The 60,948-nt window shown below is 54.7% G+C and overlaps 2 protein-coding genes across 5 annotated transcripts in view; both read right to left on the bottom strand.

Annotated features, from left to right (window-relative positions):
* Positions 1–224: 224 nt before the first annotated feature.
* Positions 225–44,635, bottom strand: ANKFY1 (ankyrin repeat and FYVE domain containing 1). Of its 4 annotated transcripts, none has more exons than XM_031957372.1 (25): positions 44,224–44,635; positions 38,862–39,054; positions 31,778–31,896; positions 30,257–30,392; positions 22,287–22,410; positions 20,622–20,771; positions 20,166–20,331; positions 19,672–19,876; positions 18,505–18,573; positions 16,825–17,024; positions 16,407–16,504; positions 15,404–15,614; positions 14,660–14,758; positions 14,244–14,397; positions 13,194–13,362; positions 12,791–12,909; positions 12,173–12,329; positions 10,291–10,491; positions 9,662–9,838; positions 9,055–9,202; positions 8,859–8,949; positions 8,040–8,164; positions 7,700–7,846; positions 7,488–7,578; positions 225–3,135 (listed from the first exon to the last, which is right to left on the bottom strand). In XM_031957372.1, the coding sequence occupies exons 1-25, from the start codon at positions 44,258–44,260 to the stop codon at positions 3,003–3,005; spliced, it is 3,519 nt and encodes a 1,172-aa protein (XP_031813232.1). In that variant the 5' UTR covers positions 44,261–44,635; the 3' UTR covers positions 225–3,002. The 4 variants fall into 4 exon arrangements, with proteins under 4 accessions (XP_031813232.1, XP_031813233.1, XP_031813234.1 ...); XM_031957373.1 differs by lacking the exon at positions 44,224–44,635 and adding an exon at positions 42,100–42,555; XM_031957374.1 differs by lacking the exons at positions 38,862–39,054; positions 44,224–44,635 and adding an exon at positions 32,940–33,612.
* A 12,032-nt stretch (positions 44,636–56,667) lies between these two features.
* UBE2G1 (ubiquitin conjugating enzyme E2 G1) overlaps positions 56,668–60,948 on the bottom strand; it is a 13,512-nt gene continuing 9,231 nt past the window's right edge. The window contains exon 5 of the mRNA XM_031957380.1: positions 56,668–57,136. The gene's annotated coding sequence lies outside the window, so the exon portion shown is untranslated. The remainder of the gene's footprint in view (positions 57,137–60,948) is intronic.

The raw sequence follows: 60,948 nt of genomic DNA, 5'->3' as shown, positions 1-60,948 counted from the left end.
CGGCCCATCCCTGGGCCCGTGGGCCGTCCAGCGGGCTTGGGGCTTCCCGCATCCTCTGGGGGGGGGGCGACGCGTCACCCGATTTCACAGCGGGAGCCTGAGGCACAAAAGGAGTCACGAAGAGTGGCCGGAGCCAGGAGTGGACATGCCCAGTGTTGCAGACTCGACCTTGCGACCCAAGCCTTACAAAGCCTCCCCGGACGCTGACCACTGCACACACGCTGTTACCAAAGGCTTTCATTTTAATGTACATGGTTGATGCCGTTCTAGGATTATCACAAGGAATCGGTACAGTTAATGCAAATATCCATTTGGAAAAATACATTCTATTCCACAGACTCCACGGGGACCCCAGCCGGTGATCGCCTCCTGCCCGGGCCTCCGCCCCCCTTTGGCCCAGGACCCCAGAGCGGGGGTTGCAGGGCCACCGGGGGCCTTCGTCGCTAAGACTCGGCCCAGTGTGAAGCCCCCGGAAAGAAGCTGTGGAGGCGTGAATCTGCAGTCTTTAAGGCATCTAGAAGGGTAATGGGGAGCAAGCTCCAGCCAGTCTGTGCCCCTCCACACCACGAAGGGAAAACAAGGCCTTGGAAATCCATTAGGGGAGCGCCCTGCCCTGCCCCCGCCGCCTTCCTTCCCCCCGGGGGTTTTGTGCTTTGCCTTCCGGGGCCCCTTTTCCTCCTCGCTCCTGGGCCTTTTCCTCTTTACCCCTAGCTAGATCGGGATGACCACTGGACTCGTGGCCGGGCCACAGACAAGGAGCCACCAGTCAGAGGCTGGATCTGCTCCCTCTGACGCCCTCTCACCGTGGGGGCCGTGCTGGGGACGGAGAGCATGAAAAAAGGGAATTCACACTGGGACTCCAGGTCCGGGCGTGGGGGACTAAACCCTGACCACATGGTCCAAATGAGGCAAAAAGAACCCCAACTGACCGAAGCGCCCGTGTCCCTTGCCTCGTCCCCTCCGGGGCGCCCGGTGGAGCTCAGGGTCCCCTGCCTGCCGCTGGTCCCAAGCATGAGTTGGGGATGGGCCTGGCTTGGTCACCCCTTTGTGAGGGCTCTGGGCCTTTCCAGCTGTGACTGAGGAGGATCTGTGTCCTCCCGGGGCTGCCCAGAGCCGCTGCCCAAACAGTGCTTAGAGCAGCCCGGAAGTTCCGAAGGCGCCCGGGAAGGCCGTTTGTGCCCTGACCGCAGGTGCCCACGTGCCCGTGGCAGAGCCCGGGCTGCCCCAGATGCCCCCCCAAGCCTGAGTGTGGGGTACGGGGGGCAGGCTGAGCTGCAGCGTCCGGACTGACCCTGCCCGCCCACAAGCACGCATGTGCCCGCACACTCCCACAGGTGATTCAGACCCAAGTGTTAACGACAAGGCAGGAGGCGGCGGCAGAAGTGGATGGAGGCTGGGGCTGAGCCCCGGAACATAATTCGAGGGATTTGGATTAAAGAATGAAGTATGACTTACAAAACTCGAGAACATGGTTTCTTATGAGGCAGATGCCCAAACGCCCGAGGGCCTCCAGCATGGAAGCGGGCTGGGGGCCGCAAAGGGAGGGGGCAGTGTGGGGACATGGCACAGGCTGGCATCCCTGACTCCTCGCCACCCAGGGGGCAGGTTCTGGTTTCCAGCAGGCCCCGCGTGGAAGGCGACAGCCCGGAACAAATGGTCCCGAATGAACTTTTGTGCCAAACACGACGACCACGGACAAACTCTGGCCTGAAACACGCGTGTGTTCTTTCTAAAGCACAAAAACAGCCCAAGTAGCGCGTGTTTCTGACACTGCGCTACATATCACAGTGTGCGTGGATTGGCGCGTGTGCGCGTGTGTACGCCTGCGGGCAGCACCCACGTACAGCAACAGAAGCACACCCGCCACAGCTCTGGAAGCAAGCGAGAGTCCGGGGCCGTCGGTCCCTCCACGCTCAGCCGGCCCAGTGACACGCTGCCCTATGGGGCCGGGGCTCGGCGGAGAAGCCGAGGAGGCAGAGGAGACGGTTCCTCTTGTCACGAGCACTTCTGGGGTAGGGGGGAAGGCAGCCTCCCTTGCTGTAACAGCCTCATCTTTGAGAAAGGGCACAACGCCCATTCTCCTTCCCAGTCCTCAGGGAGGGGGCCACCACAAAGTTCCTCTGGCCTTTGGGGACCACACTGAGGAGGAGAGGACCAGGAAAAGGGGGGTGGGACCCTGGCGAGGGATGGAGGACCCATCTCTTCTTGGCCTCTGGAGCCACATGAATGAAACAGTCCAAAAAAAATGCCCCATGTGGGATAAACACGGGTCTTTCTCGCCCTGACCAGGAGCGGGGGGTCACGTGGGCTCCAGGTTTTCTGTGTGGGTGTGCGCACGGGCTGGGATGCAGCGCGAGACCCACCAGCGTCACCACCTCGAGTACACGGCTCCCTCCTGGTGTCCACCGGGCAGGGGCACCTCCGGGGAGCGGCCCCGCACCCCAAACGTGGTGGAGAAGGGCAGCCTGCTGCCTGTGCACCGAGCGGGAGAGCGGGGATGCCCCCTGGTAAAGCTTTCTGTTGTTAAGGCCACTTTTTCCCTGGCAATCCTTCTGTGAACCCTGTTTACAAAGTGCCCGCTAGCACTACTGAGCTGTGGGAAGGCTTCCTGGCGGGAAGAACCCACCGGGGAAGCCCACGGCCGCACACAGTCGGCTCGAGCCGCGGCTAGCCCGGCCGAGCTATCTCGGCCTCCTCCCTTACCCCAGGCCTCGACACCGGGCTCTCTGGGGGATCTACTGCAGTCAAACTCACCGTCTTGCTTCAAGTGGTCCATTCCAATTTAAACCTCGGCTGAAATCGGTCATAGCCTGATACAATGACAATCGTACAAATCATTGGTAGTAGAGTAAATCACTAGGGGTCCTTAATTTTTTTCAGTCTGTTGCCGGAGGGAGGCAAAGGCCGTCGCCACTGCCTTCCCCCTCTCCCTGGCTGCGGGGCTGGCGAGCTGGGCTGCTGCTGGGGCCGAGGAGAACAGAGCCAGGGTGGTCCCCGGCTCCCTACGAGACCCCCCCCAGGGTCAGAACGTCGAAGCAAATGTTGCAGACTCTCACGGGCTTGTTCAGGTCAAACTTGATGATGGGGATCTCCTTGGTGGAGCACTTGTGGCAAAGGAGGCGTCCACAGTGCCGACTGTGGGAGCAAAGAGAGGAGGGAGAGGCACGTGAGGGGAGGCCCCGGGCCTGCCGGGTCAGCCAAGTCCTCCACAGTGGACACAAAGTGCCAGGAGGGACCCCCACAGGCATGGCCAGGGCCCGGAACCAGGTGTCCGAGCCTGGCTGGGCCCCAAGATGCAGGGCAGATCTCGCCCGCTGGACCAGAACCTCAATTGAGCATATGGATGGTCCCAATGGTGCTCACTAGCCTGCCCTTGAGAAGGAAGGCCACTATACCAGGAAGCCTGGAGAAGCTGGAGAGACAAGCCCTTTCCCACTCACTCTCATCACTCAACTGAGCAAACTCAGTGGCTGTAATGAGCCCTCCTCACTCCCAAGGCTGAGCCATTCTTAGGGATCTTGGAAAAGGTGAAGAGGGGAAGGTTTCAATCAAAGGAGAGAGGGGGGAGTCTGCCCAGAATTCCAATCATTAAGGGCTGCTTGATGAACCAAGTCCAGGGTTCCTTCCTCCCTCCGACAGCCACGGCTAAATGTCTTGCAGATTTAGCTTTCTTGTCTGCTCTCTCAGATCTGAAATCCCCTCAAAAAAGCACGGACTCCTCCTTACCCCAAAAGGGAAGCAGTGCCACGTGAGGTCAGCTGGCCAGATGAGGGGGAGGTTAGACAAACAGTACTTTACCCATGGGTTACAGTGAGGCTTTTGCCCACTTAGGGTCAAGAAGAAGAGAGAGGAGTGAGCTGCTCATCTACTTGAGATGTCCTAGACCCTGGCTAAGACATCTTCAGGAAGAGATCCACGCTAACAAGAGTCACATGGAAAAAATGTTCCAAATAACTAAAAATTAGATAAAGGCAAATTAAAGCAACTCCGAGGTTTCATCTCAAACCCATCAGAATGACAAAGCCAGAAAAAAGTAAAATGCCAGATGCCGGTGGGACTGTGGGAAGTGGGCACGTTAATACGCTGTCGGTGGAGCTGTGAATTGTTCTGATCATCTTGGGGAGCAGTCAGGAACCGTGGCCCCAAAGCCACTCGTGTGGCTACCCTTTGACCAAGACAGACCGCGAAAGCAGCAATGACATGGGAACTAAGGTCATGCCCATCACTGGGGAACGGCCAAAGAAATGAATGTCATGGAATCTTATTTACTGTAGGAAATGCTAAATGGCAAACTTCAGGAAAAACTGGTAGGATTTTAATGAGCTGATGTCCAGTGCAGGGAACAGAAGAAGGAGAATAAGCCACATGGTAAAAAATGACCTCCCTCCAGAGCTAATGATCTCTGACCTGTCATATCTGACAGCCTTTCCTCAGACCTCCTCCTTTGTGCCCTCTCTGCAGCTTTGGACACCATCCATCACTTCCCTGTCTACCAGCTCCTCCCCAACTGCCTACAAATCCACTGGTGGGAGTCTCCTCCCCTGTCCTCCAAAAAGCTTTATCTGATCCACCCCTCATCATTAGCTCTCTCCTATCCTTCTTCCCTTTTGTGGCTAAATTTGAAAAGATTGTCTCCAAAAAGTCTCCATTTCCTTTCTTCTTCTTTTCTCAACTCATCATTCAAATGAAAATGCTCTCTCTGAAGTTGCCAAAATTCAACTTCCATTTTCCAATTCTCATCCTGAACTCTCTGCTGATCACTTTCTCTCTCTTCCGGTTTTCTCCTAATTGACTTTTCCTTCTCAGTTCCTTTTGCTGGATCTTCATCCAGATCATGCTCAGTAACTCTGGGTATCTTCCATATCTTGTCTATTTTACACACACCCCGCCCTCATCATCTCTCCTCTATTTCCCCTCCACTGCATGTCTTGTCTATTTCACCTCTGCAGCAACTCCCACCTTTCTAACTTCTGCAGCATCTCTCCTCCATTTCCCCTCTGCAGCACCTCTTCTATTTCCCCTCTGCAGCATCTCCTCTATTTCACCTCTGCAGTATCTGTCCTCTATTTCACCTCTGTAGCATTTTCCCTCTATTTCACCTCTGCAGCATCTCTCATCTATTTCACCTCTGCAGCATCTCCTCTATTTCCCCTCTGCAGCAACTCCCACCTTTCTAACTTCTGCAGCATCTCTCCTCTATTTCCCCTCTGCAGCATTTTCCCTCTATTTCACCTGCACAGCATCTCTCCTCTATTTCACTTCTGCAGCACTTCTCTCCTGTCCCTGTCCCCTGACCTGGTGCAAGGCTCCCTTACCTCACAATGAGACTCCTACTGCTGGGGTTGGGAGAGGAGGGTAGATCTGTCTGCCTCAAGTCTCTCTCCACTCCAGTTAATCCTACGCTCAGGTGTTAAAGCGATTTTCCTAAAACACAGGACTAATCATATCACTTTTCCCAAGTCTTCTTGCCCCCACAAAAATAAATAAACACACATTCAACAAACTGCAGCGTCTCTCTATTGCCTCCAGGAGCAAATACTAAAATTTCTAATTGGATTCTAAAGTTCTTCATGACCTGCTTCCTTTGAACTTTCCAGGCTTCTTACACCTGACTCCGCCGGCACTTCTGGATATTCCTAAAACAAGACATTTTACACTCCAACTCTTGAGTATTTTCAGTGGCTGTTCTTTCCTTCTTGAGTTCTTTTCCCTATTCAACTTCATCTCTTAGATTCCCTGGAATCCTTCAATCAACCGATAAATTGATAAACACTTATTAAGCAGTTACTATGTGCCGGGCACTGTGCTAAATGATGGGGGACACAAAAAGAGGCAAAAGATAGTCCCTGTTCTCAAGGATACACTCTAATAAGGAAGAAAAGCAAAGCTATACAGAGGATAAACAGAAAATAATGAACAGAGAGAAGGCACTAAAATTAGGAGAGATTGGGGAAAGCTTCTTGTAGAAGGGAGATTTTAGTTTGGAATTAAAGGGAAACCAGGGAGGTCGGTAATCAGAGCAGAGGTTGGGGAGCATTTCGGGCACAAAGGCCAGGCCGAGAGTACTGAGCCCAGAGATGGAGAGAGAGGCTTGTTTGTGGCATAACGCGAGCTGAAGTCACTGGGAATAAAGTATAAAACTGGAAAGGTGGGAGGGGGTGGTCACAAGGCTTCAAAAGCCAAACGGAGCGTGTTATATATATTTGGTCCTGGAGGCACTAGGGAGCCCCTGGAGTTTACTGAGTAGAAGATTTGTGTGAAGTGATCAAAGTGAGCTTTAGGAAAATCCTTTCAGGGATTGGATGGGAGAATTCCATCCAATGGAGGAAGGGAGGAGTGGGGAGAGCCTTGTGGCAGGCAGAGCCCTCAGCAGGTTATTGTAATGGTTCTGGAGTGAGGGCTCAGCTAAAGTTCCATCTCCAACACTCATTCTCGATCCTCCTTCACCCTGCTGCTCTTCTGCCGAAACAACCTTGAATCCAGCCTTTCTCTTACTTTGGCTATCTAGATCTCGCTCACGTTAGACCGGGGCTTCTTGGGGGCAGGATTGCGTTTTCTGCTTCCCTCTGCACCCTTAGCAGGAGCTCTATAAATGCTGCTTCTTTTCTCTGCCCCTAGCTAGCAGTTAATTAGTGCTTACTGACTAACCCTCATCAACATAATGCACCCCACCCCCCCCAGTTCCAGAGGATGGACGAAAGGACATAAAGGGGTTAGCCGAGGGTCCCCAGCACGGCAGCCAGTTTAGAGCAGGCCTGGGGAACCTTTGTTCTGCCGAAGGCCATTTGGATATTTATAATGTCATTTGTGGGCCAGCAAAATTATCAACGTACAGAACTCGAGCAGCGGCCGTGGTCACCTGCAGTTTCCTGGCCAGGGCCAGACCAGATGACTTTGGGGCCCTCGTATGGCCCCTGGTTTAGACCGACTGTGGATCCGCGGGGGAGCCCCCCACAAGAGGGAGCGAAAAAAGCCAGGGAGGATCAGTTAGGGGAAGCATAACAGGTGACAGCTGGAGGGCTGCCAGAAGGGGGGACATGTACCGGCTGGCCCAGACTGGGTTTGGATGTCAGGAAGCCCCCGCTTATGAGACCCGTCCCTGCAACTGCAAGGATCGTCTCATCGGCAGGTGGTGAGCTTCCCCCTCCCGGGAGGTCTTCAAGCAAAGGGAAGATGGGCACAGGGATCAGGCCTGGGTTGGACCAAAAGAACCCTGAGAGGCCAGTGACCTGCCCCTTGCCTTCCTCTGGGCTCAGAAATCTCCAGGGTCCTGAGGGACCAGTCATGGTTCTCACTAGCTGGGGTCTCTGGAGGTTTACAGAGGGACCATCCCACCCACACCTTCATTTCCTGGCTCTGCCTGCCGGGGGACCCAGTTTGGGGGGGCCTGGCCTGGCTCAGAGGGCCCGGCTCCAACCATCGTGCTCCCTTGGCCCTCTCTGCCTCTTACTCGGCACCCACCCCAGGCAAGGGCGGCCCAGCCTCACCAGTGATGCTTCCGTGTCGTGACCCCAAACTTGGCCGCACACTCGTAGCAGTTGGAGCCATCGCACCACGGAGGTTCCTTGGAGAGCATGTCTGAAGTGGGAGACAGCCAGACGGGGCCCGTTAAATCCTGGCTCCCAGGGGTCCAGGACCCGCCGGGTGCCCGGGGGATGGGCAGCATGGGGGAGGGAAGAGGCAGGCGCAGCCCACTCACCCAGGAGCCGGAACAGGAGCTGCTTCGTGGCCACCTGGTAGTTGAAGATGTTGACTCCCTGGTTGTTGTGAGCGCCCAGGCGAGCCCCCGCGCGCACGATTGCCCGGCACAGGTTGGCATTGCCTTTCATGTAGGCCAAAAGCAGCACTGAAACGGGCAGAAGGGCACAATGGGCACCCCCGCAGGCAGCCGGGGCCTCGCCGCCATCCCCCGGGTGTGGCCAGCAGCCCGCCTTGCCCCGGGTGCTGCGGAACAGCCTCGCCTTGGCTCTTTGAGCCCAGCCTTTCTGCTTCCACGTGAGGCCGACACGGAGGCAAGCCGTCCCGGGCCGTCCCCTCACCTGTGTTCCCTTCGGCATCGGGTTTGTCCAGTGGGTACTCGGGCATGCACTCCAGGAAGAGCTCAAAGATGGCGGCCGCGTTCTCCTTGCCGTAGTGGCCCAGAATGTGTAACGGTGACTGGCCCCTAAAGAGAGGCGGGGGCAGGGAGGGGGGTGTCGGACTTCGCTGCTTTGGAGGCCAGGCCCTTCCCACAAGGGATGTCCCGGGGCTGAGCTGGGCAGAAGAGGGACAGACCCACCTGAGCAGGCTCAATTAACAAGCACTGATTGAGTACTTACTGTTTCCAGAGGAGGGGACTACAAAGAAAGGCCAGAACTGGCTCCCTGACCATGGGGGGGGGGGGGGGTCTGCTGTGGATGAGAACGGGGGGGGTGTAACCATAGAGTGACCCTGGGAGGGAGGGGGGGCACTGCCAGGGACTTGCCCCAGCCGGTCCTCCAGGCACAAACAAGATTAACAGAGGGGAGAGGGGAGGCGGGACCTGGCGAGCCTGAGTGCAGCTCAGGTGTGGGACGTCTGCTGTCGGAGACAGACTGGGCAAGTGACTGACCAAGAGAAGGGAAAGAGGCAGAAGGGTCCCAAGTCTGGGGCCGAGGAGGGCGGGCCCAGGTCAGAGGCATCCAGTGGAGAAAGGGGACGGTGCCGTACGCCAATCACGCAGGGAAATGGGGTGACAAAGGGAAGGCCCCACTTCCTCCCTGGCCTGCTGGCACAACCACAGCCCTTCCCCCAGGGCAGGCGGGGCCTTCTGGCCCACAGGCTCCAGGCCCTCCCCCATTCCCCCCAGGACGGAACTGCTGCCCGCAGGTGCCACTCACCTGAGATTGAAGGCCTCGGCATCCACGCTGCACTCGGTCAGGAGGGCCCGGATGGTGCTCAGCCGACCATGCATGACCGCAAGATGGAGAGCTGCAGCGAGAGGCAGGCGTCCGCGTGACCAGAGGCTGTCCGGACGGGGCCCCCACCCCCGGGCCTCCCTCCTGTGCCCCCCTGGCCCAAGGCCGGTCACCTTACCGTTATTCCCGTTCTCATCCACAGCAGAGAAGTCGACCCCGTTCTCCAAGAGCACCGAGCAGATGGTGGGCAGGTCCTGCTGGGCGGCCAGGTGCAGGGCGGTCTGGCGGTGCTTGGTCAGTTCATTCACCTTGGCCCCTGCAAGAAGCTGGCACGAGAGCTGGGCGTGAGCGCGGCTCACCCCAGCACGGGCACCTCCCCTCCATGACAGCTGCCTCCCTGGGGGCTCTGAATGCCCATTGAGGAGCCGGGACAGCACAATGGTGCCTGGGGCCCAACAACGCTGAGAGCACTGGTGCTGGACCCTTGGGCTCTCCCTGACCACCCCCCTACTGCAGCCAGTGTGGGGGCCACAGTGCCCGGAGTCCTGGAGGCAGGCAAACCTGAGTTCAAATGCAGCCTCTGACAGCGAACCTCCATCTGTCACAGTTTCCTCGACTCTAACTCATGGGCAACAACTGTCTCTCAGCCATAAGGCACTTGGCACAGTGCCTGCCACCCATCAAGCAGTCCTCGTGCCCTTTGCTCAGGGGGCTCAGGCTGCCCCCCTCCCTCCCCACACCCCAGGCCCTTGGAGGGCAGGGGGGGCCCAGCTCCCAGAGCGTACCAGGTTGCGGACAATGATCTCAGACCCCGCCTGGACTGCCAAGTGGAGGGGAGTCAGCTTTGAGGCGTCCTGGACTCGGGAGTTCACGTTGGCCTGGACGCTGATGAGGAACAGCACGCTCTCGATGTCTGAGTTCTGCACAGCCACGTGGAGGAAGTTCCGGCCCTTGTTATCTACCTGCAATGGGGAGCACGGTCGGTGAAGGGCAGGGAGCACAGGGGTGCCCGCCTCGGCAGAGACCGGGACACCAACCTTCAGGGGGGCTCCCGTGTGACCCTTCTGCCCTCCGCACCTTTGGACTGTGCCTCAGCAGGGAGGGAGACACACATCCGGGCACACGCGGGCACAACCGGAGAGCAGGGAGCGTGGGAGAGCGGGCGCCCGGCCCAGAAATAGCCAACATTCCCAAGGCCCGAGCAGGAGGGCCCGAGGGGCTTTCTGCCCCCATGACAAACATCCAGGCAGTTCCAGCAAAACAGGCTGAAGCTGGGAACGCACAGCAAAGAGCCTTTTCTAAACAATTCCGCACATGGCTGACACTCTCCCCCACGTGCACACGCTCACACGTAGGCCTTCCCCCCACCCCCCAAGCCCCAGTCTGGTCGGACTGCCCCGCCCTGCTTGCCCACCTGTTCAGCAGCCCCTGGCTCTCGCTTCAGGATGGCTTCTGCTGCCTTGTTGTTCTTGTAAGTCATTGCACAAGCGAACGGGGTCAGACCTTGGCGGTCCCGGACGTTCAGGCGGATGTCAGGGTGGGAAATCAACAATTGGATGATGACGCTCTGCTGGTTGCTAATAGCAACATGAATCGGTGTCCGCCCCTCAGCATCCTGGAGGGAAGCCAAGAATTGCTTTCTTTTTCTTTTTTAATAACATTTTATCCCCCCATTATAGGTAAAAACTTTTTTTTTTTTTTTTTTAAGTTTTGCATTCCAAAGTCTATCCCTCCATTCCCTCTCCCCGAGACAGTGAGCAATCAGACATAGGTTATAAATGTGCAAGCGTAGAAAGCACTTCCACATCAGTTGTTTTGTACGAAAAGACTCAAAGAAAAGACAAAAATGAATAAGTGCATGAGAACCCGCTTTGGCCTGTATCCATCGCTAGCGGCTCCTGCTCTGGAGCGGATGGTCCTGGATCATCCCCGTCGCATCCCACTCTCACCATCGCTGGGTACGACGCTCACCCAATTCACTTTGTTTTCCGTCAATTCTCGAAGGTCAATCTGAGTTTTTCTCAAATCCTCTGCTCACCCTTTCTTATAGTGCAATAATTCTCCACCCTAATCCTATCTCCAGCTTGTTCAGCCATTCCTCAGGTGTCCCTTTGATTTCCAATTCTTTACCACCACAAAAAGAACTGCTATCAAATGTTGTGCAAATAGGTTCTTTTCCCTTAAAAAAAAAATCTCTTTGGGACACCAGCCTGGCAGTGGTCTCGCTGGGTCAGAGTCCGTATGGTTCCGTCGCCCTTTGGGCTCAGTTGCAAATCACTCTCCAGAATACACGAGGGCATTAGCGTCCCAGCTTTTCCACATCCTCTGCAACAGTTATCGTTTTCCTTCTCTGTCATATTCGCCAATTTGAGAAGTATATGTGGTAGTTCAGGGTTGTTTGGATTCGCATTTCTCTAAGCAATAGAGATCTGGACCATTTCTTCATATGATTATAAAAAACTGTGATTTCTTTGTTTGAAAACTGCCCGTAGGTACCTTTGGGCCATTTGTCAATCAGAGAATGTCTTAGATTCTTATAAAATCAACTTCATTCTCTATATATTTAAGAAATCAGATCTTTATCAGAAGTAATCTGCTTTCTCCAGTTTTCCGCTTTCCTTCTAATTTTGGCTGCACTGGTTTTGTGTGTAATTTTTTTTCTGTAACCAAATTTACCCATTTTGTATTATCTGATGCTCTCTGTATTTCTCCCCTTCTCCAGAGATCTCCCAGACGAACCATTCCCCGCTCTCCTACTCCGCCAACGGCATCTCCCTTGTGGTTAAAGCCTGTGCCCAATCCAACCTCATTGAGGTTCACAGTGAGAGATGCTGGCCAAGATCTGGTTTGTGGGAAGGTCAGAATTTCAACGTCCATTTTAAAAGCAGAACCGTTTTTTCTCACTTCAAGAAGACGGAAACAACACATCTGAACGTTCTTTGTGCAAGGACGCAAACTTGGCGATTCTTTCGAGAAGAATGAAAAGCTCCAGTTGGATCATTTTTTTAATTAAAAAAGACAGAGGAAACGTTCTGAAGACAAAGCGAGCTGGGCCACAAGAAGCCCATGAAGCAGCCGGCCCGGCCGAGACATGCGACATGCAGCCTCAGGCTAGTCCCAGGGGGATCACAAGGACAGCTCCATCAGCAAGCCAGCAAGGGGGCCCAAGGAGGCCGGGGCAGACCCCAATCTTTACTCAAACCAAGCAGAAGCCAACGACTGGCCTGGTCTCCAGGGCGGCACCCCCACCCCCACCCCCGGCCGGTGACCTCTGGCTTCCTCCTCCCAGCTCCTACCTGCACGTTGACGTTGGCCCCAAACTCCAGGAGGCACTGGACCGTCTCCTCCAGGCCCCAGGAGGCCGCCAGGTGCAAGGGGGTCTGCCCATCTCTGGCTTCTTCGTCCCCTTCTCCGTTGGCCCCCGGCTGTCTGGGACTGTTCACGTCACAGCCGCTGTGAGGAAGGCCCCCGGCTGTCTGGGACTGTTCACGTCACAGCCGCTGTGAGGGGGGAGGGGGAAGAGGCTGTCCAGAAGCCTCCAAACTCCACCAGACAACCCCAAGAAGACCTTTCCAGGGCCAGTAGCGGAGACCAAGAGTCTCCTTTGGCTCCTTCTCTCCCACATCAACGTGGCCTCCACCTCTGGCCACCCCAGGATTACCAGAGAACTGGGAAAGCTTCGGTGGAGAAGGAAGCCTTGGGAGGCGACGGGCACAGGGGAAGAGGAAACCACCTGCAGCCTCAGGGAGCCAGGGGGCAGGGGTCTGCCTCCCCAGGAATGACTCGTCCATCAGAGAAGTGGCCCCAGAGACAAGCACTCCAAGGAGCGTCCCAGGCATGGGGAGCCACCGCCAGATGGAAGGGTGCCCTCGGGAGCCAGGCAAGGATGAGGGCAGGCTGGGGTGGGCTCCTACCTGCGGATGAGGAAGCAGGAGACCGCCTCGTTGTTCTCGTCGATGGCTCGGTGCAGGAGCGTCTGGAGGCACCCACCTGGGCCGGGGCCCCAGCACGTGGCATCGCAGCCGTGCCTCACCTGGAGGGACCCCAGAGAGTGCTGGCTGCCCCGGCTGTGCCCCAGATGCCCGGCCTCTCTGCCCCCCAGCTGCCCAGCTTCTGCAGACCCTCTCAGACAAGGTTGGGGCTGATAATGCCTCCTCACCAGCTTTTAAACCCCCTGGTAAGCTCACAGTAACCCCCCTCCTCCCTCCCTCCCCCCCTCCAGGACAGTCTGTGGGCACAGGTGCCCACTCTCCCCCACGCCTGGGCAGCTGGAACCCTGGCCCTTCACCCCCCATTCTCCCAGGCCCGCTATCTCACCAGAGTAGAGGCAATGTCTTCCAGGTCACTTGCTAGGGCGAGCCACAGTGGGGGGTTTCCCTGGTCGTCCAGAACGGACATGTCGGCCCCACGGGTACAGATGGCATCAACCACCAGGGGGAGCTGGTTTCTGATGGCCAGCTGAAGGGCAGTCTCGCCATCCTGGGTCCTAGGAGAGCCCACCCGCACAGCTGCACTAACACCGTCTGAACCCCGGGGTAAGTTGGGGCCAGGCCGCAAGGACGGCCCCCTGACCGGGCCTGGCCGTCCTCCCCCGCTCTCTGCCTCTACCCACGCCACGGAAGCTGGGACACCGGCCACATGCTCCCTTTTTTCTGGTCCCACTCAGGGCGGGTGCTTCAAACGCCTCCCAGACGGGACCCAAGTCAGCCACGGCGGCCAACAGAGGCTGGGGGGGGAGGGAGGGAGGGCGCACGCCGTCCCTTTGGGCCAGGGACACCAGGAATGCTTCAGGGAGGAGCCGCATCGAAGCCGGGCCTTGAAGGAGGCACAGAGATGTGCCCCTTTTTGCTGCCGTTCATTTGCATCTTCCTTCTTTTTTGATCTGGTTTTTCTTGTGCAGCAGGAGAACTGTGCAGATATGTTTGCATATGTTGCGTTTAACATGCATTTTAACATGCCCAACATCCAGTGGATCGCTCGCCATCTGGGGCAGGGCTTTGCGAGGTCTAAAGTTGAAAAACGACCCTCGCATGGATTTGGAAATGAAAAAGCTAAAAGAATAACAGACTAATAAAAAAAAGTATGGAAGAAGCAGCTTCTGGTCACGGGGCATGGCCTGCACAAGGGCCTGGAGGCGGCAGAGAACAGGATGGGCACAGGGAGGAGAGGGGGGCTGCCAGCTACGGGGAGACTGAGGAACTGGGGGCATATCCTTCGGAAAGGGGGAGCCGGGGGGACCCCAGCTTGAGAACACCACCAGATTTGGGCCCCGCCTCAAGAGGAGCGAGCGCCAGGGAAGGAAGGGCCAGGAAGGCCAGAGAGCGACCACATTCCCAGAGGCCCCCGCCCCAGCACCGCCCCGCTCACCGGATGTTGATGTCGGCCTGGTGCTCCAGCAAAAAGAGGGCGCTCTTGTCATCCTGCCGCCGGATGGCCATGTGCAGCAGCGTCTGCCCGTCGGTCATGGTGTCATTGATGGAGGCCCCCGACCCCAGCAGCTGGGCCGCTATCGTGTGCATGCCTGCAATAGGCCCCGGTCCGCAGGTCAGCCCTCACCCCCAGGGTCCCCGCTTCTCCAGTGTGGATGATGCGTTCGGCATGAGGGCACAGCAGGCCCCAGAAGGGTCCGGCAAGGGCGATGGTGACCCTCCTGGATGCCAGAGTCCGCAGCTAACCCCTTCATTCAGCAGAAGGGAGTGGTGCCTGAGGTGCACAGCTTGGGGGGGGGGGGGCCCTGGCAGCGTCCACAAGCCCAAGACAAAAAAGCCTGCATGGGGCCTTACCGGTCCACAACGCCAGCCCCAGCACAGTCTGGTCCCTGGAATCCTTGAGACTGAAGTCTGGGATGATTTGCAGGGAATTGAGCGCATGGAGGGCGTTAGCTGAAAGGAAAGGCAAAAACATGGCAGCCACTTGCAGGCTTCTGGGAAATCCCATTATCCACAGCTTTTCTGACGTTCCTCTGAACTCCTGTCCTGAGAAATGCTGGCACAGGACCGCCCAGTATGGCATGCCCACACCGAGAGGGCACCAGCATAGGACCGCCTGGCATGGGTGCCTATGCCAGAGAGCAAACCCAGAGGTCGAGACCCAAAGAAACATAAGGTGCACAAATCCAGAAGCCTTCACCCGGGTGTTCACTGGGACGACTTGTGCCCGACTTGCAGCAGACCGCACCTTGACACTGATGCAGTGATGGGGGTCCTTGATGAGCCTGAGGGAAGACCCTCGCACCAGCCCCCTGCCCCATATGACTATCCCTGCTCGCTTGGGGGATTTCCCCCTTAATTCCCCAAGGGCCCACCGCTCCATCCTGGGGCAGCCCATATCCGGCATTGGCGCAGAGCAGACCCCAGGAAGCCTCTCCCACACCAGCCAAGCTCTCCCGCCCGGATCCCCATCCCTTTACAGCACCTCCCTCCTCCTGAGCTGTCGCGGCTCAGCTGTTCCTACAAGATGCTTGGTGGATTCTCTGGGATGGGAAAACCACCAGGCTGCCGTGCCCCCTCCCACCCCAGGGGACTCACCTTTCTGCTCCAGGATGACGGACACCACGTCGGGGTGGTTGTAGGCTATGGCCATGTGCAGCGGGGTCTGGAGGTAGACGCCCTCGGCGGGACCGGGGGCCGCGGGTGGGGCCTCCTCCGTCTGTAGGTTCGGGTTAGCGCCCTGCTGCAGGAGCTCGGCTGTCAGGGTGGACAGGCCGTGCCGGCAGGCCGTGTGCAGTGGCGTCTCTCCCTAAAGAGGGTCACGTGGCAGGGGACACTACATGAAAACTGCCAGCAAGGGGCTCAGGCAGCCCCTGCCCCACTGAAGCTCCCTCCCCCAACCTGGGACAAGGGACCGAAAACATCTCTGTAATATGTGCGCCCCAAAAGGTAAACCCGAGGCACCTGACTCCCAGGCCCCGGACCTCGGGGCTCGCCTCTAAATGTCTACTCGTTGTCCTCAAGGAATCAGAGGATCAAGCTGGGGCCAAGGGTCAGTGCAGGGATCAAGGGCTCACGGGATGACCCAGGGGGAAAGGCTGAGGAGGAGGGGGAAACCAAGAGGTTACAGGGTGAGGAGGGGGTTTAACAGAAATGCTGATTCTGGAGTGGAAGGGGCCGAGGAGCTCCAGGCCCCACCCGTCCCGCCTGGTGGACGGGAGGATGGAGGGCTGCGGGAGAAGTCAGCGCGCACCCAAACTAAAGGCAAGAGTTGGGAAAGAGCAAAGATGGGGAACCAGGTGCAGAGCCCAGAGGAAGGAAGAGGAGTGACCAAGAACTCAGCAGGTAGCGGCTACCCCTACCCCGATTGGGGGGGGGGAGGGGGGGGATGGAGAGCAAAGTCATTGAAGGAAGAGAGTTCGCTGAGGGAGAGGAGGCCAGGTCTGAGGAAGGGGCTGGGAGCAAGTCTTGGACGACGAGCGGAAGGCTTCAGAGTCGGCGGGATGGGGAGACGAGACCAGACAGGGCCCCTGGGCTGCCCCCGGTGATCCAGCCGTACACGGCCTTAGGCCCGAACAGACCCTGGGCCCCGTCCACTCACCCATCGGTTCTTGTGATTGACCTTGGCTCCGCTGGCCGCCAAGAAGAGGGCCGCGGCCTCGTTGCCAGAGCTGGCCGCCCGCTGCAGTAAGCAGTTCCCTGTGAGGACGACAGGACGCCTGTGAGTCTCCACGCCACGCCATCGGGGACTGGGAGAAGCTTCCAGGAATGGGGGCCTAGGAGGGTCACTGCAGGGAGCAGCCAGGGCAAGGACAGGGTCGGGGCTGGGGAGGCTTGGGAGGAGGAACAGGAGGGAGCCAAGAGGAAAGGGACATAGAGGCGGGTCTGGACCGAAAGCCGAGGGAGCATCGGACACGCGTGCCCCATGGGACTCTGGGACTGCCTGTGGCACCGCGGGGCCGAAGGAGCCGGGCTAAGTCCCTCCAGGGTCTGCGGGCTTTGCACCCCTGCCCACCTACCCGTCACCGTGTCAGGCGCGTCCGTGTGACTGCCCCGCTGGATCAGCCTGGCCGCGTAGCTGTTCTCATCAAAGGAGGTGCCGTTGACCACAGGCGTGTCGTCGAAGGGGTTCACCGCTTGGTCCGAAGACACCGTGATGTACTGGACGGCGAGCCACAGGGCTGTGCTGCCCTCATGGTCCTTGAGCTCCAAGTCCAGCCTAGGGAAGCCGAGGAGAGGCCCCTGAGATCCTGCCCCCCGGCGGCGGCCCCCCAATGGGCCCCCGTCTCATCCAGGGCTCTCCCGCACGCGCCGCTCGAGAGCTTTGGTTCCCTCCTGGGAAACCCTCCTGTCCCTCTCCTCTGAGCCCTTAATTAGCTGGGGGATGACTTGCATTCTGGCTCTGTTGCAGAAACAAGACCCCGGCTGTAAAACTGACTTCCCAGGATCCTTCCTTTCCAACTTTGGCCAGACTGGTTCTGTCGGTGAAAACCCTTTTTCACTTCATGCAGCCCAAAGTCTCCCTTCTGCACCACATCGTGTTCTGTCCCCCCCCCGTCCCCAAGATCCGAGGTGACTCTTCCTTGCGCTCCACTTACGGTACCATGTCCATGTCTGACCCATGAACCCGCTCTGACCTGCTCTTGTATAACCTGGGTCAGCGCCCAGTTTCTGCCATGCTGGTTCCCAGTTTTCCCAGCAGTTTTTGTCAGACAGAGAGTTCTTCCCCCCAAAGCCAGGTCTTTGGGTCTGTCTATCACTAGACTGCTACGACCGCTGACCGTTGGGTTTTGTACTCGGACCCATTCCACTGTTCCGCTGCGGCTTTGACGAGAGCCGTTTTATGACACACAGGTCTACGCCTAGCAAGCTTTTTTTTCCACTTATTCCCTTGATATTTTTTTTATTTTTTTCTCTTGATATTCTTCACCTTTGGCTTTTGCGCTGGATTTGGTGATGGTGTTGCTAGGACTATGAAGTAATGTTGGGGCAGTCTGATTTCCACAGCGCTGAATAAGCAGATTAGTTTAGGCAAATTGTCATATTTGTTCCTGGGTCTGTCTCAGCAAGGAGACTCACAAATGGAACGTCTCTATCTCTTGCTGGGCTTTGTGGGTGACCCCTAGAAATGCCCAGGACTTCTGGGGGGGGTATTTTCTATTCTGCAACTTTGCTAATGTCGTGATCTCTCCCAGGTAGTTTTTTCACTTGATTTTTAAATTAAATTTACATCACGTCACCTGCAGGGAGGGAGCGTTTGGCCATGACCTCCCCTGATTCCTTGTTTCTTTTCCTGTCTCATCACTCAGGGAAGGGTCAGTGGTGAACGTGGACCCCTCGCTTCACCCCAGGCTTACTGGAAAGGCCCCTGGCCTGCACCGCTCCCATTCTGAGGTGAGCTTCCCTCCTCCTATGCTCTCTGGTGCTGATTTCTCTATTGCTCAGTAAGAACGCGCTGGGTCTCCCCATGAGCTTTTCCTGCACCCTCTGAGACAATCGCACGACTTCTGGGAGTTCTGTCAGTGCCATGCCGCCCCTCTCTCTGACACACTCAAGAGCCCATGTGGGCTGGCCATTTCGGGCAGACGTGGCACCCCCAGGGTCACCTGGCCGCCCGTGGCCGGGCTGTCAGGACCTCATTTTACAGAAAGACTGAGCCTGGGCAGGGCCCGGCCCCCTGCTGTTGCCCGGGTACATACTGTTTGCACTGCAGGAGCTGACTGAAGACAACGTCGTTCCGGGCAATGATCGAAGCATGCAACGGAGTCCTGCCAGGGGAACAAGCGGGACTCAGTCACCTCAATTGCCTTCGGGGGCGGGGAGGGGGGAGAACATCGACACAGCGGGAGGCTGCTCCCCCTGCCTGGGTCCAGCCCTGCGAGCCCGGCGACCACTGACCCTCGAGGCCTGCTTCCAGGCCCGCTGGCTCAGAGGGCAGCTGTCATCAGCCTGGCGCAGCCCCGCTGGGGGTGGAGGCCTAGGGCAGCCTGAGCTTGGGGACTCGGGCAGGGTCATCGGCCCACTCGCCTCCCCTGCTGGCCCTCATTGCCTCATCTCTGAAATGAATGGTGGGGGCCAAATCAGAGCCCCCCCCAGCATTTCATGGGGCCCTGGGAGTGGGGGGCCCGGCCGAGGCTCCACGCAGGGAGGAAGGCCGGGAGGGCGCTTCGAGCCGGCTCCTCCAGATGTCTGGCAAACAACAACTAACGTGCTGAGCCCTTCCTCCCCTGAGGCTGGAGTGCCAGCCAGACCCCCCTGAAGTGAAGGTCCCTCAGGCCCGAGAACAAGATGGGGGACATTTCAAAGAGTGAAGCCACCAGCATGTTGGAAGGGGGCGAGGACCACACGGCCGCCCTGAGCTGTGAAGATACAGCCCTAGGAGTTGCGGCTGCTCTGAGGGGGCCCACAGGCAGGCCGAGCCTAGTGGCCAGCCTTGAGCCCTCTCTCCCCATGGTTCTCTTAACCATCCGGAAGGGCCCAGCATGCTTCTGAGTTTCCTGCTTCCCCCAGCTGGGACAAGAGCCCCCCGAACACAGCTCAAGCGACCCCTGAAGGCTGGGGGGCAATGTCCCCCCCCGCCAGCCACGACGATGCCGTGTGTCAGGCCTATTCATGTTAGGGCCCCAAGCTGGACTCCAGGGCAGGCTAGAAGAACCCCTGGCTGAGGGCTAGATGGCTAGTTTAACAGGGTTCAACTCCACACGCCGTGACCCCAAAGAGACACCAACACCCAGGGAATCCTTGGGGGACTACGTGGGGTGGAGACAGCTGAAGGGGAGACCGCCGTCATGGGGGAGAAGGGGGGCAGGGAGAGAGGTCTCCCCTCCGGCCCCCATGGGAGAGCCCGCCAAGAATCCCGCCCTCACCTCCCTCTGGCGTCCTGCATGTTGGGATTGGCCCCAGCCTGCAGCAGGGACTCGGTGATCCGCGCCATCTCGGAGGCAGCCTCCGCCGTGCCCTTCCTGCAGCTGGACGAGGCCACCAGGTGCAGTGGGGTCTCCTGGGCCCCCGCGGTGGCGGCGTTCACCAGGGCGCCATTCTTGATGAGGAAGGTGGCTGAAAAGCTGTCCCCTGTTGAAGCGGCCCCGCAGGAGGATGTGACCCGTCTCTCATGCATGTGAGCACTTACACGCGGTCACTCGCACACACTTGCACACATTCACACGCGGTCACTCGCACACTCACACTCTGGACAGGACCAAGTCTTGCCTCCATCTACTACCCATCGCTGCCCCCTGCAGACAGCCCAGGAGAAGCTCTAGGCTGCCACTGTTCGGAGGAGGACACTGGGCCCCCTCCCTCGGGCCTGCCTGGGAACCCCAGCCCGCGGAGCCCAGGGCACAGGCCGGGGGAGTCCCACCTCTCTGGATGGCTTTGTGCAGCAGGCTCCAGCCGCTCTTGTCCACCATGTCCACGTCCGCCCTGTGGCTCACAAGGGTGGTGGCGATGCTCTCCAGCCTCCGGGAAAGGGCGAGATCCAAAGCGAGGTCTCCGTTGGGATCCAGCTCGTTCAGCTTCAAAGGCAGCTGGTGCAAACAAGGAGGCCGGTGAGCGATCGGGAGGGACATTTACCTTGGGCTCAGTCACTGCTCTCGGGGCCCTTAGCCCCCCTCCTCCCCTCTGCCCCCCGCCTCTCTCAGCCACCGCAGCCCCCACTACCCCACTCAGCTGCCACTCCCGGGGTCCTCAGCCCCCACTCCCCTTCTCTGCCCCCACTCCCCCCCTTCCCCTCAGCCGCTGCTCCCCACCTCGGCCCCCACTGCCTTCCTCCCCCTCAGACCTTGCTCCCCCCCCCCCCAGCCCCCGTGGGCAGCACCTGCGCGTCCATCTCGATGAGGTAGAGGAAGACGACGTCCTCGCGCTCCAGCCGGATGGCCTTGTGCAGGGCGTGCTGCGTCTTGGAACAGATCATCTGGTAGAGCAGCTGGGCGCTCATGCTGCTGAAGTCCTCCTTGCTCAGGTCATCCTGGGGGGGGGGGGAGGGAGAGCCCACCAGCTGAAGGATCCCGGCCAGCCTGCCCACCCCCTGGCCGCTGACCTCGCCAGCCCGGGGCACCCCCTCCCCCAGACTCACAGGGAGAAGGAGGCCGAGCGGCCCCCCTGGGTGGGGCGTCTTTTAGCCGAGACACCAATTTCCCCACTGAGGAGGTGCTGCTCCCCCTGGAACAAGCCCTGACCCCCAGCCACTTCAGCACCCTGGAGCCCCACGTCTCATCCCACCCAGCCAACCCACCTCGCTCCCCTTCTCCTCCCCCAGTGGGGGTGACTTCCCCAGCAGAATCCAAGGTCCCGCAGAGCAGGGAGGCCCCCTTTCTGTCCCCCTAGTTCCTCATGGTACACAGTAAGCACTGAATAAATGCTCTGTGACTGCTCCCCCAAATAATGTGAACCCCACCCTGTGCTCTCTCTTAGCCAGGAAGACCACAAAAACCGGCCCCGTCACAGCCCCAGTGAGAGTCAGGCCCCTGCTCCCACTGTACAGACCTGAAAACTGAGGAGGAGGCAGGAGCGCCAAAGCTCCCCCCACGTGTGGGAAGGAAAACTGTTCCCAAGTTACTTAAGTGAGGGTGGCTCAAGCCTTCTGCCATGACTCACTGGAGATCCCCAAGTAAACCCAGGGAGCCCGGGCACTTCTTTCCCCCAGCACATCACCACTTCTGAGGCTTCCTCTGGGTCTCCAGCTGTGGTCGAGGGTCGCCCCGCCCGGTTCTCCCCATGGCTACCATTTGTCTCCTCTCCACGCCCCCTGTGGCCGCCATCTGGGAGGACTCCTCCCCTCTTATCTCCTTCCCTCCAACTTTCCAGGCCCTGCTCCCTCATCTCAAGCAGCCAAAGGATCTTCCCACAGTGCCGTGGGTCTGGCCACACACTGCCCTAGTTGAGAGACCCCGAGAGTCCTCAGCTCAGACCCACTGGACATCAAATGTCCTTCAAAGTCGGCCTCCAACACGGTTTTACGTGTGTGTATGTGTCACCCTAAGCAGTCGTGTGTGCACAAGCACGTGTATCATATAGCTATAAATACAAAATGGTACAATGTGCAAATGTGTGTATATTTTGTGTGTGTGTGTATATCGTCAGTCTCGAATGTGCACAGACACACGTCTCTTATAACTATAAATACAAAATATGTATATATTATGTGTGTATTGTATGTGTGTATATGTGTTGTTATACAGTCTCATATGTGCACACACACACATCTCGTATAATACAAAATGGTACAGTATGTAAATAGGTATGTCTAGGCAGATGTCGGCCTGACCAATCAAACCCCCCTCCCGCCCCCTAAGGACAACAATCCTTCTCTGTGCCCACCCCAAAAGGCCCTCTGCCAGTCAGCTAATAAACATTTAGGAAGCCACCAGGCCCAGGGCAGTCCCTGCCCTCCAGGAGCCTGCCCTCTTGAGGGCCCCTCAAAGGAAGTCAGGGGGCTAAGTAGGGGTTGGGGGGCTATGAAGGAAAGGGGAGCAGAACTTACCCAGTGGCTGGCGATGATTTCCGCACAATAGTTCATCAGAGTGGTAGCGTTCAGTTCTTCTGCAGTTTGATAGAAACGGATACAATTTCTCACATTTACCAAGGACATCACTCCTTTCTCACACCTACCCAAAGAAGAAGCAGACCAGGGATGAAGTGGGGAGCTCTGGCGATTCGCTCCCCTCTAAGACAAAGAGCCAGCCGGATGTGTTATGGGGATAAACTACCGGGCTGTTCGTAAAGCCGAGAGATCCACACTAGAGATGTTTGCTAAGGGAATGAGCGGAGAAAAATGAGGGGAAGGACCAAGCCCAGGCAAAAAGAAGTGATTCTGTGCGCCGTCCCCAAAACCCAGCAGGAAGCTCTAGAAAGGGAAATCCCATTCGGAGTAACTACAGACTGTCCAAAACTCCTGGGAGACCAAACCAAGAAACACAATCACAAAAACACTTTATAAAAATGTTATTTTCATTTCTTTCTTTAAATCACTGCTGTTAGTGTTACTACTGGGATTATATCCCAAAGAGATTATAAAGAAGGGAAAGGGACCTGTATGTGCACGAATGTTTGTGGCAGCCCTTTTTGTAGTGGCTAGAAACTGGAAACCGAATGGATGTCCATCAGTTGGAGAATGGCTGAATAAATTGTGGTATATGAAAATTATGGAATATTACTGTTCTGTAAGAAATGACCAACAGGATGATTTCAGAAAGGCCTGGAGAGACTTACACGAACTGATGCTAAGTGAAATGAGCAGGACCAGGAGATCATTATATACTTCAACAACAATACTAGATGATGACCAGTCCTGATGGATCAGGCCATCCTCAGCAACGAGATCAACCAAATCATTTCTAATGGAGCAGTAATGAACTGAACTAGCTATACCCAGAAAAAGAACTCTGGGAGATGACTAAAAACCATTACATTGAATTCCCAGTCCCTATATTTATGCACACCTGCATCTTTGATTTCCTTCACAAGCTAATTGTACAATAATTCAGAGTCTGATTCTTTTTGTACAGCAAAATAATGTTTTGGTCATGTATACTTATTGTGTATCTAAGTTATATTTTAATATATTTAACATCTACTGGTCATCCTGCCATTTAGGGGAGGGGGTGGGGGGGGTAAGAGGTGAAAAATTGGAACAAGAGGTTTGGCAATTGTTAATGCTGTAAAGTTACCCATGTATATATCCTGTAAATTAAAGGCTATTAAAAAAAAATAAATAAATAAATCACTGCTGTTATGGTCAATGTTCTCCTAGTTCTGTTTCACTTCACTATGAATCAGTTATGAGTCTTCCCAGTTTTTTCTGAAATTATCCTGCTCATCATTTCTTAGAGCTCAATAGTACTCCGTCACGATTATCTACCACAACTTATTCAGCCATTCCCCAATTGATGAGCCCTCAATTTTCAATTCTTTGCTACAAAGGGCTGCTCTAGATATTTTTGTACAAAGAGAGTATACCCTGTTCATTAATGTCTTTAGGATGCAAACCTAGTAGTAGTATTGGTCATTCAAAGGGTATGCACAATTTTACCATCCTTTGGCGGAGTTCTAAATGTTCTCCAGAATTGCTACATTATATCACAACTCTACCAGCAGTGCATTAGTGTCCATATTTTCCCACATGCCCTCCAGTATTTGTCATTTTCTTTTTCTGTCAAGTTAGCCTGATATAGGTGGGATGGTATCTCAGAATGGCTTTACATTACTTTTCTCTAGTCAGTAGTGGTATTTTTTTTCATGTAACTATTGATAATTTTGATATTTTTCTTCTGAAAACTGTGTTTTCATATGCTTTGATCATTTGTCAACTGCAAAAAGGTTCTTATTTTTACAAATTCGGCTCAGTTCCTCAGTTGGGGAAATGACTTTTATTGGAGAAAACTGCTGCAAAGGTTTTCCTTTCTAATTTGGGCTGAATTATTTTTGTTTGTGCAAAAGCTTTGAAATTTCATTTAATCAAAATTATCTATTTCACTTCCCACAATCCCCTCCATCTCATTTAGTCATAATTCTTCCCATATCCAGAAATCTGAGAGATACAGTTCTCCTTTTTAAGGAGATCTTACTCTTAAGATCTCATCTTTTAATTTCTAAATCACATATCCATTTTCAACTTATCTAGACACAGAGTATGTATGAGGCACTAGTCTGCATCTAGTTTTTTCCCCCAGCAATTTTTAATCAATGTTGAATTCTTATCCCAAAAGCTTTGGATTTCTCAGACACTAAGTTACAATGGTCATTTCCTACTGCGCACTGTGTACTTAATCTATTCCACTGATCCACCATTCCATTTCTTCACTAGTACCAGACTGTTTTGAAGATTACTGCTTTAAAATTTAGTTTGAAATCTGGAAGTGTTAGTCTGTCTTCCCTAACTTTTTTCCCCATTGATTTCCTTGATATTCTTGAACTTTTATTCTTGTAGATGAATTCTGTTATATTATTATATAAAATAATTCTTTGGTAGTTTGGCTGGTATGCCATTGAATAAGTAAAGTAACAGGTAGAATTGTCATTTTTTATTATGCTGATTTGGCCTACTCATCAGCAAAAATATTTTTCCAACTGTTTAAATCTATCTTTACTTGTGTGAACAAGTGATTTTGTAACTGCAGTTATATAATCCCCAGGTTTCTGTTGGCAGGCAGACTCTCAAGTGTTTTTTTATATTATCTGTAGTTATTTTCCAGTGGAATTCTATTTCTATCCCTTCCTGTTAACTTCTGTTGGTAGCATATTGAAATGCCAATGATTTGTGTGAGTTTATTTCATATCCTGCAACTTTGCTGAAGTTGTTAATTGTTTCAACTAGTTTTTTAGTTGATTCTCTAGGACTCTCTAAATCAAATCTTCTGCAACGACTGAGAGTTTTGTTTCCTTGTTACCTAGTCTTATTCCTTCAATTTCTTTTTCTTATCTTATTGCTAATAGCTAGCATTTCTAGTACAATACTGAAAAATAGTGGGAATAATGGACATTTTTTTCTTCACTTCTGATCTCATTTGGAAGGCTTCTAATTTATCCCGATTATAGATAATGCTTGCTCTTCGTTTTTTTTTTTTTTTCTAGTACACCACTTTTTTTACTGATAAGAAAGCTGAAGTGAATAAAGTCCTCCTAAATGCAAAGTCACTTAGTATTGCTCTTTATCTTTTAGATAAATATGATGTGTCATTTTAAGGAGAGCTCCATTAATCCCAGTGCTTTCTATTGTTTTTTAACAGGAATGAGTCTGGTATTTTGTCAAAAGCTTTTTCTGCATCTATTGATACAATCATGTGATTTCTGCTGGTTTTATTATAGATATGGTCAATTATGCTGATGTTGTCTTAATACTGACATTTATACCAGGAATATCTCATACTGGGATTAACTGTTTCTTAAATGGTGGGATTCACATGTGAATCCATCTGATCCTGGGGATTTTTTTCTTAGGAAGCTCATCAATAATAAGTTCAGTTTCTTTTTTTCTAAGTTTAGGTTATTTAAGTATACTATTTTCTCTTCTGTTATTTTGGGCGGTTGATGTTTTGTAAATATTCACCCATCTCATTTAGATTGTCAGTTTTACTTGTATGTAATTGGGCAAAATAACTCTTAAGAATTGCAATAAATTCATCTTCACTAATGATATATTTAGTCTTTTCATTTTTGGATGCTAGCAATTTAATTTTCTTCTTTTTTAAAAAATAAAATTAAACAAATGTTTATTTGGGGGGTTTTCCCTCATAAACCAGCTCCTAGTTTTATTAATGATTTCAATAGTTTGTTAATCTCTCCTTTGATGTTTAGGGTATTCATTTTGGTGTTTAATTGAGAATTTTAAACTTATTCTCTTTTCTAATTTCTTGCATGCCCAATTTATTGATCCGCTCTTTCTTTTATTGTTATATGCATTTAGAGATATAAATTTCTCGCTAACTACTGCCTTGACTGCCTTCCACAAACTTTGCAATGTTTCGTTGTTGCCATTGTCTTTAATGAAATTTTGATTATTTCTATGATTTGCTTTTTGACCTTATTATTTAGGATTAGATTAGTTAGTTTCCAATTAGCTTTTGATCTATGCTTGTACTATCTTTTATTAAATTTGATTTTTATTGTATTGTGGGCTAATGCATTTACTAATTCTGTTTTTCTGCATTTGATTATGAGGCTTTTATGACCTAATGATTACATGGTCAATTTTTGTGAAAGTATAGCAAAGAAAAAGGTATCCTCCTTTTTTTGCACATTTCCATTCAATTTTCTCCAGAAGTATATGCTCCTTTTTCTTCACATTCCTGTTTGATTTTCTTCAAAGTTCTAGCATATCTAACTTTCCTAAGATTCTATTCCTTGAGTTCAAGGAGATTCATCTCCTTGACTTCATCCTTATCTGTTTTGTGGTTAGATTTTTAGGTTAGGTTAGATTAGCTCCAAGAGGGAAAAGTTGAGGTTCTCTGCTATTATACATTTACTCTCTGTTTCCTCCTTAATTTTTCCTTTATGAATTTGGACGCTACGCCATTTGGTGCATACATATTGGCTACTGATACCACAATTCATTATCTATAGTTCTTCTTAGCAAAATGTAGATTCCTTATGGAGTGCTTGTTTTTTTTCTTTTTTTCTGAGATCATGATTGTTACCTCTGTCTTTTTTTATTTCAATTGACACAGATTAGATTTGACTCCAACTCTTTATTTTAACTGTGTGTGTGACTTTTTGTTGCAAGTGTGTCTCTTGCACATAACATATTGCTAGATTCTGGTTTCATATCCATTCTGCTCTCCTTTTCTGTTTTATGGCTAAGTTTATCTCATTCATATTCACAGGTGTGACTACTAATAGTATATTTTCCTCCATCCTATTCTCTTCTCTTTATCCCTCTCTCTCACTTTTTATTTTGTCCCTTCTCTAAAATCTGTGTTATTTCTGACCACTGCCTTCTTTTACCAGCCCTCCCTTTTATCACGACCGCTCCTTCTCTCTCATCCCCTGGCCTACTTCCCTGTTGGATCAGATAGATTTCTATTATCAATTAAATTTATATATTCAAGCACTGTCCACCCTGACTCTATTTCCCCCTCTACTGTAAAAACTTTTCCTGGCATGCCTCTTTTAAGATAAATTTCCCCTTTCTCTTTCTCCCCCCTCCCCCCCCAGGGCAATCCTCTTTCCCACGTAGCCATTTTTTTACATGATCCAAAAATAAATGATTCACTTTTACAATCTCTTTCTACATAGAATCCTTTAAACTGTCCTAATAAAGTTATTAGATGATACATGTTATTATCTATCAATATGGAAAAGTAAACAGTTTAACTTTTTTGAGTCCCTTATGATTTCTCTTTCAAGTTTACCTTTTAATGTTGCCCTTGAGCCTTGTGTTTGGAAAGTCAAATTTTCTATTCAGTTCAAGTCTTTTCATTAGGAAAGTTTGAAAGTCCTCTATTGCATTAAATATCCATTTTTTTCCCTTGAATGATTTTATTTAGTTTTGCTGGGTAAGTTATTCTCTGTAACTCTAACTCTTAAGCATTTTGGAATACCATATCCTAATCCAGGGGTCATCAAACCTTTTAAATAGGGGGCTAGCTCACTGTCCCTCAGAGTGCTGGAGGGTCGGACTATAGTAAAAACAAAAACTTTGTTTTGTGGGCCTTTAAATAAAGAAACTTCATAGCCCTGGGTGAGGGGGATAATTGCCTCAGCTGCCGCATCTGGCCCGGCCGTAGTTTGAGGACCCCTGTAATCCTTCTGCTCCTTTAATGTGGTGGATGCTGGATCTTGTGTGATCTTCACCGAGGCTCCATTTGAATGATTGCTTTCTGGCTGCCTGAAGTATCTCTTCTTTTACGTGGGAGCTCTTCAATTTAGCTATAATAATCCTGAGAGTTTTCATTTTGAGAATCTTGTCAAGGAATCAATTGGTAGATTCTTTCAATTTCTATTCTACCCTCTGATTCTAGGAAATTAGGGCAGTTTTCCTTGATGATGGCTTTTAGGCAGTCCCATAATTCTCTCTCCTTGATCTAATTTCCAGGTAAGTTGTTTTTCCAAGAGATGTTTTACATTTTGTTCTACTTTTTGATTCATTTGACTTTGTTTTATTGTTTCTTGATGTGACAGTCATTAGCTTCCAATGCCCATTCTCATCTTTAAGGAATTATTTTTTTGAATGAGCTTTTGTGCCTCCTTTTCCATTTGGCCAATATTGCTTTTTAAAGAATTATTTCCTTTAGCATTTTTGTGCCTCTTTTACCAAGTATTAACTGTGTTTTCATAATTTTCATATGTTGTTCTCATTTCTTTCCCCAATTTTACTTCTACCACTCAATGTGATTTTGAAAATATTTTAAAAATTTCCTCCAAGAATTCTTATTAGGCTTATGTAGAATTCAATTTTTAAAGCTATTTTGTTATTCTTATCTTCCGACATTATATCTTGGTCTTCTCTGTCAACATAGTTACTTTTGTGGTCAGGGTTTTATGTTGTTTGCTCATTTTCTAGCCCATTTCTTGGCAGGAACTGTCTGAAGCTTTAGGGTTTTTTGCCCTGCTCTTTTCAGAGCTAGTTCTGAGGACGTGCAAGTTGTCAGTGCTTCCAAGATAGTATAAACCAGGGAGAGATAGTGTCACTGCTCTCTTGGTCTATTCTCTGCTCCTTACCTAGAAAGGGGTCCTGATTCCTTGGAATTATAAATGATATTTCATGTTCCCCAGTGCCGCTCTTCCCTTGGGATGGGAAACAACACTGTTCCTTAGGGTTCCTGGTCCTGACTTCCAGTCTGGCCTTAGACACGTCCTACCTGTGTGACTTTGGGGAAGTCACTTCACCCTCTTTGCCCCGGTTTCCTTGCCTGTAAAATGAGGTGAAGAAGGTAATGGCTGACTCCTCCAGTTTTTTGCCAAGAAAACCCCAAACAGGGTCACAAAGAGTCAGGCACAGCTGAAATGACTAAATAACAACAGGAAACAATCTGAGAAATGCAAGTTAAAGTGACCTCATGTCCAACCAACTGGTGAAGTTCCCCAGCGAGAAAAGCGACTAATGTTGGAGGGCTGCTGGAAAGCAGGGCTGCTCACTGCCAGGTCCTTCCCTGCACGGAGGTTTCCGCCACAACTATGCCGTGCCCCAAGAGAGCAAAGGAAGAGGGAAAGGAGACGTCTGCACAAAGATCCAGAGACAGCTATTTTGGGGTGGCGTCAACCAGGAAACGACTGAATGAAGACCGGCCCGGGCATTAACAGAATAGCCCAGTCCTGTAAGAAGCCATGAAGAGGCAAAGGGAGGGAGGAGGACTGGGGTAGCTTGCTGAGTTGCAGTCAGGAACACCCAGGTTCTAATGCAGTCTCTGACCCCACTGAGTTCTTCAACTGGAAAACAGAGACCCGACTTCCAAGATGGCCACGGGATCATCTTGTAACTCGGCGATATTTAGCAAGTGCTTGGCCCAGTGTCTGGCATCCAACAGGTGCTCACAAAATTACCATTTTCTGTATGGCAAACGTTGGTAAAAAGGACTCTGATCAAACCAACGACCAGCCATCCTTATGATGATGAAAAAGGGACCATCCCTTCTCAGCTCTCCCTTTTGCTAGATTTAATCAACTTCTTCCCATATTATTTCAGTTCTAGATTTTGTTTTCAGACAGCAAGAAGAAAGAAAAACTGTAACCGCTCAGAAAAGAGCAGACGGAAGCGCCAGAGGATGAAGACAAGCTTGTCACTGTCCAATTCAGAGTAAAAACCGCACTCAAGAGCAGAAATTCCATGTCACGTACGCTCGGTTTTTCTGTTCTTTGTCTGTCGACATGCTCAGGTGTTCACATCAAGCTCATTCAAAAAAGGAGAATTCCTTTTTAAAAAGCGGTCCTGAGCCTAGAACTGTCCAAAGGTCCCGACTGTGTCCCAGCGCGGCTCCCCAGTCTTGCGAGCCCTGTTTCCAGGTCTGGGTGACTCACCTTTCCCGCAGGAGCTGCAGCTGGAAGCGGTTGGCCAGCCTCATCAGCTCTGTCAAGAAGACATCATCTTCCTTGAGCTCCAAGTCATCGGTGTAGACCCAGCGGAGCAAGGCCATGGTCACCTCAGGATCAGCGTCTGTGTAAGAAAAAGCAGCCTGTCAGTCCCAAAGCCTTCTGCCAGGCAGGGGGAGGGGGGAGGGGCATGCAGGAGGGGTGCCTGGGCCAGCCGGACCTGGCTCCGGCCACCAGGAAATGCTCTTCCAGCAGGAGAGCAGCATGTCATCCCTGCCTCAGTGGCCCCGGTATGTGGGGAGGAGAGCTGATAAAAGGGGGGAGTGTGTCAGAGAGCACACTTAGGGGTGCCACAAAGGGCCAAGCCTCAGCACCATCCTGGTTATGGGCGCACGGCAGGAAGAGGGAATCCAGATGGGAGGACAGGTTTGGGGATAAATGGGCTTTGCTCATGGAGCCTCCTATTCAGAGCAAGCCTGAAAAGAAGGGGGCACCTGTCAAATGGGGGTCAGCTGGACCAACGGTTCTGGGGCCTGCTCTAGATTGCTCTGGATTTCTACCCACCGCCTGCCCTGGAATCCAAATCAGCAGAACCAGCAGAGAGCCATTCGGAGTGGCGCAAAGAGAGTGACCGGACACCCAGGGTATGCAATTCGCAGGTGCCCCAAGGAGGGCCCGCAGGAGAGAGTCTCCACACTCGCCAAAAGAGCCACGGCAGCTGGGAATAAAGGGGGCACGGCACCCATGGCCCGGGGAACGGCTGAACCGATGTGGAACGTGGAATGGAAGAAACCGAGTCTGACGTGAAGAGGCCGCTGGGGTGAACCCAGGCCATCACATTTATTAACGGCCTACTGCGTGCACTAGACTGTGGGCTGCCAGCAGGGTCAGTTGTTTTCTTCTTAAAGTCACTTAAAAAGATCACTTGTTGGATGGGAGGGCTCTCTGAGGTGGGGAAGCCGAGAAGGTGATATGCAAAAGTGCCATCGAGAAAAACTGATTTTAAAAAGTGTTTAAAGAAAGGGGACATGGGGCAGCTAGGGGGCACAGTGGATAGAGTACCAGTGCTGAAATCAGAAGCACCCGGGTTCAAATCTGGCCTCGGACACTTAACACCTCGGGCAAATCACTTAACCCCAGTTGCCTCAGCAAAAAAATGACAGAGGACGCATGATCCCAAGAAGAGGGGAGGGGGCCTCCCCCTCCCCCACGTCTCTGCAGGGGCGGAGGCCTGTCCAATCCTTTCAGTGCTCGCCCCTCTGGCAGGTCCCACACAGGCCTCTCTGCTGTTCCCAGCACACAGGCCAACTCCCGAAGGCCGTCCACCCCCTCGGCCTCCCACTTTTTTGTCCCCTAAACCCCCCACTTTCTTGGGCCTCTTGTTAAAGCACGCCAACATGCCCGCTGGGCTCACCCAGGAGACACACCCCGCCGCCAAGCTGGCGTGACTGCTTCCCCAAAGGGCTTTCCCCAGAACAGCCGCCCAGACCCCAGCAGGCAGAGACTCACCCGAAAGGTCCAGTTCTTCAGTGGAAGCCAGACTGGTCAAGCTCCAGTTCTCACTGCGCGCGGCCAGCACAAACTTATGGGCGTTGATGAGCTGATCACCAACCTTGATTTTCAGGTCACTGGCCAAGGAAAAGAGCTACGTGAGCCGAGCAGCACCAGGCAGCCCCCCAAGTCCAGCCCTTCTGTCTGTCTGTCTGCCTAGAGAACCCTCAGAAGCCCAGCTTATGAAGTGGAAGCAAAACTTTCGGGGGCCCACAGTCTAGACTCTCCACCTTAGCGCTGATGGGCATCCTTCTCGCCCAAGCCCAACGCCACGCCCAACCCAGGCCACAGAAGGTCTGCCACCTTCAAGACGGCTTCCAAGGATGCTCCCCAACAGTCACACTGCACATTAGGCCCTGAGCTCAGCCCCCAGCCCCCCGGCCTATGCCCGAGAGCAAGGCAGTGACCCCAAGGGCACACAGGCCTGACCCTGGGATGGGGGAGGCCTCGGGCCACCTCTCCCCAGCCAAGGGACAAATGATCTGCCGTCTACACCTGCCTACAGTCTCCCTCCCATGATATCCCAGATCAAGGAATTCAAGCAAAGGATCCTGGACAAAACACGCCAGGGGATAAAGGTGCTGACGCCCCAGGGCCCAGCCTCGGGGCCCTCAGGGGGATCTGGAGAGCAGTTTCCAGAAGCTTTGTGGCCAGACAGACACAACAGGGGGGCCAAGACGCACGAGAGTTTCCTGTTAATTGGCCCTGCCAGGCCCATGCGGGCCGCATCCCAGGGCTTCTCTATCCAGCCTCTAATCCCTCCCCAACCAAACACACCCCTCTGAGGACAGGAAGGCAATCGAGGCTCCATTCGCGCTCCGCCCATAAGCCAAGTGCCGCTTTCTGATGCCTTTCACTGGCGCAGGCCACGGGAGGAGGCTGCTCAGGTAGTAAGAAAGACTCTGAGCTTTGGAGCTGCTTAAGCTCCGCCTGTGATGCCCAATTAGATCCCCCGAGTCAGTCAAAGCCGTGATCAGGAGTCCAAGGGGACTTTCCCAGTTCGGAAATGCCGAGATCAGAAAACGGCCAAGAGGGATTCTGCCCAAAGCCACCAAATAACCAAGGAGGGTTTAATGTATCATCTGGAGAAGAAAACTGAAAACTGTAAAAGATAATTTACCATTTTTGATCCCAGAGGCTGGGGCGCTTTTGTTTAAATGAAGGGTGCGTTGTCGAATTCTCCAAATGACCACTTTAGTAGGAAAGACATGACTTGGAACCGGAATCGGGGGAAGAGCTGGAGCTGGGAATAATCCCCCCACCGAACCCCCGAGAAGGCAGCGAGGTGCCCTTAGCCACCGAGCCCATAGCGCTCAGGGGCCCGGTGCTTTCCAACCTTGGCCCTTCAGGGGAAGTGGCTCAGGTCTCTACGCCAGAAACCATCCCCTTTCACGCTCACACCTGACCCATGGGGTTAAGAGGGAGCCTGGCACCCAACTAAAGGGAAACAAAGGTAAGCACTCCCCAACAGTCTGTATCCATCTGTAGGCCATCTTAGTAGGACGCAGGATTGCTTGGCTGCAGATCTACTACAAAGGCTGGGCTCCCCTCCCCTTTTTTCTCTTAAAAGCCAAGGTCAAAATTCCAAGAGACCTGGGGTGGGCAGGGCTGTGTGCGCCCAGAGAGGGGCCTGTGGGGTCCAGGTGGGAGCGCCACGCAGCATTTTTGCCTCTTTTATTGTTGCTTGAGTTTTTTCCTTCTCCTTTTTTCCTTTCTGATCTGATTTTTGGTGCAGTGCGATCGCAAGGCTGGATGTTGAAAACGATCTTTGCGTGGATTTTGAAAATAGAAGCTATTAAAAAAAAAAAAAAAAAAAAAAAAAAAGCCAGGGGCAGGTGGGAAGGAGAACTAAATTCTTGCTCTTTTCAAAAAATCAATTCCTATTTTATAAAAATAATGGAAAAGGGTCCCCCCCACAATGGAAAAGGCTTCTTTCCCCAGGAGGACACTGGAGACTGAAGCCTGCCACGTGCCAGCCCAGAGGTGATCCCTCTACAATTGTGGCTCCTTTGCATCTCCCAGAAACCCTGTCCCAGGTGGGCATTCTTACTCTTGCTTGACACGTGAGGAAACTGAGGCACCCAGAGGCTCAGTGGAACATCTGAGGCTGGATTTGAAGGAGGGCGCCCAGAGTTGAGAAGGGGAGGGACTGTTTGGGAGGCCCCCGCTTCTCTCCTCCCCTTGGGCGGGCGGCTGGCCGGGCCCTGGTTTCTTTCAGCACTTGGACAGAGCCCGGGCCAGCCAGGGGCTGCTGGGGAGCCTCCTCCGGACAGAGCCTTGATGCTGGTTTGCTCACAAGCTGCACTTTCCCTACACTTAAAATGGCCTCCCGAGCCTGGCAAAAATGCTGTGCTGTGCTCCCATTCAGACCCCACAGGCCCCTCGCTGGGTGCAGGCCGCTCTCCCCGTCTCGCCCGGGGTCCGGTGACCGCCGACGGTAACAGCAGCACAGGCCCTCCCTCAGGCGCTTTAAGCCTTGCTCGTGTGGCCCTCATGGTCCCGGGAGGAAGTGTCTGCGATCCCCACTTACCAGATGAGAAAACAGAGACTCCCCAAACTTCCTGGTCACTCGGCTACAAGCCCGCGCTCGGGCCCAGCGCTCCGGAGGTGGCCAGAAGGGCCCGGAGGGTCCGAGGCTAGAGCCAGAGGCAGCCTCGGATGCCAGGAGCCGGGGCCCCGGCGGGCCGGCTCACCCCTGCCCCCATGGGGGCTCCTTCCATAGCAGTACAGGGCCTGGCACACAGCAAGCGCTACGTAAAGGCGGCAACAACGAGGTCTTGAACCCAATGATAGGTTTTACACTCACCCCAAGAGACTCGACTTCATCTCAGCTTTAGTGCAAAGTGTGAATCCTGCCAGCTCTCCCTGCCCAGCTCCAGGCCTCTTGACCCCCTCCCTGCTGCCCCCCTCCCATTCATTTACCCACCCGAGGGCCTGTCCTTCAGAAGTCAGCCAAGACTGCTGCCAGAAGTTACCAAACTGTGCAGAGCACGTGTCCCCCTCCCCCCCACAGATACAGGTACTCTGACTCTGCCCAGGCTCTCCCCCTTCTTCCCCCCTCCCCTCTCTGTGGCTCTTCCACACTGGCCCTTTCAGAGGAGAGGGGCTTTCTTTCTGCCAGTGCTGGCCCCCCCACACACACAAGCCCTCCCCAGTCCCAACTAATCCCCCCCAGGCTCTCCTACTCTTGCTCCCCCCATCTTCCCCTTCAAAGTCTCCCCCAGTACCTTTAGGCTGCCCCCCATGCCTCCAGGCACCTTCCCCTTGCCACTTGGCTCACACCCCCATGGCCCATCTGGCTTTCTTTCTGAGGCAGTAGCACCAGGCTCCGCCCATGTCTTCCATGACCAGACTTGCCTGGGTTCTCCCCATCCCCATCTGACCACCCCCTCGGCTTCCTCCTGCCCCTCCCCCCCGGGAGCCCTGAGTGCACACACCCCAAAGCCCCACAACCAGCCCCATCACTCCTCAGAGGCTGCTCCCCTCTCACAAGGCGCCCTGACCCTGACCCTCCCTCCCAGAGTCTCCTTTTTTCTCCTTCACAGACCAAGCAAGGATCGAGAAAGCCGACGGGAAACATCAGAAAGCACCTCTTCTCCCCCATCACCGGCCTTGGCCAATAAGCCTCTATCGGTCATTGTCACGGGGCCGGGGTGCAAACAGAGGCAAAAGGCAGCCCTCCCTCAGAGTCCCCAGTCTAGCGGAGGGGACAGCCGGCAAACAGAGGGGGCCAGGAAGCAGGACGAGCGGGAAGCGACCGGCGGAATGAAGAGGGACCAGGAAAGCATCATGGAGACTGGAGGGAAGCTGGGGAGTCCCGGGGGGCGGAGGGGGATCAGGCTAATCCGGAGGTGCTGTGGCCAAAGCCCAGACTCCCCCCACCGTGAGGAAATGGAGCCGGGAGAAGCAATTCAGTGAGCGTCGGCTGTTCTCCAGGGTCCTCCCGAGTGTCTGGTCAGAAATGGGAAATCGAGGCATTTAGAAACTAACCCAGTCGGGCAGTTGATAAACATGTATTTGGCTCTTACTGTGTACCAGACACGTGCTCAGCACTGGGAACACAGAGAGGCAAAAGACCAACCCCTGCCCTCTCACAGTGAGGGAGATGACAAGCATGGACAATACTGGGAAAAGGTGGCAGTTAAGGGAGGGAAAATACCGGGATTAAGAACAGTTGGCTCAGGCAGCTAGGGGGCGCAGTGGAGAGAGCCCCAGCCCTGAAATCAGGAGGATCTGAGTTCAAATCTAGACTCAGACATGTAACACATCCTAGCTGTGGGACCCTGGGCAAGTCACTGAGCCCTAATTGCTGCAGGAAAAAAAAAAAAAAAAGAGTTGGTTCCTGGCAGCAAGAGATTGAAAGAGAAATCCCATGGAAACTCCCTGGGGGCCAAACGAACCCCCTGGGGGCCTGCGAGGCAAACCCAGGAACTGGGTGAATACAACCACACACAAAAAGTCAGACCAAAACAACCAGAAACATCTCAAGTGCTCACGGCCTGAGAAACTGGTCAGTGTCGCGCCAATCAAACTGCCAAGAAATTACTTATAGAGCTAAAAAAAAAACTTGAAAAATCTTCTGGAAGAAAAGGGCAAGAATATCGAGGGAATTAATGGAACCCCCCCCCCCCAAATCCAAAAGATGGCGGCCCAACAGTACCATACCTGAGACTCTAAGCAGAGTCATCACAACCGTTTAGTGCTGGCTAAGAAACGGCAGGGGGTGAGGGGGATCGGTTAGATACCCGTGGCACAAGGAGCGACGACCACCGTGAGCCAGTACTTACAAACCCCACAAGCCCAGCTGCTGTTTCACCAAAACTGCTGGGAAAGCTGCAAGAGCCTATGCCGGAAACTGGGCATCCCCTGCCCTCCACCAAAGTAAGGTCAAGTGGGACACATGATCTGGGCCTGAAGGGGGACTGGGGAGAGCAAGGGCTGGTTGGTCTCCCTGTCAGATCTTTGGAGAAGGGAGGAAGTTATGGCCAAAGACGAGCTAGAGAACACTGTGAGAGGCAAAATGGACAACCTGGACTACATTAAATTAAGGAAGGTTTGCACAAACAAACCAACAGAAACAAGATTAAAAGGGAAGCACAGAGCCGGGAAAAACCATCACGGCCAGCGTTTCTGATAAAGGTCTCTCCCACTCAAATCTGTAAGAGCACAAGTCATCCCCCAATTGAAAAAGGGTGAACGGACTTGGAGACAATTTTCAGATGACATTAAAATCATCTCCAGTCATAGGGAAAGTCCCAAGAATCAGACATCTGAGGACAAGGGAAGGCAAAGGGGAGCTGCCCACAGAAGCCCCCCAGGCACAGAGCAAGCGCCTCCTGCTGCCGGAGTCAAGGCCTTGGGGCCCACACTAGTGGAAGGCCCCTGCTCTGGACCCTCCAGCCCAGAAGGGAACTGAGAGGAAGAGCATCCTTGGAGACCGAGAGCAGAGGCAGCTGGGACAGCCGAGCCCCGGCCAGTGGCGTGGGCAGACCTGGGGAGAATGGGGCAAGTGGCGCAGAGCTGGGGAAGGGCCTGCGCTGTCCTCACTCGGAGAAGAAAGAGGTGAGAAGGGAACAGAACGGAACCCACAGAATTCTAGAACAAACAATGAGAGAGCTGGCTGGTGACCCCTGACAAAGCCCCTTGCAGCCCAAAGTGGGGAGAATGCTGCGGGTGCGCTTCCCCCACATCGGATCAAGGCACCTCATGCCATTCTGGTGGAGGAGAGGGGAGAGGCCCGTACGACAAAAGAAACACTCAGAGACCAGTCAGCTGGAAGGAGGTCTCCAGGGGTCTGTGCCTTCCCTCTCCCCCTCTTTTGATCAGTGATTCGGATCAAGGCCCATTGGGCCTGCTTATGGTCATTACCAGTGTCCAAATGCCCCGAGACTGACTGCGGGCATCAACTAGGAGGGTTGGACTGTGACCTTTAGGGGCCTCCTCAGCTCTCAAGCCTGTGGCTGTCGCCCCAGCATCCCACCTAGGACCCCTCCTGAGCCACAGACCACCAGTGGCCAAGTCTGCCATCTCTCACCGGGGGAGCTCACAAATGCAGCTCCTCTGCAGCCTCGGGCCTCCCAGGTAGCCTTTCTTTCTCTGGCCCATCTCCCCAGAACCAACGCTCCCCTTCAGGGGCCAAGGCCAGCTGCTCACACCCCACACCTGGCCTTTGCCCTAAGGAGATGGAGGGTCCCAGGGCTGCCATCCAAAGCCCTCTGCCCGTAGCTCCAACCGGGCTAGCCCACGACTCCTGGCTCCAGCTGCTCCAATTCGTGGCTTATCTGACCACCCCATCTCAGTCACAAGCTGCTGACGTTCCCCCAGTGCCTGCAGCAGATGCCGCCCCCTCCTGGAAGCCCTCTCTGACCACCTCCCTGTGGGAACTGGCAGCTGCAAGCTCACGTCTCCCCTCCTTGTGCCACAGTCATTTATCCTTCCTCCCTCAAGCACCCCCTACTCACTATGACAATGAGAGCTGACACTTCTATAGCAAAGGCTGCAGAGCCCGACGGATACGGTCTCACCCCCGTAACCCCATCTTGCTGATGACCGCCCAGAAGCCAAAGCTAGTAAATCGCTGAGGCCGGACTTGAACTCGGGACCACCGCTTCCTCTTCCCTGCTCAGGCCCGGGCCACCAGCTGCCCCTACTGTGCATCCCTGAGCATGGGTCTGTGCTCAATCCACAGAACAACAGGCTGAGGAGGTGAGCTAACGTGTAGGGCCCCGGGGCCCCCTGAAGTTCTCCCAAGGGGGCCTGCCCAAGGAGCCCCTGCAGGATGACCAGGGCCCAGGGACCTTTGCAGGAGGGAACACCCTCACCAGCCCCTGAAGGTACGGAGGACGGAACCCTAAATCCAGCCCACCGCAAGGGCGTGAGGGCCAGACTGGGAGGGAATCTGACTTTTTCCTCAGAAGCGAGAGGGAGGCGCTGGGACTGCGAGCCGGAAGCGAAACGGGCCATCCCCACGGGCTTGCTCAGCGCCCTCCCAGAGGCTTCTTGACCACTCTCCTGAGCAGGGGCGCTGACGTGGGCCGCTCACCTGTACTGCTCCTGCTCATAGAGATCCGCCACGATCCTCAGCAGGCGCGTGATGAAGCAGTCGCTGCCACCCTCCTGGTGGGCCTGGGCCGCCAGGAGGCGGCACCGCTTCTCGGTCTCCGCCAGCCGCTTCTGGAGCTTCACGTACTCCTGCCGCAGCAGGGTCAGGTGCTTCTCCAGCTTGGCCACCTCCTCTGCAAGGGAACCAGACAGCAGGGTCAGGCTCGGGGGCTGCCCCTTTTGCCGCGTTTCTCACAGGCGCACATGCAGGACTGCTCGGAGGAGCCTCCGCCCAACACCCTGGTCTAAAGCCCGGACGCCGGGCGAAGCTGCAGGTGAGATGAACCGTCACCCATCAGCTGACTCACTGCCAAGGAAGCCGGAAGCAAGACGCTGCCTCAGGCCAAGGGCGCAGGGCGCCCCTGGCCATCTCGGGACTCCAGCCTGGTCAGAATGGGGAGAGCTCCACAAACCAAACCAAAACGTAACCCGGTGTTCGTCTGGGACTCTCTGGCCACCCAAAAGCCCAACCTGGAGGCCAGGATCCACTCAACAGGCCCATGGGACAGATGCTATTTTTCCATTGCACGATGGGAAACCAGAGGTAAAGGGATGGCCCTGTCTGCAGCTGACCCAGCCCCAGGCCTGGTACCCTTCCCCTGCCTAGTCCCTTGGTCCCCCAAACACAAGCAGCAGAAGAGGGTCTGTGAAAGATGGCCCTGGGCAGGACCCCCGCTCATGTGCCCACAAGGGGAGAGAACGCTTTGGCCAGGCACAGGTGAGAAGGGGCAAGGCCTGGGTGAGAATCACGCTGAACTACCAGGGAAAACAGACTGAGTCAAGGGGATGGGGGCTGCCAGGCAAAGACCCCAAAGAAGAAGCGGCTTGCCCTCTGCAATACCTGCTCCATAATGAGCAAACTTCCTTTTATCTTAAACTTTCACCTTCCATCTTCTAGGCTCCTTCCCTGGCTATGGCTCTCCCCCACACCGTGCCCCCCGCTCCCCATCCCCAGATCACAGTGGGAAGTCTAGGTCAGATGTTCCCCAGACAATATGTCGTCGTCCTCTGATAATCCAGCAGCTGTGGCTCCTCAGTGCATTCTCTTCCTTCCCTCAGTGACCTCGGGGCCTGGCACACGCTCTCTCCTCCCCATCAGCCTACATTTTCCTAGACCCTCCACACCCCTAAATGCCAGTTACACCTACACGCCCGAGCAGCAAGATGGCAGAGACAGGAAGTCAGGCTTAGAATCACTGAGTCCCAAGTTCAAATGCAGACTAAGACACTCAGTAGCTGGTGACCCTGGAGGGCCTTTCCAGGCCTCCTTCCCCCCTGTCTCTCAGAAGCCCAGAGCCCTTCAAAGCGGACTCGGCTCCCGGGGCCGGCTCCCAAGAGAGGGCCGCACACGTGCCCTGAGTCTGCCCGGAGCTGTCCCTGGCACCTCCCCATCCAGCCTCCAGAGGAGGCAGGCTGAAGCTCCCTGCGGGACCCGCCAAAGATCACGCCGCAGTCGGGCCAAGGACAAGGAAGACACAGGCAGTCCCAGCCCTGAGGCCCTCGGCCCCCCCCCAAAGTCCTGGCCGTGAGATGCGAGAGCTCATGGTTCGGTGGGAACACACAAGTTTGAGGCACATCCTGTTCCAGACAGCCTATTGTGCACCGGTTGTTACAACCAGAGGCACGAGTGGAGGCCTTGGAGGTAGGGAAGTGGGGCACGCTCAGGGTCTTGAGGAACATGAACTTCTCCCCAGGAGGAGCTGAGGCTCTCCTAGGGAGGAGGTGGAGTGGGAAGCTGCCTCTCCTGGAGGGTTGGGATGGGGACATAAAGCTTGCCCCCCCCCCCGTCCCCCCCCCCCCCGTGCCCACTCCTCGTGCCAAGGCAATTCTGCACTTGCCTAAGGAAGCAGACTCCACTTCCCTTTCTGAGTCCAAGCTTACTTCCCTTGTGGCCACCCAAGTCCCCACAGTTTCTGACATGACCCCCACGCTTCTGTGGCCCGCCTGGGCCCGAGGAGCCTGCTGGCTTGGCTGTGGGCAGGCCCAGGAGAGGTCAGCCTTTTTCCTTCCTTCACCTCTGTACCACCCCGTGGTTGCTCACCCACTAGTCCTTGAGGGTGGGAGAAGGGAGCATGATGGTGGCAAAAGGCACAGGGCCCTGACACCCAAGGCCCTGGATTGGGATCCTCTCCGAATTGCTCTGGGGCAGCCGGGGAAAGAGTATCTCCCTGGGCCTCCACTGGCTCAGCTGCTGCCACGGAAGCCGAACCTCTGAGGCCCTTTCCAGCTCAGCTCAGGGAACACCTGGCTCGCACTGACACAGCCCCAGGTGCCAGGCCCTGGCTACGGAAGTGCTTTATCGGTGTCGCTGCAGACGATCCTCACAGGACCAGAGTAGGAATGGATTCCCCCATCCCACAGTGGAGGAAACTGGCAAAAACACGGTTAAGAGATGCGCCCACAAGGGTCTGGAGCCAGATCTGAACTCGGATTTCTCTGACTCCGGGCTCTCTAGCCCCCAATCACCAGCTATCTAGGGAAGACCCGAGTTCAAATTCTGTTACCGACACCGATCAGATCCCTCCATCTCAGAGCCACCGGGCAGTGCCGAGGACCACAGGCTGCTGGAGGGGTCCATCTGCGAGAGCCCAGCCCCAGCCCCGGCTCCAGGCCATCCACCAAACACTCGGCCCCGGTCAGAAGCCGGCAGCCGCCGACTGGGAGCTCCTGCAGAGGCCTCTTCCCTCCTTCAGTCACATTAAGGGGAAGGCGGCTAGCCTCGACCCCTCCTAGACAGGCCACAGCTCGCCTTGAAGCGCCCTGAGTCAGCTACAAGCACCAGCTTCCAAGCAGAGCCAACAACAGGAACCCCAAGAGACGGAAGGGGCTTCTAGGGCAGGAGAGCCGGAAGGGGCAAGGGCCCTGAAGGGAAGCTGGGGAGGGAGGAAAAGGCAGACGGGGAAGTTCCTTCGGACTCTCTTCTCCTAGGATCCAAACATGTCAAAAGGTGAATCAAAGAGCCCTGAGTGAGTAACGGGTGCAGACCAAGGGAGCAGCAATCTTAGTGGGGAGAAGTTACTTCAAGAGGAAGGCAGTAAGGGAGGCCTTGAAGGCAGGGAGGGAACAACTGCAGATTACAGCAAACTAAGGGAAATGAGCTGCTGGAGCTCAGCCCACCAGGGCTGGAAATACTTGAGTCATCAAAGTATCACAATTGTGCAACCACCCGGCAAACTGACCATGTCACTCGCCTCTTCAACAAGCTCCAAGGCTCCCTATGGCCTCCAGAGTCAAGCTCAAATGCTCTGTTTGGCATTCAGGGTCCTTCTCTGTCCGGTGACACGTCTCCTCCTGGACACATCCTCTTCCACCTGGTGGCCCCGGGCTCCGGCTGCTCCCAAACAAACGCCTCCATCTCCTCGTCCGCCATCCCCGCTCTCCCTCCTCCTCACTGACTACTGGCCTCTTGGCTTCCATTAAGTCCTAACTGAACTTCCACCTCGGCCAGGAAGCCTGTTCCAACTCCTCTTAGCTCGGGTTCCTCTCTCGTGTTAATTATTTCCTACTGGTCCTGCCGAAAGCTGGTTATTACGTGTCCGTTTCTCCTCGTCAGAATGCAAGCTCCTTGAGGGCAAAGACCACCTTGTGCCTCTTTTTGTGGCCCTGGTGCTTAGCGCTATCCCTGGCACACATGGTTCTAATGACACTTAGGAGAAAGGTTCAGGCTAAGTAGTGGTTAAGCGAAGAAGACTCGATGAGGAGGGGCTTGAGGTCGGCCTGAAGCTGGGCCCCACGGTGGTCACCGGACTGCAGTCTGCAGAAGCCGAGTTCGGATGTGGCCTCAGACGCCGGCCGGCCGTGGGGCGCAGACAAGTTTCCCCTGTGTGTGAGGAGCATGACGATGGCTCCGAGCGCCCCAGAAGAGCGCTCCCGGAACCCCCGCCGCCAGCCTCGAAGCGCCACGACTACGGGGAGAGGTCGGCGGCCGATGTGCCTCTGGCAAAGCGCAAAGCGCCCGCGCTCTGAGGATCGGAGCTGAGGCCAAAAGCGGCATGGGGAGAAGGAGGACAAGATCCAAGCTTCCCGGTCCGGGAACGCGTTCGGCCTGGTTTCAAAAGCCCTTTCTGCCAGGGGAGGAGGGAAAGACCTGGCCGGGAAACACTGAAGCCGCCGGCACCGCCCAGCACGGGGTCTGGAACTGGAGGAGCTCCGCCACGCGTCTGGCCCGCTCTCCTGGGCCGGATCCGGCTCCATGCCGGCCCGCACTCGCTGGGGCCCCCCGGCTGGTAAGGAAGGGCTGGGGTTGGATTTGCCTTCAGGCCTTCCCGACCCTCCGTGCCTCCATCTGGAGAGCTGCGGGCCGGTCCAGGACCCACCTTTGGGAGGGCCCGAGTCACTGAAGGGCCAGGCAGCCTTGGTCCCGGAGGTTTGTTTTGGGTGGGGGGATAGGGCAGGGAGAGACGCAGGGGAAGTGGGAGGGTCTCCCGGGCTGTGGGGGCGCTGAAGAGCACAGGCAAAGAGCAAAGGGACGGGAGGGGGGCCTTCCCTGGGGAAGCAGGCAGGGGGCTGGGCGCTCTCCTCCCGCCCTCCCTCGGGATCCGGTCAGTTTCATTTCCCCAGGAGCCGCCCAGATGGAGGAGGGGAAAGAGGGAAGGGATGGGGGACCCTCGGAAAAGAGCTCCGCTTAAACCACGGCCTCCTCGGGCTCACCGGGCGCGGACGGGCCCCCGCGTGTCGTGCTCGGGGGCCCCCAGGCCGGCACCGGTCCCTGCCGCCCTGCCCCGCACGGACCCCGGCCCGGCTCCCGCGCGCACCCGCAGGGGCGAAGGCCCGGGCCCCCGCAGCCGCTATGACGGGCCACCCCGGCGCCGCCCCCTCGGCCCCTGTCACTCACGGAGAGGCCGCGCCTGTCCGGCCCTGCCCGCGCACGCGCACACTCAGGCACGCCTGCACCTGCTCACCCGCTGTCCCGCTTGTGCCTCGGACCCGCCGCACGCGCCCCGGCCCTTCCTCACCCCCTCCCCCCACCTGCTCACCTCCACCGCCCGCCCCCCTATCCCACCGTGCCCACCTCAGCCCCTCCTCCACGCCCTGCCACGGCCACGCTCACTGTCACGCACGCCCCGCACACCTCAGCCCCGCCCCCCCCCGGCCCCCGTCTCTCTCCCGCACACACACCCAGTCCCGCACCAGCGAGGCTGGCAGTGGGGGCGGGGGCAGCGTCGCCGAGGGAACCGGGCGAGCCCTCCCCTCCCCCGCCCTCCCAGCCCCCTCCTTAAGCTCCGGACTCAATCCGGGGGCCCCAGCTGGGACGGAACCGGACCAGGGCTGCCCCGCCCCACCCTGCCCGGTGGGCGCCTTACCGTCCGCCATGTTGGCCGCGGCCCCTCCCGCGAGCATCGCGAGACTTTAAGGGAGGGCCGCGAGCGGCGCGTTCCCAAGGCGGGAGTTGTCGCGAGAGCAGCCGGGAAGAGGCGGAGCTCAAGGGAGAGGCGGAGAAACGGCTGGAGGAGCGGGGATGCTGCGCAGGCGCACTGAGCCCACCTACCCCGCCCTTCGGCGTCCGTCACGTGCTCGCGGGTGGTGGGTGGGGCGCAGGAACCGGATCCCTAGTGACGAAGTAGCTGATCTCCAGCGCGCACGCGCACGCCGCTTTTCCCGCCTCCCTCCTCGTCTAGTTCCCGCTTCCCGCCGCCCCCCTTCCCGACGCGGGTCCCGCGGCTGCCCGGGCTCCATCTTCCGCCTTCGGGCCTCTGTCCGCGCTGCCCCTCCCCCCCCCCGGCGCGCTCTCCCTCGGGCTCTCGCCGGGCGCCCCCCCTTCCCGGCCGCGGCTGCGGAAAACTTCGCAGGCTTCCCTCGCTCGTGACCTGCTGCTCCTCGTGGCGCCGCGGCGCTTTTACCAGGGCTTCGCGTGGCACCCCCGGGTGGAGAGTCGGGCCGGCCGCGCCCTCTGCTGCCCCCACCCAGCCGGCCACGCCCTCTGCGCCCCCCCCACCCTGGCCGGCCACGCCCTCTGCGCCCCCCCCACCCTGGCCGGCCGGGCCCTCTGCGGCCCCTCCCCCGGCCGGCCACGCCCTCTGCGGCCCCCACCCTGGCCGGCCACGCCCTCTGCGGCCCCACCCACCCTGGCCGGCCACGCCTCTGCGCCCCCGGCCGGCCACGCCCTCCCCCGGCGCCCCAGCGCTTTGGCCTCTGGGAGGGGGGGGGGCCATCCTTCCTCTTAATCATCCGAATGTTTGATAAGGATGAAAGATCTCCTATTTTAGAGCATCAGACTGCCTGCCCCTCCCCCCAGCGATCCGGATCCCAGATACCCGCTTATCCCGAGGCCGCCCCGCCCCCAGCCCTTGTCCGCCTCGCCCCGCCCCCGCCCAGGCTCCCCCTGGAGCGGAGCCACGTGGGCGCGCGCCCTGGAGAACTCGTTGTTTGCTGGATTCTTGGAGCCGATGGCATCGTTCTGCCCCGGGACCAAACCGCGGACCCGTTTGGTCCCAGGAAATCTCTCCCTTTCTGGCAGAACATTCCCTCAGCTCTGTCTCGCCTGTTTCTCCGAATTCCGCCCGAAGCGCGGGGCCAGACTTGAAGTTCAGAGTGGAGAAATCGGCCCTAAAAACGAACAAGTCCAAACCTGGCGGGACCGTCATGGCAAAGCGCGCTGCCTGACCCGGATCCGGAAGAGAATGGCTCCGGACCAAGGAGATGCTTGATAAAACATAAGAGGGTTTTTTTCTTTAAGCTAAAGCATGATGTTTAAAAAAACCCAGTGGGGCAGAAATGAGAACTGTGGGAGAGCTGGGGAGCACATTAACGGGCTGGAATAAGAGGAACGAATCATCATCTGGGGAAACGCTCCCTGAAAGTCGGAATGAAGCAAGGAAAAGCTCGTGACTTCCTTCAGCGACATGAAGTGTTAGAAACAAATCCTAATAAGCGAACCGCATTTAACTTATGCTTTAACATATTTAACATGTATTGGTCAACCTGCCATCTGGGGGAGGGCGGGGAAGGAGGGGACAAGTCGGAACAAAAGGTTTTGCAACTGTCAGTGCTGGAAAATTCCCCTTGCATATATCCTGTAAATAAAAAGCCTTGATTAAAAACCTAAAGACTAAAACAATTAGAAGGAAATGTAAGGTTTTTCATGGAAACAAATTTAGAAAAAAGAATTGGAAATAATTTGGCTATCTCGGTGATAGTGATGCGGGAAAGATTCCAATCTCTGATTCCCAGCCCCCCTAGCTAATGTAAATTACCCTTTGACTCACAAATCCTGGTCCCTTTGAATTCCAATAGAAGGTCCGGACCTGTCCCAGCCCCACCCGGATCTGAGCCAACTCTGGGGCTACACCCAAAGCCCCTCGAGCTAAGTCTCCGACTTAAAAGGGCCACACTGGGAACCCCTCTTGGCAGAGATTCCAAACATGCCCCCATGTGAGGCCCCTCTGTCCACTGGCCCCTCTGTCCGGTGCCCTCCTTGTCTCTACCTTCCCCTATCTCCTACTTCTGGACTCAATAATAAACCTCTTTTATTAATCTAGCTCTCGGGCTAATAAATGCTTTTATTGGGAATCCGCGCCGCTTCTAGACCTCATTTACCGCCGTATCCTTGCGCCGAATCCAAGGGGGTTGCAGGCGAGCTCTGTTTGACTCCCTGTACCCCAAACCTGCCACTAGACCTTAACTAAACCCTAATTTCATTTAGGTGCCCAAATGTAGACCTCAGCATGTGGTCTACACCTCAACATTCGGTTCCTGACCTCAACAATATAACTAAAGCAAAATCTGCATATCGTCTTCCAAGAAATCATTATATACGCCCAGCGAAGGAACTCTGGGAGAGGACTAAAAACCATTGCATTGAACTCCCAATCCCCATGTTTATGCCCACCTGCATTTTTGATTTCCTTCACAGGCTAATTGTACACTATTTCAGAGTCTGATTCTTTTTGTACAGCAGAATAACGGTTTGGTCATGTATACTTATTGTGTATCTAATTTATATTTTAATGTACTTCACATCTACTGGTCATCCTGCCATCTGGGGGAGGGGGAGGGGTAAGAGGTGAAAAATTGGAACAAGAGGTTTGGCAATTGTTAATGCTGTAAAGTTACCCATATATATAACCTGTAAATAAAAGACTATTAAATAAAAAAAAATCATTATAGAAAACCTTTTTGATCTCTTAGGGGATAAAGTAGAAATAGAAAGAATCCACTAGTCATCTGAAAGAAACCCCCAAACAGAGCCAAAAAATCTAGACCATCCTGGTCAGACACTGAAAACCACCATAAAAGAAAAAAAAAATTTAAAAAACTGAGTAGTTCAAGTCAGAATCCTATGGGATTTAGAAGCTATCATGAGGAAGCAGAACTTAGAATATTTTATTCCAAAAGGCAAAAGACCTAAATTTAGACAAGAATATCCAGTAAAACAATATAATCCAAGGGGGGGAATGGATTTGTGATTAAATGAATTATTAATATATATAATATTAATGAATAACTAGATGAAAGGAACAGAGCTGCCTGGAAATTTTAATATACAAACTCACAAATCAAGAGAAGCATAAAAATAAATAAAAGCAGGAGTGAGCAAACATAAGAAACTAAATAAAAATAGTATATATTCTAATAATGGTAGGTGATACATTTATCCTTTCAGGGCTATGTCAGAGATCTGGGAGTGAGTCTATGTTTTAGTGACCTTAAAAGAAGAATGGGAAGGGACGGAAAAGTAATACCTTTTCTGGAGAAGGGAAAAAGGAAGAGAGAATGAGAAAAATTATTGCAGATAATAGGGGTACTCAAGTAGAAGTTTATACAAATAAAGAGGAAGTGGTGGAGTGAGTAATACTTGAACCTTTACTGTCATTTGAACAGTCAAAGGAGGGAAGAATACTCAGAGTTGGGTATAGAAATACATTTCATTCAACAAAGAAACAGGGAAAAGTTTAAAGAAAGGGAGAAATGAGGGCAGGTTTATAAGCAAAACAAAGAAACAAGAGGAAACACTTAAGGAAAAAAATAAAAGATGAAGGAAAACAGACAATTAACCATCCTGACTGTGAATGGAATGGACTCAACTGTAAAACGCAAGATAGGAAAATGGATTAGAAACCAGTGTACTATGTGGTTTGCAAGAAACACAAGTGAAATAGAAAGAACTTTGAAAGGGGCTGGAGCAAAATCTATTATGCTTTCAACTCAAATAGGAAAGGCCAGGGTAAACAAAATAAGCTTAGCTAAAGCACCAACAAAAATGGACCTAATTAAAAGGACTGAGAAGTTACATTTTGCTGAAAAGTACCATAGACACAGAATTAATATCAATACCAAATGGCATAGTTAAATTGTAATGCCGGAGAAACTGAGGCAGGAGAGATTAGAGAGTTTTCAATAGTTTATTAATTGGAGAGTATAATTGACTGGACAGGACTCTCGTCTCAAATTATCCAGTCAGATAGAGATAAAGATATACTGGGACCAAGGAATCCATGTTGGTCCCAGGGCTGTCATCTCAAAGGATGAAGCAGCGAATAAGAGCGGCCTCTTCCTTTAAATAACCCTAGAGACAAAGACCCCCCAAAAAAGCGGGAAGGCTTCTGTCAGCTTGGGGGGAGACCATAACTCCTAAAAGCCCAGAGACAGGATGTCTGAATACCCAGAGATAAAGATGTCAGGGAGGTATCTTGGAATATTTTGGAGGGGTATTGTAAATTCTTGAGAACAGGGCAGGGTCAGGAGTTCTGCTCTCTTGTTTATCTTGCTAGCAATATATAACCTTAGAGTAAACGGTCCCCAGTCTTAATGGACTAGAGTGGGTTTTTACGACTAAGGGGATTTAACAGAACAGTTAAGGAAACTGAGACAAAGGAAACTAGTTCAGGGGAAACCAAGTCAGAACAGTTAAAGAGAACTGTGGCATAACAAAATGAATTACAGGAAGAAATAGATAATAAAACTATAGTGAGGAATGCGGGGAGAGGGGGTAGATTTACCTCATTCCGACCTAGATAACTCTAAAAACCCAAACGTAATTTTAGAAAAGTTAGATATACTAGACATCCGGATAAAATTTCATGAAAATGCATATCGAATTCTTGGGTTGCGGACGAAGCAGTACTTTAGAAGAAGTTTATATATTTAAAAACTTCCATTAATGAGAGAGGAGGAAAAGGGAAAGAGATAGAGACAGAGAGGAATGGGGAGGAAAGAGATGGGAATTCAGAGACCTGAGGTACTCTTAGACCAAAAGGAGAGAAGGAAATGCACGGTGATCATGCAAAAGAAACTGAGCAAAAGTGGTTAGGCAGGTGGGAGGAGAAAAGCATTGTGGGGAGATGGAGACAACCGGATGGACCTGGCTGCCAGCCTCTCCTCAGAGAGCTACACAATCTCAGCAAATTGCTTAACACACTTCACTTTCCCCCATTTGTAACATCTTTTCTAGCTCTAATCCTATAATCCTATGAAAATGAGGGGAGACTAACCAGGGGGCAGAGGATGGTCCACAGTGTTCACTATCCTGGAGAGACTAAAGTCAAGAAGGATGAGAACTGAGAAGAAAAGTCCTTTGGATTTAGCAGAAAAGCCCCCACTGGGGACTTGGGAGAGCAGGCTCAGACAAGTGATAAGGTCAGAAGCCAGATCATGACAAGAGGCTGAGAAGCGTGTGGGTGGAGATGCTCGGAGAGCAGAGTCTCCAGCAGTTTGGCTGTGAAAAGGGGACAAGATACAGAGAGAGCTTATGGCAGGGTCACATATTAGAGATGGAAGCGATCTGACCATCCGGGTAGGTGCCAGGATGGGAAGAAGGAGGAGATTAAGGAGGGAGCAATGGGAGGGCTGGGGACTCATGCGGCCCTGGCCAGAGCAAGACCTGAGACTGCAGCCGTCGGGGATTCTTCAGAGACTGGAACAAAGGAGAGGAGGACAGTGGGTGCTGCCGGGAGCACAGGCGGGCACCGTGAGGGCCTAAGCTCATGGCTGAGGCCTCTTTTCCAGAAGCAAAGTCCTTGGCTGAAGGGGGGGGGGGGGGGGGGGGGGGGGCTCTCCGGGGTTCCGGGGGATGGAGGAGAGAGGAGGAAGTTGCAGCAGAGCTCCTCGGAAAGGTCAGCTCTGCTGAGCCCCAAGCGATGGAGCCCCTTCCCCACCAATCCCTTTGCAGTCCCCCGAAAGGGCTCTTTAGGACTGCCTCGTCCGTACCGGGGCCGTGGAAGACCGTCCCGCACTTAGGGGAGCTTGCAGCAAGACGGTTCTGGGGGGTCTCCTGCACTCCTGGGGGCAGGGGCTTTTATTGTCCCTGCACGACAGCGGGCGGCGCTGGGGCTGCTGGTTTCTCTCCAAGGCAGGACTGGAGCTTGGTCTCGGCCCCGGAGCCGCCTCTTTGTGGTGCTGTTGCTACGCCTCCCAAACGCCGGGTCCCCCGAGTCCCGTCTCAGCGAAAACAGGCTCCTTAGTCCCAGCTGGCGGCTCCCCTGGGTCGGGCTCCGGGGCTGCTCTGGGCTGGGCCCTCGCATCTTTCTTGCTCGGATTTCTTGGCCTTTCCTGGGTTAGGGCTCTCTTCTCCCCGGATGGAAACGGCCTCCTGGCGGGAGGGCCGTTTCCCCCTCATTCCCGCCCCACGGACTCGGGACACGAGCCGTCCGCGAGCCGCCCGGGCCCGCAAGGACTCCCTTGGGCGCTCCGACCCTTGCCCAGCCTCCCCTCCTGGTGCTCGCTGTAAGCGCGGCTCCCACCTCGGGCGGGGGCGGCGGGGGCGGCGGGGGCAGCGGGGGCGGCGGGGGCGGCGGGGGCGGCGGCTTCCGAGCCCAGAGCTAGCGGTCCCCTCCACACTCAAAGGGAGCCAGGGTGAGCCCCGGGCAGGAAGGGACTCTGTCTCTGGCCAGACCGAGGCCGCGGCTGCGGAGCAGAGGCAGCTCAAGGAGCGGCGGAGGAGACTTTCCCCCGGGTCCGGCGCAGTCGTTTTATTTGCGCAAAACCTTTTCTATGCGATGCAATACAGAGCACGCAGCGTCCCTGGCTCTCCTTGGGCCCCGGGCCGCTTTCTCTCTGGAGCTGCCGGGCGGCGCTTCTCCCCACGTCCCGCGCCTACCCTGACGCTCGGGCGCCGGGCGCTTCCTCTCCGCTTTCCGCCCCGGCTCCCAGCAGCCGCTGCCCGAGGCCGGCTCTGCGCCCCCCGCTCAGCCAGCCCCGGCTCAGAGGCTCCCGGCGACCCCCCCCCCCCGTCTCCTCGGGGCTCCCGCCTCTGTGGCGGCCCCGGACCGCGGCCCTTTCCCCGCTCCGGGCGCGTTTCTGGGAAGGGCTTTGCCGCCGCTTGCGGGGGGACCTTCTGAGGGCGCGCTGCCTGGTGGGGACCCGACCAGCGGCTCTGGCGAGGCTGGGCTCGCCCCGCGGGCGGGCCAGGGGGAGGGGGCCCGGGCCCGACTGCGGGCCCCTCCCGCCCCGCCCCCCCCCTGGCTCCTGGTCGGCCGACTCCGACTCTGGCTCTCACCCCCCCACCTCTGCGTCTGATCTCCTGCCGGTCTCCTCCCGTCTCTTTCCTCCCCCTGTCTCTCCCCTCCTCTGTCCTTCTCCCTCCCTTCCCCCTTTGTCTTTCTCCCTCTCCCTGCTCTCTCTGTGTCTGTCTCTCACACATTCACTTCTCTCCCCCTCCCCCCCTTTCTTCTTCTCTTCCCCTCCTCCTCCCTTTCTTCTTCTCTTCCCCTCCCTTCTTCTCTCCTCCCTCCTTTCCCTCCCCTCCCCTTCTCCCCCTCCCTCCCTTCCTGCTTTTCTAGGCTCCCGGTGTTGCTCTTCCCCAGGGCGCTAATTCAGTCCCCCTTTTCCCCGAAATTGCTCGGGCACCCGACCCCGGGAAATCCCGGAACTGGCGTCCCCTCCCTCCCCTGCCCCCAGCAAAACCCATCCATTCCCGACCGCGGCCTAGGGACGCACCACCGCCAATGGGCGCACCCGGGCCCTCGGAAAGTCAGACCCAACCCACCCCTTCCACTGGCGACCCGCAAAACCCTTGTCCCCTCCTTTGCCAAACCGGCAGCCCGCTCTCTCCGGGCGGAAACCCGCGAGGCGGGGACAACGACCCCAGGGACCAAAGTGCCCCCTTTTGTTCTTTGGGGACGCGGGGCCGGTTTCCTTGTCCCGCCCCTTTCCCAGACCGGGAAACCGAGGCAAGCAGAGCTAACCGGCTCCGAGGCTGGCTTGGGGCCCCGGGCGACGCCCGCCGCTGCCCTGCAGCGTCCCTCGCGCCGCTGGAAGAAGTCAAGGCTGTGGATAATGTGGCGGAAATGCTGCAGGCAGAGAATCGCAGTGACCGCGAGGGCCCGACCCTTGCCCGCACCGTCCGGCCGGCCCAAGCGTCCAAGCGCAAGGAACAGCGAGACGGGCAACGGCCGGGCGGGCGAGGCCCGGCTCTTCCCCGCGGCCCAGCGACGGACGGCGCGCGCTGCCTCCGGAGGGGACCCGGAGAATGGATGAAGAAATGTGTACTACACCTTAACATAGACGCAGAGCCCCGAGCCGAAAACAAAGAAAAGCGACTTCCAGCAGCAAAGTTAATCAGGGCATCAGGGCGCATTTCAATTGCACTTCTGTTTGCCTGATGAAGTATCGGAATGAATAGATGCAGAGGGAATTTAACAAGTCATTTGCCGTGATGTTTTTAGTTCTAAGAATCCAGTACATTTCGCAACGATTTAATTCTAGGAAGGTTTTAGGAAGATCTAAAAAAGAATAGAACATTTGCAATGATTTACTACTTTCACTGGGTCCACTTTCATAGACAATCTTGGGGTAATTGGGTCACGAACTGTAACTATACAGAAATACATTGATTTTCTTTTCATCCTTAAAGTAACAAAATAATAGTTTATTTTTTTCTATCAAGACTTCAGGATGGTCGAAAAATCACTAATTTTGGAGAAGAGAGGAAAACAATGAAAAGGAATTGGAAAAAAAAACAACAAATGTCTCTGAGCACAGGAAGGAAGAGTTCTCTTATTCTTGTTTTTGATATTTCTTTAAAAAGAGAAAACGAATCATGGCCAAATTGTCAGCTTGTCAGGCTAGATACTTTTTGTGAAACTAGATTCATGTGTATTTACATGTTAATTAATTAATAAATATGACATTAAAGGTTGGTATTTCAAGTTCTACATTGATATTAGCACATTACTTGTGTACACGTGGATATACATAAGTATTTAATATGCTAATATCATCTATATATCATGTTGCTAATATATATTATTATTAGCTAATATTCTAATAAATCAATATATAAAAAATGAATGCTAAAGTGTACTATTTAGGTGATTTCCAGTTTTCTGAATGTTCAGAATTATGTTCATCAAGCATCACTTAGACTTTTAGTCTTGTTGGACGGGAATTCTGTTCAGGGTTGGCTGTGAACACTGCCCCTCCCTCCCCTTTTCATTTTGTCCATTTGGTTTTCTGCCCTTAAAAAAAATTTTAGGTAGCAGCTTTTGACTGATTGACAGTCACCTCAAAAGTCATTTTGGGTGTTGTTAGTTAGGCCAATTGTTCTGTAACTTTTTAAATTCCGTTTTTTAATCTCCAAATCTCTCATTCGTGCTTTGGGATCACGACTTGGGTATTTCTACATTTTTTTAAAAAACATTTCCCATTCAATTCTTTTACTCATTTTCTCTTCTGATCCCGAATTTCCGGGGATGGCAACTTCCTTCCAGGGAGCTCTTGGGTGGGCTAACCTGGGCTACCTCCTTTCATCATCCACCCCCTTTCCGCTGGGGACCCTCTCCAGTAGTTGGATTGTTCTTGTTTTTATTTGGATCTTTACCTTTTTTTCCTCTTCCCATTTTAAAATTGTGTGTGAAAGAGAGAGAGAGAGAGAGGTGAGGGAGGGGGGAAGAGAAAAAAAGAGACAGAGACAAGAGACAGAAACGGAGACACACAGAGAGAGACAGAAACGGAGACACACAGAGACAAATCCAGGATTTCTGCTATTGTACACTTCTGGGGACTGCTTTTGGGGGGAAATCAACCATTTTGAACATGCACATCGCTGCTGGCAAGAATTCTTTGTAGTCATTTTTTCTAGTTTCCTTTTTAGCTTTGGATTTATCAAGTTCTGACGAGAATGAGTAGACGCCTCGGACTTTGGAAACATCTCAGGGAAGGACCCGAGGGGATGGGAATCTGGGGGGGCGGAGCGTTGCACACTACGGAGGGGCTACAGGAAGCTTTCTGGACATGTGATGGGGGGGGGGGGGCGCTTAAGCTTGACACCCAGCAAGGAGCTGCCTCGGAAGCTCAGACTGGGCTGCCCTGGGCCATGGGCAGCTGTGAGACTGGCTGACCGTCACCACCGCTTGCTTTCTCCCCGTGGGCCCGGACGGCCAGGAAAGGGCAGTGGCCTGGGCCCAGGCGAGGGACAGCAGAGCCAGCCCCCCCCCACCTTCCCTTTTCCGAGGGGGGTGGGCCCGCAGAGAGGGAGACGCTGTCACTGCTCTCAGAACGATGCCCAGGCACCGGGCGAGGGTCTTTAAGCTGACTGTCCGAAAGGGGGGACTGAAGGCGGGAGCTCGAGGCCTCCGCTCCCTCTGTACGGAGCGGGTGAATGAAATCGCCCACAGGTGACCCCGGGTGTCCCCAGTGTGGGACTGGCAGGCGAGGAGGCCCCGAGAAGGGGATGGAGCGGCGTCTGCATCTGGGGGCCGGGCCCTGGCCCCTCGGCACATGATCCCACAAGTCCTGAGCTGGATGCAGTTTGCGGGACCCCCGGAGCCCATGTCTGCCCCTGCCCCCCCCCACAGCTTCAGGGCCACGACGCTAATAATGGCCACAAAGATAAGGAGCTCCTCTAGTCGGGATCTGATCTGACCAGGTGAGTGAGTGGGAAACGGGCTCTTACCCCATCTTACAAATGAGGAAGCTGAGGCACGGAGACCATGAAGCTCCCCCGTGGGAGGGGAGACCCCTGCCCCCACCATCACCAACTTGGGGACCACAAGCAAACCGTTGGCTCGCCCTCTGCCTCAGTTTCCTTCCCTGCAAAATGTCTGCTCTCTAAGAGGCCCTTTATTTTTGGAGTTTTGTAACTCCAGAAGCCGTTCCTTTTCCCCTAGCCTCTACCTGAGACGCTTCTTCCATAAAGAACGCTCTGATGAGGTCCCCGGGGCCCTCCAGAAAGCCCCCTCCTCCTGCCCCTCCACTGTCCGGGGAGCTCCTCCCGGCTCTGAGCCCTGGGCCCCGGAGGCTGCTCAAGGCCCCCAAAGCCGGGCTGGCCCTCTCGCTGACCTCCCCCCCCAGCCCCCAACAGCGCAGTCAGACCGGGCTCTCAGCTGCGGCAGGGCCAGGTCACGCCCCGATGGGGCTCCGTGTTGCCCCCAGCCGCCGCCCTGAGCCTGGCTAAGGGGAAAGCCCCCCTGCCCCCGGGACGCCACAAGAGCTCGGGAGCCGGCCTGGAAGTCATCCTTTATTGAGTGACAGACAAGAGCTTTACAGAACGGTCAACCTCCCGACAACGCACAGCAGGGTACAATCAGTGAGCCGCACACCCAGGAGCAGGGGGCCGAGCGAGCCAGCCCAACGTCAGAGGCGGGGGCCGCTCCGAGCTCGGCCCAACGCCCGGATTCCTCCGCCCGCCAGGTGCCCCTCGGCCCCGCCAGGGTGGGCGGATGCCCCCCAAGGTCCCGGAGGCCTGGGTCACAAAGGGCCCACAGTTCCAGAGTCCTGGCGGGCACATGTCCGTGGCACTGAGCAGAAGAGAAAGTCGCCTCCCCGTCCCGGGGAGGGCGGAGGCGAAGGCTGCCAAGGCTTCCGCGGCGTCCGACTGGAAAAGAAGGCACAGGTGACGGCCCCCGGCCACCGCAGGAGGGCGCGAGTCCCGACGGCTCCCTGGGCACCGCAGGGGGCGGCCGGGCTGCTCAGCGGGAGAAGGGCAGGGGGGCCAAGAAGAGCCCCCCGAGAGGCGCGACACTGACATCCGGCATCGGGCTTCTCTCGCACCGCCGCGGCCAGGAGCCCAGGGGCCCTCCCCCTTCCAGGAGGCTCTGGGGCCCTCCAATGGGGCCACGCGCTCTACCTTCCAAGGAGACCCCGAGGGGACACAGCGGCAGCCGCGGGGCCGGCTAAGTTCCGAGGGGCTTCACCCCTGCTCTGCCAGAAGATTCTCTGCTCCGGTGCCCCCGGAAGGAGGAGCGGGAGGGGTGCGCGTGGACAACAGCCGCTGTGCCGGCTGGGCGCCCGGGCTCTCCCCGGCAGCCTCCCGCGGGGCTTCAAGTATTCGGTTTGCATAAGGAGTCGCCCTGAGATTTCCCTAAAGTGCCCTTCTCGGGGGATGCAGAGCGGGGCCTTTATTCGGTACAGAAAAGTCAACGAGCGACAGTTATTGGAAAAAAGTATATTTCGGAAGAACCCGCTACAGAAGGTGACAATTCCAAAAATCAAATTACATGAAAATATACATCGCCATTTCTTTGTACATCAGGGGGAGAAGCGGGGGCCCGGGGGGCGCGGCGCCTTCCATCGCCGGCCCAGAAGTTATCGGGGCGGGGGGCCTCGGGCCGGCCGCGCTGGGACCCCGGAGGCCTGGGGCCAGTTCCGATCCGGACTCCGGCCCGGGAGAGCGGGCGCATGACGGCCAGGGAGATTATTGCTACACCCGATCCAAGACGTGCGTGATCGGGTGCCGAGGAGAGCACCGCGGGCTGGCCGTCCCTGGCAGGTCCTCAGGCGGGTCGGAGTCTCCCGATCGGAAGCGGGCGGGCGCTCCGGCAGGAGGCGCGGGAGCCCGGGAGGCGTTTCCCAACAAAGAAAGTACCCAAGTCTAGTAAATGAAAGCGTTTAATGAAGCCTCAATGGTTTAAAGGAAAATTAAATGGACACGTTTACTCCTAATTGGTTTAATCTGACATGCTTTAAGAAGTCTCTTTAAACTGATAAAGAAACAACGAAGAGGGAAAGAAAACCTGCTAAAATCTGTCGAATGTACACGATTCTTAGTCTACCTAGGAGAGCGTCATTTGGTACACCGCGGGTGGGGGCGGGCGTGGACAGCCAAGGTGTTCTCCGGCTCGCGCTGGGCTATGTACACGTCTTTACAGTTCTTCCTGAAGGTTAAAGCAGTTCATCAGAATCCAAAATGCGTCATCGTCTCGAGGTTGGCACTTGGTAGGCTCTTGTCAGCACTGGCGACTGGCGGGGTCGGTGGCAGCCCAGCTGCAGCCAGTGTTTGCCAACTCGTTACGACATAAATCCAGCTAGGTGGGGAGAGTGCCGTGTTTCCCAAGTGAAGACCTGCAACAAACACAAACAGCGGCGTCAGCCTCACCCCCAAGCCAGCGGGCGCTCCGCCGGGCGCGGGGGGCGTTTCTCAGGAAGCCCCCTTTCGGGTGAAAAACCCTACATTCTGTGGCGTTCGGGGGGTCACGAGGTCAGGAAAGGCAGAGAGATGGAGCGCCGAGACCGCCCTTAGCTCTCGCCACCTCACTGGGACAGGCTGCTGTGCCCATTCTAAAGAAAGGAACAGCAGGCTCCCCAGGGCTTAGGCAAGGGGTGGACCGCTCCCTGAAATGCATGAGAGCTGGAGGCCCATGTTTCCAGGGGGTCAGTGGGGAGCAGGAAGGTGGCCGGGGGGCTTCTCCAAACCACAGCGGGAGATCCCAGGGGGACGTGGGGCACGGTGAGGGCACAGCAGTGTTGGACGAAGGACCGGGAGTGACTTTGCTGCTCTCAGCAGGACCCGATCCTGGACCATCCCAAAGGACTCGCCACCGTCTGCCCCCAGAACCCACAGCAAGTGATTCCAGACTGAAGTGGGCTGTTGGCTACTTTTGTTTTTTAAGTTGAGTCTTTTTGCCCCAAATGACTCACACGGAAAGGTTTTAGAGACGGTACAGAGCAGAGTGCTTACCGTCTCGGGGACGGGGCAGGAGAGAGAGGAGGGGATCTAGAACTCAAAGCAAAAAAAAGGTGAAAAAGGGTTTTAACAAGCATACATAATCACAAGAACAGTACGAGAAAGGCAGGCACGGATGAGCTGCGCTGTACGCCCGTCTCCAGATTCTAAGTCCATTCAAGTGCCCAAGCAGGGCGCCAGGAGGCAGCAGAAAAGGCAAAAGAAGGGCTTTCAGAGCCAGGACTCAGCTAGGGAGCTCCCAGGCCATCCCGGATAGGATTTAGAAGAAAAACCAGATAGGATGGAATAGAGGAAAAAGTCTTACGCTTGCTTTCCATTAACAGAGCAGCAGGAGTGAACCTGATTGCCTTTGTCATCTCACAGGAAATTATTTTGTTTTCATTTTGACATTAATAACTAATGGACTGGGGGTGGGAAAAAAGACAAAAAAAGAAAAAAGGAGCAATGAAAACAAAAACCCCGCGCAAGCTGCTCTGGGAACCAGCTGGGTACAAACCAAAGGCTTCACACATCCGCCTTCCTTCACTCTGACAAACAAGGCAGCGAAACACATGGTTTTTAGAAGGGGAGAGTGCTCAGGTGGGGCCTGGAGCTCCTCTTGCCCTCGGTACCTTCCTGTCAACCTTCCTGCACAGCCCAGTCCCTTAGAGCCCATCTGGGCACACGGGAGCACGTGCAGGACCCCCGACGCACAGGAGCCCCCTCAGAGCCCATCTGGGGAACCTCGTTTCACTGCAGAAGCCAACCTGAACAGAGGCTTCTGGCGACAGACACGGGAAGAGACTGGGGAGGTCTGGCAAAAAGTGTGTCTGAGGTGTGGCCAGTCAACCAAAAGGGCCTGAGTGGGAAGGAGAAAGCCGCTTTAGCGGTGCTCCGATGTGGACCGAAGCCACCGGCCCATCCAAAGGGGAAAATCTCCCACGACCGTGGCAGCCAACCCACCGTCTCCGCGTCACACGTGGTTGGAGCGCTCTGAACATTGTGCTGTCCCTGTAATAAGGGAGGCTAATGAGCAAGGGGAGCGCAAGACAAAAAGGTCCCCGTTTTACAGATCAGGAAACCGAGACAGGGCTTCCCAGCCAGTAAGCCAGGGGCTGAGGCAGTTCCCGCTCAGGTCCTGACAAGCTACAAGGGAGCATGGGAACAAGCAAACAGCACATCCAGGCAATCTCCTGGCAGAGAAACGGGCGCCGGGGGACCTCATGACAAGGATTTGGGGGTTGGGGTCGGGCAGAAAAGGGCACTCTTTTTTAGGAGAAACTGGAGGAAGCTCTTTTAAGGTGAAAGGTGAGAGACCAAGCTTGGAGCCCAGGAGGGGCAGGGAGAGCGACCTCGGGACCTCTCTGGCGAGGGCAGCCAGATACAAGCAAAGGCAGCTTCCCCCAGAGCGGGGGGCCGCCCAGGGAAAGCAATCTGGAGCTGCAGGAGCAGCACAGTGCACCCACAAAATACAAGAGGCAGCAAGGGGAGCCTACTTCAAATCCAGCCTCAGACAGAGCTGAGGAACTCTAGAACACTGCTTCCCCAGTCTGTCTCCAGCTCCCGGATATGAAATCGGGCAGGGTGAGGGGCAAAGAGCTCCACCCTCCCTCCTTCCCTCCAGGGCCTGGTGTGGTCCGTGATCAGGAGCACTGCTGCCTCCCCCAAGTTACTCTGACCCGCTCCTCTTGTGTCCACCCCCCTCTGCCGGGCCTGCGGCATCCATGGCTACTTCTCACTTCTTATTAAATCCACAGCGGAGGAACAGCCCCTACTTGCAGGGGCAGCCCAAGGTTCTTCTCCTGGGGAGCTCGTGCCGTGTCCCAAGTCCCACATCGGCGACTGGACGCTCCCTGTGTCCAACAGTCTGCCCGTGGGACGATCAGCCCAAGGAGGGATCGCCTCCTGCCCCGGATATGTCACGCCAGCTGTCCTGTGCTCCCCAAAGCCCTGTCGACCAACCAGTGGAGAGGTTCTCAGCTGTGCCCAAGTCCTTTCCCCAGTCCTGTCCACACAGGTGCCTCTTGGCCAAGCTGTGCCCTCAAAAGCAGAATGCCACAATAACCTGATTCTTTCTTTGGCAGTCACTCAGAATACCAGGTGAATATCAAATACATCGCTTCTTTCTGTCTCTCTGGATTGATTTTCTACCTGTTCCTCCATGTGCCTGGCTCAGGGGAGCCCCTTGGGCCCTGGCTCGCAAGTACTGCTGGGGTGTCTTTTCCTTCTTCCTTCGCTTTCCTGGGGCCACATGCTCTGGGCAGAAATCCGGACCGAGTTGTGGCTCCGCGGGCCTGGGACTTCTTCTGGGAACCGCTGCTACTGTGTGGAACCTCAAGAGAAGCCTCAGTGTTTTACTCCAGCAGCTGCTGCTGATCTGGATTGATCCCTCTTCCCCAACGGGCGGCTTACTCCCATCTCTCAACTGGGAAAAAGCTCCTGATCTTCACATTTTGAATCCACTTCTCGGAGACCCTGATCCAAGATAGCTCGTGACAAAGGCTTCTCTGCATTCACTTTTTACTTCTGATAGTCCCACTGGATTTTCCAAATGCAGAACTTTCTGCTGTTCAAGCTCTTTATCTCTCTTTCTCCTTTTGGTCCCGTGCTTTTCCCTTATGCACAAATCGTTTCTTTCTTGTTCCCCTCACTTTTGTGTTACATTTTACATTGTCATCAGTTTCCATTTGGAGTTTATGACACCGTGGGTTACGAGGCATACAGTTTAAACCTTATTTTTTACAAAAAATTACCTTCCAGCTTTCCGTATTTTGTAAAATAGTACCTGGGGTCTGAGTTTCCTGTGCTTCTGAATGGCATCCACTCATGGGACTTCTTTTTAAATCAGTTTCCCCTTGTTTTTTTTAGGATTGTTGCTTTGTGGTGTGACCCAAAGTCTGGTCCACCCAGTCTCCCTTCCTTCCCCCTTTTTCATCGTCGCCTCTGGATTCTGCCAGGTGAATCTATTTTTCTCACTCTACAAAAACCACCCTTTGCTGCTAGTCTGATACACAACACTGAGTAAGTAAATTAAATTAGATACTATCTTTTTTTGACACGTTAGTTTATTGCTCCAATTATTTTTTTGGGGGTGTCTTTATTTAAATAAAGCATTTGGTAATTACATTCAAACGGTTCCAGGTTGCATGCTGGTACAGTCATTTTCAAGTATTTTATGTATCCTACAGTTATTGGAAATGGAAATCTTCTG

Source organism: Sarcophilus harrisii, chromosome 3, assembly GCF_902635505.1.
Source record: "Sarcophilus harrisii chromosome 3, mSarHar1.11, whole genome shotgun sequence".
NCBI lineage: Eukaryota > Metazoa > Chordata > Mammalia > Dasyuromorphia > Dasyuridae > Sarcophilus > Sarcophilus harrisii.
This window is presented reverse-complemented; position numbering and strand designations above follow the sequence as displayed.

Coding starts and splice junctions, on each gene's coding strand:
- ANKFY1 (XM_031957372.1), bottom strand. CDS start 44,260: ATGCTCGCGGGAGGGGCCGCGGCCAACATGGCGGACG. Junction 17,025..18,504: donor CAGCTCCTGCAGTGCAAACA/GTATGTACCCGG, acceptor CGGCTTCCCTAG/GCTGGACTTGGAGCTCAAGG. Junction 13,363..14,243: donor CAGGCCGACATCAACATCCG/GTGAGCGGGGCG, acceptor GGGCTCTCCTAG/GACCCAGGATGGCGAGACTG.